The following is a 72,089-nucleotide window of genomic DNA, read 5'->3' on the forward strand; positions in this document are numbered from 1 at the left end:
ACCCTGCCTCCTATCATCATCAGCTTTACTAGAACCCAGCTATGCCTTTCAATACGCATGGTCCACAACTGCTTTTGTGCGACAACACCAACACTGAGTGGTTGTGACAGACGCTGTGTGTTCTGCAATAATCAGAATATCCATCCTCTTGCCCCTTTCAGAAAATGTTTGTTGACCCTGTGCTAGGTCATGATCAATACAGATGCAGCCTCTACCCTTATGAAGGCTATGATCTCTCGAGACACATAATCAAATAATCACTTATCAATAAAAACTGTAATCTGTGCTATGGAAGCAAAGCATAGTAGAGTGGAAAGTGGATTTTACTTGCCCTCGGCACTTGCCATTGGTTTTTGATATTCAATCATGTGGGCTTTATCTTTCACATTACAAAGTACTTCTTACCTGGGCTGACAAAAATGTTATCCATTTATTCAAATTCAGTGAATACATACTGAGCACGTGCCATGAACTGGACACTGCATTAAGCTCTTCGATATTGAATGAATACAATATCCAAATGTCTCCCATTTGGCTTTAATCCTCAGTTGGTTTATAATGTTGGAAATGAGGAGGAGTTCTATTTATTGGACCCCATCAGCCTCCCAACAGAGTCTGTTGTAAGATTTGGTTCATTCTTACCCTTGAATTTTCCAAAATGGACTTGTGCCCTGTACTATATTCTCTTTTAAAACGGAAGATAGTTCGAGTGGGTTTCTGTTACCCCAAACCCCCAACACATGGGCTTTTGAGACCAAGTCAACTAGGTGAGGACTTGGCCTCAGAGACCCTTTGGTGGCAGGACACAATGGAACATGATGTTGGCATGGCCTTTATGTAGACCGCTGTGTCTGGCCCAGTTCCGTTCTTGGCTTTCTTATCTTCCTTCACTCTGTTCTTCCTCATCTCAGCCTTGAGGACTTGAACTACCACCACTCTCCCAGTGGTTTCCAGGCCTTAGCTCTGTCTCAAGTCCTCTTTTCCAGTTGCCTGCCACTCATTGGAGATGCGAATGTCTCACTGGTGTCTCAAACCTAACAGGACACATCAGCTTCCTCCATCGCTCAGGACTTGTTCCTTGTCTTGACTGCACCCTTCGAGGTAAACGTGGATCATAGAAACAGCTAAAACCACAAGCACTTGTCACATCCCAGTGGGGAAACAGCTGTAGGCTAAGGTGGAGGTCACACTGGTAGGAACATCCAGGTGACTTCTTCCTCTCCTTGTCCTTAGCCAGGCCCTGTTTAGCATCCTGGAAACATGCCCTTATTGTCTCTCCTCACTCTGATGACCTATTCCTCCTAAACCGAGTCTTGATGCTCTAATTCTGAGCCCTGAGTTCCTGAACTTGATTTTGTATTTTCCAGCTCTCTGTCATCCTTGATCTTGGAAAATTCACTTATTGGACTCTAAGTGTGTTGTATTATCTCACATAGTCCTTAAAATCAACTTGTGAAAAAGGTACAATTATTATTAAAATCTATTTCCAGATGAGGAGGCTGGAAACCAATGGGTTTAAACACAGATGTATGTATTTGGAACATACTATGTTCCAACTATGTTTGTTTGGCTCCAAAGTACAGATGACTTTAATTCCCTCTTCCTATAATTGGAAATTGATTTCTGTTTCCTTCTTTCTTAATTGTACTACTTTGGGGGTCCTGATCTTGTAACTTATTTTAACATCTATACCAGGGGTTAGCTTACCAGACAGTAAATATTATTTGTTATGCAGAACATACAGTCTTTGTCACAATTATTTAGCTCTGTCACAGACAATGACATAGACAAAACCACACTGAGTGTGGCCATAGACAATACATAAATGATGTGTGTGGCTCTGTTCCAATGAAACTTTATTTTGGACATTGAAATTTGAATTTTATATAATTTTCACATGTTGCTAATTATTATCATTCTTTTTTAAAAATGTAAAACCATTCTTAGCTTATGAGCCATAAAAAGTAGACAGGGGAACACATTAGGCCCCTGGGTCAGTAATAGTTTGCCAACTACTGTTCTATAACCCATTATGCGGATTTATCGCTTTTCTGAAACCCCTATCCATCAGCTACTATTTATGGTGAGCTTACTATACACTGATGTTCTAAGCATTTTTCAAATACTAACCAATGTGGTCCTCAAAGACACCCTCTAAGGAAGATGCTATTATCATCCAAAATTTACAGATGAAGAAAAAAAAGCTGCAGAGAGATGAACTATTTTGCACAAGGTTGCACTAAACTAGGAAGTCTCGTGGACTTGAAATTGGACCCCAGGCAGTTCCACCCCAGGGCTGGCATCTTAAGCACAAAACTATGCTTCCTCTCTGGTTCCTATGAGGTAATATACTTTAAAGTGTTTTGAAAACTATAAAGGGTTCTATAAATATAAGTTAATAACTATCATAATTATTAGTGTTACCTATTTATCTAGGTTTCTGAAGGATTGGATAGCAATCAAATTGATGTTAATCAAAACAAAAACACCCAGGCATGTCGTGGGATGGTACCTATTTTTCTGTCTATCTTAGTAATAAACATTTTTAAGCATTGAGTTTCCATCTCAAATAACAATGGAAGAGACTTCTGGTGTAGGGTTTGCTCTTTGCTCCCATCTCCCCTGAACTTGGCATTGTTCCTCAGTTCTGAGTAAAACCAAAATAAAGCTGCAGATATGAAAGAAGTTGCATATCAATAAGGGTTGTGATTAAGTGTGATTCCCCACCCCACTATTTCATTTCTTTCAGGTTCTTAAATTAGATAGCAAGAGACATGACTTAATTATTGAGAATACTTTGGAGCCAAATGGAAAATTATACTACTACTTACTCAGATGCCAGAGTAATTAGAGCCCAATTATTTCTCTCATTTGGCACTAATGAATGAAGATCAATTAAAAAAATAATATAACTGTGAATTGCTTTTATTGAGCAGGGAACTCTAAGCAGCTGAAATTGTCTCCTCTTTCACTAATTGAAAATACTAAACGAAGGCAACCCAGGATGTGATTGTCTCCATGTAATTTTAGATTTTCAAAATTCATGCAGATGGCCAAAGCCTTGGATTAGATTCATTTCCTGGGTACAGCATGCTGCTCTCTCTTCCATAAGGAAAGTCAAAACAGGGCTCAAGAAATTCCTATTTTGCTCATGATAACATCAGGTCTGCTGGCAGGGCTTTATTTGTTTCTGGGCTGGTCGTGCTTGGACTAAGATGGAATGTCTGATTTGCTTGGCTATTTCACTTTTCTTCTGATTACTATATCCATTTCATCAAATGTATTCTGAAAACAACATCTATTTTACTGTAAAAATCTGATTGGAAAAGGCATCTCCTTGATTAAAATTTGAGACTCAGTTTCTTTGTGGATATAGACTTACCTGCTCCAGATCACCTAGGAGGTCAGTTGGACTTTTAACATAATGTTTAAATAGCAACCAGTTAACAAAACAAAACAAAACAAAAACAACAAAAACCCAAGCTCGTGCTGTTTTGTGTTATCGAGCATACAGATTTTTTTGAGGGGTTGGTGTAAGAATATTCTTTAACTTTGTTTGTGGTCTGAATAAACATTGCCATGAAGGAGTCAGAGGGTAGTGTTAGGACTTGCATTCTAGAGTAATGGAGCCATTTATAACAATGGGCTCCTGCTTGTACAAACATGGTGGGTCAATTGTCTACTCCACCCCAACACACGCTTCACACACTTCCTAAAGAACTTTGCGACTCATGAGGTGTTCACCTCTAGTGTTTCATTACACTGTCAAACAGCTTTGCAAAGTCAGTAAGGCAGGTTCTATCTTCAGCTTACAAAGGATAAGGTGAAATTTCAGAGAGCTTAAAGGGCGCCAAAGCATCATTGATTTGAGCTGTCAAGTCTCTTTCTATGAATGGTAACCACCCAGAGTTATGCAGTGTGTCACACTGACACCCTGACTATGACCCCTAACTTGGCTTTAAAGAGAATGGAAAAGAAAAGCAAAAGAAAAATTCTACAAAGCATGACGCATAATGAAGGTAAGTCTTAGAACATTTGTTCGCTTAGCATTTCCCCAATGAAAAAGGACTGAGTGTGACCACAATATGAATCAGCTTTGGTCATCAGGGCTTGGCTATATGGATGAGCAAGTGGGAACTCAGGACAAATCCCCTTTATCTGGAAATGCAGTCCAAATGGTACATGTGCACCATGTTCAGACTGTGCACTGACACTGATCCAGAAGGATGGAGATCCTGCACTCAGCTCTTAAGATATGGCTTTGGACTTGCTGGCCTTCAGCCCACTGTCTGGGCCTTTCACCAGTGAGGAGCCAGCAAAGAGAGATATTTTGCTTTCTAGCAACCTGGGACCTTGCGTTACTACAACCAATGGAGGCTGTGTCTGTGGTCCCAGAGCCTAGTGACAGGATTAGAAGAAGATCTTTTTGTGTCTTACAACTGCATCTCCCCACCTTTAGTTCATCACAAATTACCACTTGCTTTTTAATTACCCCATTATCACTTTGTAAATGGTACTCACAGCTCATTGTGGTTTTGGTGTATCTTGGATGTGAGAAGTGTAACTTTGCTGAGCAAACATATTTAAACGATTCCACAATTTTTTTCACCCCATTTTAGTATGTCTTCCTTAAATACAAAAAAAGAGCTTAAAAAAAGGAAGTAATTCCCCCCGCCCCGGCCCCAACTCGGAGAAGCTTGTTCAGTGCCTTGGGGATGTAGGAGGGATGTAGGAGGGATGTAGAAGGGGAACAGTGTAATTCTGAGGTCAGAACACTTGAGATAAATTCTGGCTTATCATACCCAAGCCTTGCACAAGGCAGTTCTTCTTAAATCTTAGTTTCTCATCATTAAAATGGAGACAATTAGAATTAACTTCCTCATAGCATTGTTCTGAGAATTAGTGAGATCTTGTAGGTCAAGAGCTTGGTGTAACACCTGCCACATACAGAGGCACACAGAACATGGAACCTGATTCTCTCTTTAACTAGGATGAACACATTTATCTGTGGGGAAATTCTGGGTGAGTGGTGTATTTTCCCAAAGGCACAGGAGAGGTGGGGGGAAATGAGAGCTCTGAGGCTGCTAGGGCTGAAGCAGATGCTAGGATGTCAATTAATTCAATAGACATTTATCAGGTTCTGCAAAGAAGAGACCCATATAATCATGGGAGATTCAGTGGTGAACAAAACAACTGTTTGCCCTCTGGAGCTTGCATTCTAGTGAGGGAAACAGATGAACAGATTTCACATATGTAATATGTGCTATGAACAAGGGTGAATCAAGGTAACAGTTGGCGAGAGGGAATGATTAGGTTTGTGCATAGCAGGTGTGAATTCAGGTGGGGGGGTTACTTTAATAGTGGTGACAAGGGACTCCTCTCTAATGAGGTGCCATCTGAAAAAACTCCTGGAGAAAGGGAGAAAATCAGTTACGTGAGAAGTGAGGAGTTGATTTCTAGGAAGAGGGAATGATATGTGCAAAGGCCCTGAGGTGGGAATGAACTTGGCCATTTCAAGCAATAAGACCTCTGAATGTCTAGACCAGAGATTTTGTGTTGGCTGTAGGCATTGGTATGGAGGATGTCAATAAGAGAATCAGGCAGGGCACATGGTCTCTGAGGACCAAGATAATGACTTTGGATTTTATTCTGGGTTTGTGGTGCAAAGCAAATAGGTAAGGCACAAGAGAGAAATCATCTGATTTGCCTTCTTCAAAGATCACTTTGCTTTCTGGATGCAGGACTGATTCCATGAGGCAAGAGAGGAAGCAGAGGAGATAGGAGGCTATTGTAATTGTTGCTAAGAAATGACGGTGGTGTGGAGTAGAGAAGTGGTGACGAAGAGTGTGAAGAGTGGACCAATCAAGCATAATCTTGGAAAGTTCCAAGGAAGGACTTGCTTGGACTGGATATGGTTGTGAGGGAAAAAGAAGAATGGAATATTTATGACTTTAAGATTTCTGGCCTGAACAAACAGGCGAATAATGGCATTCTTTACCACCATGGGGAAGACTGGAACGCAAGTAGGTATGGATGATGAAATCAAGAATTCCTTTTGAGATGCCTATTCAAATGATGTCATGTAGCCCATTGGATGCAGGAGTCTGAAATTTAGAGGAGAATGGGATCTGGTGGTACTTGGGAGCCATTAGCTTACAGGTGGTGTTCAAAATTCCATAATACACCTTCAAATTTATTAATTCAAACATGAAGGTTCACCAGAAGTGTCCTCTCTCATACATTCAATCACTGGGTCTTAAACTTTGCTATAGTTTTCTGTAGCTCAAAATCATCTAGAAAAAGTTTATCAAAAATGCCATTGTTCAAAGCTGTATTTCTGAGAAAAATTATACCTGCATTTATGACTTTTAATTTCTGTTTTGTGTAGTAAAGGTACACATCTGTTAATTATTCCATTTTCTTCCTTGGCAGCTCTCCTAACATTTGAGAACAGGACTCAAAATAATCATGGCTATTAATATTGAGCACACGCCATATGGCAGCCGTTCATTTAGGAGAATTTCAGGGGTGTGAGCAGTGTGAGGGATGGGCTCACCAACCCTAGCAAGAAGAGAAATGATGATGGTTTTGTCTTGATTTGCATAATTGGAGAGTATATAATCTGTATCTGAGACATTTCAAAAAGTCTACCAAACCCAGTGAATGTGATTGTCTTCTATGACACACATGTGCTCTAGTGCTAAATGCTGGGGCAGGGTGCAGGCATAGGAGGACTGAGTGTAGTAGGAATAGTGAATAATTTCAGTCTTTCACGAGAAAGACTTTGACTTGAACCTAAAACTATGCCTTGGGAAGGTGCACGTCTACATGGCTTGCAGGTGACACAACCCAAACACACTGTTTCAAGCAAAAAGGAGAGCAGAAAAGTTAAGCAACCAATTTCAAACAAGGCTGAATCCAGGGGCTAAGATGAAGTGGTCAGGAATATCTCTCTACTTTTTGAGACATGAATTGAAAAGTAGACAGTGTTATTCTGCAAAAGAGAATCAACTTTCTATCACCAGAAAGAGGAAGAAGGGTGATGGAGAGATAAAAATAATACATGTCTACTACACACAGGAGAGAAGGGAAAATGAACCCTTGTTTCACAGGTTCTTTGAGAAGTGAGATTTGTATTTTTCGAATCACATTTAAAACAAAACAACACCCAGGACAACTAGCTCAAAGTAAAAAGGGTAAATAGGACCTAGTCTTTGAAAGTTCTTTGTCATTAAGGGAGGAGGAGGAGGGGCTGGTAATCAGGATGGTGAAGGCTTTCGCCAGATCATTTGGGCTCTGGTCCAGTTTGATGAGGCACAAGCTGTTAAAGAAAGATGTAATTTTCAGAATAAACCTGATTCACATTGAAGCTTTAAATCCTACCCTTTGTGCAAAGATGGTGTTGTGAGCCTGGCATGATAGAAAGGGGATGCAGCTCACAATCAGTCTGATCCAGTGTCAAGTCATAGTTCAGCCACTTGTTAGTCATATGACTCAGGAAATATTTCTCTACCTACTTACCCTTCGGGTTTCTCATCTGCACAATGTGAGTGGAGTCTTCTTCTGAGGGCTCTGATGAGGACGCAATGAAATCCTGCTCACCTCGCACCCAACACAGCGCACTGGACATGGTAATCACTCAATTAGGCGATGATTTCTCCTCCTCCATGTCCTTATCATTATTGGCCTTATTTTTTGGCCGCACCTGTGGCAGGTGGGTCAGGGGTCAAACCCGAGATACAGCAGTGACCCTAGCCACAGCAATGATCTGACAACACCGGATCCTTAATCTGCCAGGTTACCAGGGAGCTCCTATTGCTCTTATCTTGGCTAAATTGGATTCAGAATGAGTGATTAAATGTGCATAAGGCTGACTCAAGACATTTTATCATCTGCTTAGGCCCAAAAGGATTGTGTTTTGTTAAGAAATAACACTTTTTTGACAGCTAATAGCTCAGATTTGGGTGCAGAGAGACTAAGCTGTTTTATCTATTTTATCTTAGTAGTTAACCTCTCTGAGCCTCAGTTTCCCCATATGATAACTCTCATAGGGCAGTGAGAGTAGCATGAATGATCCATCTATTGTGCTTGGCATAGTGCCAGTAAGATTTCAAGAAATAAGTAATAATAACAGTCAGAATATATGTATCATTGTTCTATAGCAATGTCTGCCAGGCAGACATGGGTCTTGTGAAAAGCAAGGGTTCTGGAAGAAAGAAAGATTTTCCGCTGAGGAAGATACAGCTGTCATAGGATAAACCTTTTCCACCATATGGATCACCTTAGTCATCCTCGTTCTACTTGGTAGGAATGTGACATCAGAGTCGACCTGCCTGCTGGGTGCCTCCTGAGGAGAGGCACCTTGATTCCAGTCTGCGGATGATTTATTTAGCAATGCCCGGGAGCCTAGAGACACGGAATGTTCTGAAAAGTCAATGTGTGCACCTTATCCCAGGGTGATTTCATGACTGTTCATTTGCTGTTTACAGGCTTAAGTCTCTAATTTATAGACTCTGAAAGCACTGGTGAAAGCAACAAACTAGCTTTTGGACTGCCTAATATAGTTTATAGTACAACCGTAAATTTGGAACCATTTATGGAACATTATGACTTGCTAACATCTCCCCCCATTTTATTACTCAGGCAAAAATGTGTGGAGCTCACAATTGCTCTAAAAACTGTAAAAGCATGAAAAAAATCACATGGCACTCACAGACCATACAGTGTAGGACGTTAGCTTTTATTTTGAGTAGCATATTGAAAGCCTAATTTTTTACTAAAATGTCAGCTCATTTCAAAACACACAAGAAGACTGGCTTGGAATTCTGGCTGAAAAGAACTCATCTTTGCTCTTTCCACTTTCAAAAAGAAACTCTGCACTATGCTTAAGGAGGAATTTAGCAATTAGATGATTGCTGTAAAATAGCAATTGACATCTGCCCCATTTTTTTCTACCATCAAAGATGTTTAATTTGAATAAAAGCTTTCTCCTCCATAATCTGACATTCTCCGGGAGTTTTATCTTACTCTAAATCATTATCTTACAATTAGGTCTGAACTTAGGGGTGAAACAACAACAACACAAACTAGGAACTTCGACACAGAGACCTTACTTGGGCTGTCCCTGTCTGATGCTATCTGGGTTGTGTTGCCTTTTATCCTCCTGGTGTTTAAAGGGAAAAGGTCTCTGTTCTATTGCCTCCCACCCCTGCCGTGCCTCTCCCAGACACTATTATTCTTTTCACTTGAACCTGCTGAGTAGTCCCAGGCCTGTGTGTGTCAGGACAAGATATTGTTATCATAAAAATGAATGTGGAGGTCATGTGTTTATCAGTCTCTTTACCTCCCCTGCAGGTTCCAGAGAATGAAAAAATTATGGATGAGGGGCTTTTATCCAAGCAAAGTTCAGATAGAGATAAATAGTCAGGGTGGAGAGCAAAGAGAAACAGAACTGGGCTAGGGAGAGTCTCAGGAAAGAAAATTCTGTCTATTGAGTCCTGTAATTGGCACCACAGAAGCGATTTTAGAAATAATCTGGTGGGACTCCATTAGGGCACTGAAACAGTGCAGCGTGGGAGATTTGGGAAAGTGCAAATTCCTTCCCTATTGTTGTTACATTAGGAATTTAAGGGCTCAGGAGGGTACAGGTTAAGTGTAAGGGGCTTAGAGTCAGACAGTTTGGTTTGAATCTTGCCTGTGTCACTCTTTGGAAGTGTAAAGGCAAGAAATATAAATTCTCTAGGCCACAGTGTCCCAGCTGTCAAATGTGAAAGAACATACATCATGCATTATTGAGTTTATTACCTAAAGTAATGAATGGAAAGCATGGAACGCTATGCCTGACAGCATTTTTGTGTTTTTTAAATTGTTTTATTTTTTTTGGGGAGGGGGTAGAATTTTTTCTTTATTCAGTAGGAAAGCTCCATCTAGTCTTAGTTTACTGAGAGTTTTTAATCATGAATGAGCATTAGATTTTATCAAGTACATTTTCTGCATAAATCGATATGATCATATGATTTTTTTTCTCAAGTCCATAGATGTAGTAGATTATATTGATTGCTTTTCCAATGCTGAGTCAACCTTGTATACCTGGAATAAATCCCATTTGATTAGTCTATATAATTTTATTTTATTTTATTTTATTTTTTTAGAGAAAGATGAATATTGTATGATTTTTTTTTATCTACTTTTTTTTTTTTTATTTTCCCACTGTACAGCAAGAGGGTCAGGTTATCCTTACATGTATACATTGCAGTTACAGTTTTTTCCCCCACCCTTTCTTCTGTTGCGACATGAGTATCTAGACATAGTTCTCAATGCTATTCAGCAGGATCTCCTTGTAAATCTATTCTAAGTTGTGTCTGATAAGCCCAAGCTCCCGATCCCTCCCACTCCCTCCCCCTCCCATCAGGCAACCACAAGTCTCTTCTCCAAGTCCATGATTTTCTTTTCTGAGGAGATGTTCATTTGTGCTGGATATTAGATTCCAGTTATAAGTGATATCATATGGTATTTGCCTTTGTCTTTCTGGCTCATTTCACTCAGTATGAGATTCTCTAGTTCCATCCATGTTGCTACAAATGGCATTATGTCATCCTTTTTTATGGCTGAGTATATTCCATTGTGTATATATACCACATCTTCCGAATCCAATCATCTGTCGATGGACATTTGGATTGTTTCCATGTCCTGGCTATTGTGAATAGTGCTGCAATGAACATGCGGGTGCATGTGTCTCTTTTAAGTAGAGCTTTGTCCGGATAGATGTCCAAGAGTGGGGTTGCAGGGTCATATGGAAGTTCTACGTATAGATTTCTAAGGTGTCTCCAAACTGTTCTCCATAGTGGCTGTACCAGTTTACATTCCCACCAGCAGTGCAGGAGGGTTGATTAGTCTATATAATTTTAAAATACTTTGGATTTTATTTGCAATATTTGATTGAGGCTATTGGTCTGTAATTTTCCTTTGTTATGATGCTTTTTTCTTTTTTTTTGGTGTTAGAGTAACACAAGCTTCATAGAATAATATGCATTTGATTCCATGGATTTCCAAGCACTGCTTTCACTGCATCCCAGAATTTTTGATAAGGTATATTTTCACTTTAATTTACTTCAAGGTATTTTAAAATTTCTTGTGAGACTTTTTTATTACCATAGATTATTTAGAATTGTGTTTTAAAATTTCCAAGTAATGAGGGATTTTGTTATTGATTTCTACTTTAATTCCATTGTGATCTGAGAACATTATTTTCATAATCTGTATTTTAAAATTTGTTAAGATTTGGGGAGTTCCTGCTGTGGTGTAACGGTATCAGTGGTAAGGTTCAATCCCTGGCCCAACTCAGTGGGTTAAGGATCTGGGGTTGCTGCAGGTGTGGTAAAGGTTGTAACTATGGCTCAGATCTCATCCCTGGCCCAGAAACTCCATATGACTTGGGATGGCCAAAAAAGACAAAAAAAATTAGTTCCATAATCCCGAATGTGGTCTCTCTTGGTGAATATCCCATACAAACTTGAGAAGAATGTCTATTACATTGTTCTGGCATGGAGTATTCTGTAGGGTGTCAATTAGGTCAAGTTGGCTGATAGTGCTGGTCAGGTCAAATCTAAAATTTCTTTTTGTCTGCTTAGTTTAATTACTGAAAGAGGCATATTGAAGTCCCCAACTAGAATAGTCCATAGTCAACCTTTGTAGTTCAATTAGTTTTTGTCTTCCTTTTTTTTTTTTTTTTTTGTCTTTTCCAGGCTATACCCATGGCATATGGAGGTTCCCAGGCTAGGGGTCTAATCAAAGCTGCAGCCGCTGGCCTATGCCAGAGTCACAGCAATGCTGGATATGAGCCACATCTGTGACCTACACCACAGCTCACGGCAATGCCGGATCCTTAACCCACTGAGTGAAGCCAGGGATTGAACCCAAAACCTCATGGTTCCAAGTTGGATTCGTTAACCACTGAGCCACGATGGAAACTCCAGTTTTTGTCTTACATTTTTGACACAGTTGTTTGATACAAAAGATTAGGAGTGTTTGTCTCTTAGAGAATCGACCTCTTTATAATTATGAAATCCCTCGGTTTCTCCCTGATCACTTTCTTTCTCAGATGTTACCTTCAGACTTTGGATGTAGGAGGCGATCTCAAGAATCAAGGGAGACAGAATTCCCATTGTGGTTCAGTAGGTTTAGAGGCCAATATAGTGTTTGTGAGGGTGCCAGTTTGACCCCTGGCCTTGTTCAATGGGTTAAGGATCTGGTGTTGCCTTAAGCTGCCACATAGTTTGTATATGAGGTTCAGATCCTGCATTGCAGTGGCTGTGACATAGGCTTCAGCTGTAGCTCCAATTTGACCCCTGGCCTGAGAACTTCTATATGTCTTAGGGGTAGCCTTAAAAAAAAAAAAAAAAAAAAAAAAAGGCATCAAGGGGGATAAAACAGGGAAGGAGCCAAAGGCCCAAATAGTACTTACTGAGGCTGCCTTGCTGGGACATGAGGGCCTTGATTGTGGTGGGACAGCTGGGAGACATGTGGAATGCTTCCCAGCATTGTCCATTCCAAAGATGAAAGGCTGAAATATTCATCTATTAGCTTCCAAGCACCTTTGGATGATGGTGGAAACTTGGGGTCATTAACTTCCCTACACTTAGGGAATGGGCTAGATCTGAGTCTAGTAGACACCAGCAATGCCACAGAAAATGCTGAGGCAGGATGTAAGATATGATCAGGCACTTGAGAGAGTGTCACCTGCCAGGGCAAGGTGGATGGCACCATCTGTTGCAGCTGTAACTAGAATAGGATGCAGGCTAAGCTAAAAGGATACATTTAGTTTAGAGCAAAAAGAGAGCACTTGCTATAATGGGTTCCTATTGCAATCCTTAGTGTATTAAATTGTTCTCAAATACTCCCATCTACTTTCCAACCTGGGCAGTATTCCTGGATAGTGCCAAGTGGTGCAATTTATGTGTCCTCACCATGCTGAAGGCCACCTCAAATAAACATACTGAGGAAAACCAGTATCCTTATTATGGTCTGCACCTTTAAAACAATTACTTTGGCTGCTCATTTCCAGCTTTTTTTTTTTTTTTTTTTTTTTTTTTTTGTCTTTTTAGGGCCACACCTGAGGCATATGGAAGTTCCCAGGCTAAGGGTTTAATCGGAGCTGTAGCTGCTGGCCTATGCCGCAGCCACATCAATGCCAGATCTGAGTCATGTCTGTGACCTACACCACAGCTCATGGCAATGCCAGATCAAGGTCAGGGATCAAATCCGCAACCTCATGGTTCTAAGTTGGATTTGTTTCTGCTGCGCCAAGACTGGAACTCCCTCACTTTCACTTTGAGAGCTGCTACAGAATAAAAATTCTGAAACCTCTATACATGTCATGACACACAGAATGAGACTGACTTCTTGTTAGAACACCGAGAAATTAACAGGTCATCTCCATTGGAATATTCCTTCTTCTCAAATTCCATTACATCCTTGTTTATTTCTTACACGTTCTCTGTAAATTACGTGTGGAAAAGGACACTGTCTTCCAAAAAGATGAGTTAGTTTAAATGTATCCAAATAATGCAGTTGTGTAACTGGGGTGTGAGTTACTTAGAATTTCTTATGACAACAGTCTAGGAGGCAAAGGAGAGAATGACTGTGCTACTCAGTCCAATGGACTCTCATTACCAGGTAAAGCAGGAGGTCCTGCAACATAACGGCAGCAGGGAGAAATAAGCCTGAAACCCAGGGCATTCATTAGGGATGTCTCTTCTTGTTTCCAAGCTGTCGATAATGGTATGTGGGGAAAGGCAACAACTATAGTCCCACAATGGCAAGGATTCCAAGGGCTTATCTGAAGGTGAATATTTGAGTCATTACCAGCATCCCAGTTGAAGTGCGAGCCCATGGGGAAGGGTGTCTGGAATGGTTGGTGGTAGAGAGGTCTATTGAATGTCAATTACAGCCACAGGACTGGCTATAGTCATTCAGCCTGCTCCACTAACTGCTTTGTTTAAATCTTTGCAGAGCCTGTGGTGGCTACCACTTGGAAATTACTGTGTAATTGTTTGGACTGAGAGAGCAAAAGCAAAGGATAAAAGGGTAGACTGTATCTGACATACCTTGGGTACCACCTCAGAGCTTCAACTGTTCTTATCTTCACTGCTTATTCTAGCTGATCTGAGATAACTGGTTCCACTCATCCTTCATCCAGCTTCATGCAGGTACAATCTGACAGTGCTTTATAGGATTCCTCTGCACATATCCTGCTTTCCACTCCAGGACTTCTCTCATATATGGTGTGGGATGCCTTTGGGAATCCATTTGGCACTAGCTCAGGCACAGTCCATGGAGCAATAATTCATCCACAAAGAATAGGAGCCAGTGGTAAATGCTTCCTCCTTTATTCCTCTGGCGTGGATGGCTCTACGAAGCATTTCATCTCGCTTCTCTGAAAGTCCAATGGCATGAAACACCCAGCCTCACCTAGTGCTTGTCAATTCAAAAAATATATCTGTGTCTTTGTTCTTAATAATTTCCTGTGTTTATTGGTCTGACACTCCTGAATAAGCTACTTGCTCATAAGTCTTTTTCCTAGGAGCTGCTTTTGGGGAAATCTAAAACTAATCAAAATGAAAGCAGATTAAGAAAAATAATTTTATATGGAAAATGACCATTCAATAATTTTTATATGAACCAAGAATAAAAGCATCTTAGGAATATTTGCCATTTTAACTATCACATATCATATTATTAAAAGCATCAAGGTTCCAATGCAGATAGAGTACCAAGACAAATCCTCTTACAACCAAACTGTAATTCTTATAGAGAATTATTGAGATGCCACTCAATCAGAAACTCTGACATCAGTGTAAATGAGTATAGAATTGCCATTTTTTTAGCCATTAAGAACAGGACTGGAGGAAGGTTGGGTTTGTGTAATTGGATGGTGGGGGTGGTTGCCATTTCTAAAAGTGCATTATCATTTTCTCACTCTATTTGTCTCATGTTTTCAACATTGATGTTTCAGTTAGGTACTGAAGAGAATAATCTTTGTTTTCCTCTGATACCTTTTCATCATGGTCTGAACTTCATTAAAGATGCTTCGTGAAAGATACTCCATTAGAAACATGGTTTTTTTTTTTGAGGTGTATGTTCCAAATATCTATTTATCTGTAAGGAATCACCCCAAATACAGTGGCTTTAAACAGCAAAATCATTTGGTTTTGGAACCTGCAATTTAGGCAAGGTATAGCAAGAACATCTTTTCTCTGCTCCACATGGAGTGACTCAAAGGCTGGCGTTCTCAGAAAGCTCCCAGGTCTTAAATTTAATGCTCGGTATCAGCTGGGGCTGTGGTGAGAGCTGTCGGCCAGAGCATCTCTACACGGCCTTTTGATGTGGCCTGGGCTTCCTCACACAGCATGGCAGCTGGATTCCAAAGTAAGCATTCCCAGAGAAAGCCAGATAGAAACCCTTTCACCTTTTCTAACATAGCCTCAGAAATCCCGCAGCTTCACTTCTACCACTTTCTATTCAATAGAAGCACGACACTAATCACCCATGTCAGGAAAAGGGGAATTAGATTCCACATTTTGATGGTTGAAGGGTGGATGACATGTTCTAAAGTCACCAAAGTGTGCATAAGAAATAAGAGCTCCCCCTGGTAATTATCTAGCTATGGCACTATTTTTCATGTAAATCATTTGTTTCATGATACTTGAAGTTATTTTGCAGCATAAAACTCTCCAACAGAACTTCCTGTGATGAGGTAAATGTTCTATACATTCTCTGTCCAATACCAGAGTCACTAGCCACATGAGGCTATTGTGTACTGGTAATATGGCTAATCAGAGTGATTTTTTTTTTCTGTTTTTAGGGCTGCACCCATGGCATATGGAGGTTCCCAGGCTAGGTGCTAAATTAGAGCTATAGCCACTGGCCTACACCACAGCCACAGCAATACTACATCCAAGCTGCGTCTGTGACCTACAATGCCAGATCCTTAACCCACTGAGTGAGGCTGGGGACTGAACATGCATCTTCATGGTATTAGTCAGATTCTTTTCTGCTAAGCAAAGACAGAAACTCTCAGAGTGAATTTTCAATTTTACTTAATTTCAAACAACTTAAATATAAATATATGCCTGTGTATTAATAGCTACTCTATTGGACAGCTCAGTTCTAGAAAAATAAGTAAAGGAATAAGAGTTCAAATTCCAGCTGTGATGTAAGTTTTGGGTAGGCTTTCTAGGACAATCCTACAACATTCCCATTACAAGCAAAATGCTTCCAGGTCTGACTGCATTCAAATGTACAATGGAGATGATTTGGCCTGGGATGTCCTAGAGAAGAGAAATTTCCTAATGTGTGGGTGTGAAAAAGCAGAATAATCACTGGTGAGAAGAGTCAGGACAACACCTCATGTGGGCAATATGCTGGAACCGTTTAGACATGCAGAACCTTGCTCAACAATCCATCTCTTCACATGGAGAGGCTAGCCAACTTATTTTGGCCCGAAGTGGGAGCACTGCTGAAGGCTGGATTTCACAGGAGGACAACTTTGGAAATGCCTGTGTGCGCCTGTGTCTCATGCTCACTTTCCTTAGCATCTCTGCCCTCCTTCCCCTCATCCTTCCTAATCGTTCATCTTGAAATTTGTGATTTTGAAGTCACAGTGTTGAAAAGATTACAGCTCACCTATCCAAAAACGAGCCATCATTATCCAAAAAAGATTTCTTGATAATCTCCTATGTGTAAGGCTCTTTGCTAGGTATGTCAAGAAGAATTAACCCCTGCTCTTAGAATGTTATCCTCTAGTTGGTGAGATTTACTAGAACAATAAATATTTATATAGTACTTACTATTTCCTGATACCATGCCAATATTCTTCTGAATATGCTCTCATTTGTCCTTTTAAAAACCTATGACACTGAAACTTCATAATCCTAGCATTACAAATGAAGAACCAGATGTCCAGTGAGGTTAAAATAGATCATCCAAAGGAAAACATCTATTACGTGGTTGAGTAGATTTGTACCTAGGCTGAGTAAATGCCAAAGCTTAAGCCCATAACCACTCTACTATGCTTATGCTGCATTCTTCAGAATGGCACCTCCTACTTCTTTGGGGAATGATGTTTGACAAAGCTAAGTCACCAAGTGTTGAGGAGATCTAGCAGAGCTTCTGAAGAATAGAAAGATATTGGTCTTTGAGGCACACTGAAGAGTGAGGGTGGTAAAATTTGCTCATCTATTTCAAAGACATGATAATAGTTGGATGAGAGAGTCAGCAAAAGAGTCCATGAGAAAATCATGTTTTTAGCATTACCCATTGGAAGAAAACATTTTCAGAACAATGACAAGGTACTGGGAAGGGATTAGTGGTAAATGAGAGGCTTTTCTGAGAAGCACAGATCTATGAAAGCTTGAGTCTTGCCAACTCACTCTACCTGGGAAGGAATGCTATATTAGTAGTGCATGTTTAAACTTAGCTCATCGCAAAGCCTTGAGGAATTGTATTCGAATGCCAGCATAAGCCTCCTTGAGAGAATGAAAAATCCATATCATGTGAAATTCAATGTGAAGGACTTGATTAGCTATAGGGAGGGGGAAATATATCTGCTGAGGATACTCTGAAAGATACAGAATTTAATGGGATGACCATTTGTCTAAAATCAAACATGGGATTGAGATTAATTTCCTCAAGCCCTGGATTCAGACTTGGATTCAAATCCCAACTCTGTTATTTCCTAGATAAATAACCCTGGATAATATATTGAACTTCTTTCTGTATTCCTTGTTATAAAAGTAGGGACAATACTAAGAATGATCCTGCAGGTTAGATGGAGGATGAGATGAAATAATTAAATGTAAAATGGCTAGTGCAGTGCCTGGTACATAACAAGCGTTCATTAAATTGTAGCTGTTCTTTGCTTTAAATGGTCTCTGGAGAACAGTGTTGATTCTGGAGCTACACTATTTGGGTGTGAATACCAAGTCTACTGTCACTTAATGAATATGCAATCTTGGGCAGGTTATTTTCTCTGTGTCTCAGTTTCTTCACTTATAAAATGGAGATTGAAAATAGTCCCTCACACTCATTAAGATGGCTATTACATTAAAAAAAAAACAAAGACAAAGACAAAACAGAAATAGGTATTGGCAAGGATGTGGAGAAACTGGAACACTTGTCCATTCATAGTTGGAAGGTAAAATAATGCAGTCTCTTTGGAAAACAGAATGGTGGTTCTTTAAAAAACTACACCTAGAATTACATGATCCATCAGTCCTACTTCTGAGTATATACGCAAAATAATTGAAATCAGGGACTAGAAAATCTATTTTTATATTCTTGTTCTTAGCAACATTATTCATGATGGCCAAAATATGAAAGCAACCCAAATGTCCAGGGGCAGATGACTGGATAAACAAAAGGTGGTGTATACGTCCAGCAGAACATTACTTGGCCTAAAAAAATCAAGTGAACTTTGGTGCATGCTACCACATGGATCAACTTTGAGGACATTAAGCTAAATAAAATAAGCCAGTCACAAAGGACAAATATTATATGATTCCTCCTGTATGAGGTTCCTAGAGTAGACAAATTTGTGGAGTCAGAAAGTAGAATGGTATTTGTGGGGATGGCAGGGAGGGAAGAAAGGGGAGTTAGTGTTTAATGGGTATACGTTTGGGAAGATGAAAAAGTTCTGAAGATGGATGATGGTGATGGTTGCACAACAGTATGAATGTACTCAGCACCATGGAACTGTACACTTAAAAGTGGTTAAGATGATGAATTTTATATTATGTGCATTTTTATCACAGTAAAAAAGAGTTACTGTATGTCAAGTGTTTACAGTATTAGCTGGCACTTAGTATAAGGCTTTGCTATGATGGTGATGACCTTTTTCTTTCTTTTTTAATGGCTGCACCCATGGCATATGGAAGTTCCCAGGCCAGAAGTTGAATCCTAGTCACAGCTTCAACCTACACCTCAGCTGTGGCAATGCTGGATCTTTAACATATGTGCTGGGCCAGGGATCAAACCCACACTTCAGTGGAAACCTGAGCCACTGTAGTTGGATTCTTTATACTGTGCCACAGTGGGAACTCTATTTTATGTCTTTGTGTACTAGCCTTGCATAATACTTCATAAATTAATATCCCTTATTTGTCTCCATATGACAAGGATAATAATCAGCCAAGAGTTAAACAAAATATTAGCACTTAGCCTAACCCACCTGCCAGATTCTTCAGAACACTGCTTTTTTAATGGGTGAGAATAAATGAATATTAATAACTTTCAATTTCTTTCTTTTATCTTCATGACCAACCTTATAGAATCGACATAAAGAGGACTGGAAGGCAGGAAGATTAAACAAATGGGTTTTTTTTTCAATAACAATTTTTAAAAATTCAGGTGTCTGACTGTTCAGAGTCTAGAAGGAAATTAGAAAACCAAAGAAATATGTCATCCCATCATTAGTTAAAAGACGAAGAACAAACTGCAAACCGTGAGGCTGGAAAAATTGCTCACAATGCTAAAACTCATAATGGTAATTTTCAAATGCCAAACTAGTTGAACTGTCATCTTCTGGGAAATTGTGTGTTCCCAGTGATGGTAATTCCTAAGGTTGAAGAGAAAAAGGAAATTAAGTGAGAGGCTTATTCAACTTTGGTAATTACAAAGGCTGAGACTTGCTTCTCGGATATGTCTAAGAACCAGGGACAGTGTGACCAAAACCACAGATGAGACAGCAGACAAATTAGTCCCTGAGACTTAGTTTCCTGACCCAAAAGGTGACTTACATCTCCTCTATCAGAATTATTGTCACATTAGATAATACAGGATGGATAATTATATAATAATTAGACACAAATTTTGATTATTAAGTTACTGTTAGACGATACATTGGATATGGATTGATAAATAGATAATTACATAATAAAGAAATAAGATAATACATGTCAATGTTTAGTAAACATTAGTGGCGGTAGTGGTGATGATGGTGGTGATGATGATAAAGGAGTCCAGAACCTCTCACCTCACTCCAGTTCTGTCGTCAGCTCTCTGGGGTACCCTGAGTAGATCACTAGGCTTTCCTTTATAAATAATGATTTTAGAAACCAGTAAGGGAAAACTCAACTTAAATTGGCTAACAAAATAAATAAAGATTTATGAAGAAAGAGTTCTCTCACCATGGCCCAAAGCCTCAGTGATCTAAGAGCTAGCCTCTCTGTGAGTTCCTTGGCCCTTTTTCATTCTCATTGCCTCATGGTCACAAGATGGCTGCTGTAGCTCTAGACAGCAATTCCAAATTCAAGCAGGAACAATGGTCAATGGAAGGCACCAGATATATTAGTTTTCTTTCATCAGGAAAAAGTCTAGACCCAAAAGTCTAGCAGAATTGTGCTTACAACCTATTGGACAGAACTGTGCCAAAGGTGACCTCTTCCAAGTAAACCTAGAAAACAAATATTTAGCTGGGTACTGAACTGCTGCCTTTAACAAACTGGTGTTATGACAGCAAGGAAGGAGGGAGCAGATGCAGTTACCGCAGTTATATTTGCCCTCATGTTTTCCCTTTAAAAATTTAGTGGCATTCTGGATGCTAACTTAGAGGCTTTTTCTGTAAGAATTACATCAGAAAACAGACAGTAATGACAGCACAGACATCACTTTCAGCACACATTAGGCTGTAGTTGTTATTTTGTCAGACTTCTAGATCAGGGTTGGCAACTTATGTTACATAGGCCAGATTTGATCCCTGGGCTTTTTTGGTAAGGCCACGGAGAATGGTAAATCTTACATCTATAAAGTGTGGCAAAAACAAACAATTAAACAAATGACGTGACACATATGCAACAAAGATGCTACATGGCCCATGAGGCTTTACACTATTTACTTTCTAGCCCTTAACAGAAAACCTCTGCTGATCCTTTCTGGTCTGGGGATGACCTGAGAGCCCTGCTGTCATTTCCTCTCTCACTCTCTTTTTTGTCTTTTTACGGTCACACCTGTGGCATGTGGAAGTTCCTGGGCCGGGGTCAAATCAGAGCAGCAGCTGCAGTCCTGAACCACAGCCAGGCAACACTGGATCAAGCCACATCTGTGACCTACACCACAGCTTGTGGCAATGCTGGATCTTTAACCCACTGAGCGAGGCCAGGGATCGCACCTACATCCTCGAGGACACAATGTCGGGTTCTTAACCCACTGAACCACAATAGGAACCCCTCATTCTCTTTATCTTTGGGTCTCTATAGATTCTGGTACATATTAGGTGCTCAGTGAAAGTGTTATGAATGAATATAGACTGTCGTGAATGAATGAATGTATGAATGGTGTATCTATAAAGAGTTTCATATGAATTAGAGCTTCCAAATAATTTCACTGAATCTTCAATAACCATCCTGCTGATTGATGCCCACATTTCTTCAGCTAATAAAGCCTGCCCCAGACTTGTAGTTTCAAATCATGAACCACCTCTCTTCTACTGGTCTCTGTGGACCTGGCATCATTGGGGGGATAAGTGAGGGAAGGCAAGCCTCTGAGCTGGAACAGTCTTGATTACTTATTTCTCTTGTTTACTCTCTATGAGGGCAGGGCTCCTGTCCATTTTATTTGCTTACTATTAAAGCCCCGGGTCTCAAAAAATATTTGTCTAATAAGTGAGTGCAAGAATTTGAGCTTTCCCTTATTAGGAAATGTGGGGCCATGTCTTAGTGGGGCGGTTGTATTCTTTGTTCTCATTCTGTCAGGGGTTGGTGTGAACTATGTTTACCTGGTTTGTTTTCCTAAGGAAAGATGCATTCCTCATATTCCTTGTATTCAGTGGACTTATTCAGCTCTGATTTCACACACATGCCTCAGGTCACCGAGAACCTTGTTCCCTAATTCTTATGGGAAATACACATGTGAACACAAAATCTCTGTTCCCAACTTGTGTACAGAGGATCCAATCTTTTCTTTACATCCTGCAAGACTCCACTCATACAAATGCCAGCTGGTTAATTCATGAACTCACCCATTAGCAAATGACGTTTGAGCCTCCACTGCATCAGCCAAGGTGCTGGGGTTCTAGAGAGGTGCAGAACCTAGATGGGGAGACAGATGATGAGCAAATAAATTCCTAGTGGTTCTACATGTGACCATGAAGTGACATTTTGAGGTTGAGTTTTGTTTGTGTGTTACTCTGGCTTGGTACTTTGTGAAAAGAGAAGGAAGCCACAAGGAGCCAGCTCTTTAATGAAGAAGCTGATCAGGATAGAAAGATTTGGTTAACAAACCAACCATCACCTCTTAGGGGTGTCAATCACAGGGCATTTTATTGCTTTGCTAACTGGCTTTGTTTTCCTGGCTAGATGTCTGCTAGATTTTGCAGCTAGATGTCTGCAGAAGCAGCGGAGATGGGGAGAGTGGAATGTTAGCTTTTAATGTAATCTGAGCCCTAGTCTGGACACACAAGTAACAGCATCCTTAAACTCATGTCATTTAACATGGGTGACATTCTTCAATTTTTAAAATGTCCTTTTATTTTTGAGATAATGTTAGACTTACAGAAAAGATGCAAAGATAGTAAAGTTAGTTCTTATATATCCTTTATTCAACTCTCCTAATATTACATCTAATCTAACTCTAGCAGATTTGTCAAAACTAGGAAATTAGCATTAGTACATTGTTATACTAAACTCAAGATTATGTGCATATTTCACTAGTTTTCCTACTAATGTATTTTTTTCCATTCCCAAACTAAATACTGTATATAATATTATTCATTTGGGGATAAAGCATTGTGGATAAAAGTGCTTTTCCTTTTAAAGTCTGTAAATACGTGAGATTCGCTTTTGAAATTGCTTTGTCTCTGTATAAAATTGTATAAAAAACTGGTAAAATATTACCAGTAATTTAAAATTTGTCTAATGTTCGTGAGCGCCTATGCATGTCAAAATGATTCCCCATATTTAACATAGAGACTGACAAAAATAGATATATTATCTAGAAGAATTAAAAGCTACAAACTTTTTTGGTAGTAATCACTAAAGATGTTGAAGCATACGCCAGTAAAATATGCTGGCAAAGGATAATGTTTGCCTACTAAAAATATGCATCCAAAACACAGAAAGGCCTTATGAAGGCTATTTTAAAGTGAAAAAACATGGGTTTAGAAAAAAAATTCTTCCAACTCTGCTGCATGAAACTCTCTTCAACAAAGTCCCAAATATTATATATAATTAGGATTGCCTGTAAAAACGTTTTTCACCTAACAGTCTGAGATTTTTCTCTGCTGATTTTAACCAATAATTAATTTTTATAGGCAAGCCAGGGAGATGGTGACAGGTTTGTGATGTCTGAATGGTGTCTCTTTACTGGGTTATATTTAAGTGTACTAATCCTATGTGGCCATGTCACATCCCCACACTTTAGTTACTTTATACCTGAAAGCTGTTCCTTTATGGAAAGGAAACTCCCCTTACCTTGTACACACTCCAGAGGTTTAATTACTTTCAGACCAGACTGAAATAGGTTTCCATTCTGCACCCGGCTCTGAGATTAGCAGTGGGGTTAACATGGAATATTGGAACCATGAGAAGAGATGCAAGATGTTAGACATTGTGCATCAGTGTTTCACTTAAGCCTATTTAGTGTTTCTCAAAGTATGTTTCTCAAGAATAGGCAGAAGGGTGGAGGGCTGACAATATGGGCATTGGAATTAGGTAATGTTTTAAATCTGAGCTCTGTCACTAGCTGTACAGCCATGAACCCAACCACTTAGCATTTCTGAACCTCAGTTTATCACTCTGTAAAATGAGAATAGTAATAATGACCTCTTAAGGCTATTGCGGGGAATTTGATTATGTTTAAAGAGTGTAACACCATGTCTGGAATGGAGTTCACGGTCCACAAATGTTAAGTCTCATCATTGTTATAATTAGCCCTTAGTATGTTAATAGGTCTTCCTAAAGAAAAGTTTGAGAAGCCGTGGGTTTCCAAGAGTTAGAAATGGTTCTTTAGTGCAATATATCTCACTGTATATTATGGAGGATTGCCCAAATTTATTTAATTGAGGTATCTATTTTTTATAAGCTACTTGTATGAGTTTTCTCTAGCTGCTGTAACAAATGATCATAAATTTAAGGGCTCAAAACGACACAAATTTATTCTCTTCCAGTTATTAGGTCGAAGTCTATAATGAGTCTTACTCATCATGTTATCTAGGGCTTTGTGATGTTCCATTCCTTCCAGAAGCTTGAGGGGAGAATGTGTCCCCTGCCTTTCCAGCCTCTACAGCCTGTGCCTTCCTTCATTCATGGTCCCTTTCTCCAACTGCAAAGCCAGCAGCATAACATCTTATCTCTCTCTCTGACCTCTGCTTTTCTTGCCATATCTCTTCATATTGTGACCCTCTGGCCTTTCTTTTATAAAGACATTTGTGATTAGGCGAAGCCATGGGTGGAGTTCAGATCTTTCCACCATAAGAACTTTGAGGTCAGCAAAGTCTCTTTTGTCATGAAAAGGAACATGTTTACAGGTGCGGGGGATGAGGATGTGGATAACTTTGTGAGACCATTATTCTGTCTTCCACACCTGACCTAACAGGTTCATGGTTCTGAGAAAATTAAAAAAAAAAAAAAACCCACTGGACTGCATTATTCAACAATTTAGGAGATGAGAGGTTGGCAGGGAAGGATAAGAAAAAAGTGGTTAATGAATGCAAACTATTACACTTAGAATGGATAAGCTATGGGGTTCTACTGTACAGCACAGGGAACTATATCCAAGCTCTTGGGATAGAACATGATGGAAGATAATATGAGAAAAAGAATGTGCATATATATATGTATGTATATATATGAGACTGGGTCACTGTGCTGTACAGCAGAAATTGGCATAATATTGTAAATCAACTATACTTTCATAAAAAATAAAAAAGAAATAAAATGAAATATTGAAGAAAGGAAAAAGGAACATTTCATTTATATTGATTTTAAATTAACATGGATGGTTTGCTAGTGGGTGTCCCAAAAGAAATTGGGTAACACAACAGGGGTTTATAATGAACAAAGGAAAGCACAATAAAGTAAAAATAAAGGTATTTAAAGGTGTGTGCCAGGGATAGGGGAATTACCAGAAAAGTCCCAGCGTTACAATCTACCCTCCATTTGATCCCCTAGTAGGGCTACTCATTGACTGAGCCCAATCACAAAGCCAAGGAACAGGAGGGCTTTTGATGTAGACCAGTGATTTTCAAACTGGAGCATGCATCAGAAACCCCTGGATAGCTTCCTACAAAAGACTAATGCAGTCCATCCTCAGAGTCTCTGATTCCACAGGCTGGCAGGTGAGTCTGATGCTGTGGTTTTGGGTTACACTTTTAGAACCACTATATTAACCCAAGAGGGTCAACCTCCAGGGCACAGCACAGGGAGGAGAAGGATGAATAATGGATTTGGAGTGACAAAGTGAAGAAATTTGGCACAGTAGCCAAAAAAAAAAAAAAAAAAAAAAAAAAACACCAACATGTTCAGAGTTCTCTGTTGGCTCAGTGGGTTAAGGATCTGACGTCATTCCTGTGGCTCAGGTTATGACTGTAGCATGGGTTCTATACCTGACCCAGGAACTTCTGCATGCCACAGGCATGCCCCCATTCCCAGCCCAGAATAAAGAAGAAAAAGTGTGTTGATGTTGATGGCAAGTGCAATAGGAGTCCTGGCAGAATTGAAAGCCAAAGAGCTAGAGCAATTGAGGAAGGATTCACAGAGGAGGTGGAAATTCATCAAAGTGAAATTAAAGATTTCAAAAGCAGGAGTTCCTGTCATGGCACAGCAGAAACGAATTGACTAGGAAACATTAGGTGGCAGATTTGATCCCTGGTCTCGCTTAGTGGGTTAAGGATCTGACATTGCTGTGAGCTGTGGTGTAAGTTGCAGATGCAGCTAGGATTCTACATTGCTGTGGCTGTGGCACCGGCTGGCAGCTGTAACTGTGGTTTGACCCCATGCATGAACCGCCATATGGCATGGATGTGGCCCTAAAAAAAATTTCCAAGCAGGTCACTCAGGTAGTGTGAAGTACATGGACTAGGGTATCTTGGCATGATCCTTTTTAGGAGGTTTAGTTGCCTAAAGAAAGCCATCTTGCTCAGTGAAAAAATCAACTTTTAGGAACATGTGGAAAATAGGGGCAGAAGGATGGATTACAGCACCTAGGATTGATGGGGTGGGAAGAGGGAGCCAGTGCAGGTTCTTGAGTGAGGGAATAAGGTTCAGAATGACCAGGATGACTGGAAGGGAAAAGGAGTCTTGTTTGGTGACACTAGTTAAGAAAGCTTTTAAAAACACTTTTGGTGTAGTAAAACAAAACAGCAAACATAAATAAATAATCTCCACCAGATTTGGGAACAAGAGACTAGGCTTCTAATTCAGGCTCTGTTATTAACTAAGTGGGTAAGTTTGGTCCAACCATTGAACCACTCTGCAACGAGTGGTTTTATGTTATTACAAGAGTGAGTTGATTACTTGGAGAAAAAAGAGCACATAGGAAAGACATTTCAAATGAAACCCACATCCACATCTGGAAAACAGCAACATTTGACAACCAGGGTGTAAATTTTGTCAATTTTTGGTAACAACAAACTAATCATTGTTGGTGGTGACTCATTGCTGACCATAAAAGAATTATGGCTCATACTTCAAGGAGAAGAAATATACTGTTAATTTGAAAAAAAGAAAAAAAATAAGAAAAAATTACACTACAGAAGTTAATTTACTTTGATTGACTGATTGATTTGATCTGTACAGGTGATAAAATAATTGCTTCCACACATGAGAACACCAAGCCTTGAAGACTATGAGCCTTAGTATACAATAGTTTTTACTGAAGAAATTTATTCTTTTCAAAGTAATAAACATGGAACTGACTTTAGCCATCTGCCTTCCTGTGATGGCGAGAGACATTTGGGATGTACCATGTTAAGGGTACCACATTCAATCTGGAGGATCCCAGGGAGACCCCCAAGACTTGGTGGCCTTCCTTCAGAACAGGCAAAGTGGATGGACAGGGCCTGGAGGATGCCAGTGGTGGGGCAAGCTGGCCTGGCCCTGAGGTGTCGTGGACAATGAAAACATGGTTTTCAAGATCAGCTCCAGAAGAAGGTTCACAGGGATGGACACCAAGCAAGGTTCAAAGGGCAAAAAGGAGTATCGTTTTCTTGAAAGTTTTTCTGTTTAAATACATTTTCCCCCAGATTTATTTGCTTCTGCTTTGTATTCTATGCTTTTCTTCCTTGGAATGGATGGAAAAACACAGAATTTAAGATAAGTCAATTTTTAAAAAAGTTAATTAAGGTTTTGATAGACTCATAAACACAAAAAAAGAAAAGTATTGAAATGGTTATTTTGTTTTTCCTGCAAAGCTTGGCAATGCCTGATTTCAAAAGTAAGTATATGAGGTTTGCCTTCAATGATGTGATCACTAATAATTTAAAACCATGGAGTGTTTACTCTCTGCAAAGTCAGATATTTCATGGGGATTCTTTTAATCTATGCAATATACTCTGTGAAGTATTTACTATTATCTTTTGAGGACACTGAAAAAAAAGAAGAAACAGAAGCTTAGAGATTTAAGTGTTTGTCCGAGGTCACATGGCGCTGAATAGGTGTATGTTGGGTTTCTTTTTCCTTTTTCTTTTCTTTCTTTCTTTTTTTGAGTAAATGTGTATTTTTAACCATTTTAAAAAGAATTTTATAATATGATTTCTACATCAGATGTAAATTAAGCTAATATCTATAGGACAATAAAACAATAAAGACTCACATTATCTTTTAGCCTAGAAGAGAAATCACTTGCATTTCTAGAAGGCATAATTCTGTAAATTAAAATATAACTTCCCAGAGTCTGGGCTTTAATCAAATAGTAGGTAGCAAAGTCAAGCACATCCTTAGAGCTGCATTTCAAATTCATGCCTGATTTATTTAAAAGTTCAAGCTCTTCAACATCCTAAGATTCTCTTCCCATTACCCACATATAGTGCCTTCTCTCTCTCTCTTTTCTGTTTTTATGGACTGATGGTTTATACTCAATGCCTCTATTTTTCCTACCATATATTATGTATTACTGCATAACAAATTACTCAAAGTTTAATGGATTACAACAACAAGAATTTTTTTATCTCTCAATCTCTCTGGGTCAGGAGTTCAGGAGTTGCTTAGCTGGGTGATTCCACCTCAGGGTCTCCAGTGTCAGCTGGGGCTACTGTTATCTAAAAATTTGACTGGGCCTTGGGGGATCCAAGTTCAAGAGTGCTCACTGATGTTACTATGGCCTACAGGACCCAGTTCTCCACAGGCCGATGGCAGGAGGCCTCCATCCCTCACCACATGGACTTTCACAGAGCTTCTTGAGTGGCCTCATATCAATGGCAGTAGGATTCCCCAGAGCAAGTGATCAAACAGAGAGCAAGACAAAAGCCAGAGTACTTTTAGGACCTAGCTGTAGACATTACCCTCATTATTTTGGCAATATCCTGTCAGTTATATAGGCCACCTCTATCCTGCACAGGGTATGCATACCAGAAGGTGAGAATACTTGGAACCTGGCTACAACACCTACCACTGGGGAAGCTGGCTACCATACCAACTATTCATTTCTTTTTAAACTCACAGTGTTTAATTTTTCTCCTCCTTGTCTAGGTGTTTAGAGACTTCCTCCCAACACATTTTGTAATTCCCTTTTTAATTATGATATTTTAAAATTTTGTGGCTGATTTAACACGTCCTTATTATTCTCTCCTTCTTTTCTTATTTTTCATTCAGATTTGGTGCTTGGGACAATCCAGGGCACGTGCGGTGTGGTGGCCACTTAACGTACACTTGTTACATGAATGAACACATTCAGTGAATGAACTCCTGTGTCCTGGCCCCTGCTTCACCAGGGCTCAGTTGCAGTCTGGGCATATTTGGGCCAACTGATGTATTTTATTTGGCTCACATACAATTTTACGAATTGAGCCAACATTTGAAAAGAGGAGGTTTCACATAAAAATATGAGTTCCTGCTTTTCTTGAAAAATGAGAAGGCCTGGATTGGAAATGGTTACTGGAGCTAAGAAATGAAATCCTCCCCCCCCGCCACCGCCCCCCGGCCTGCCCACTTGGAAAAGGCAGGTATCCTTCTATTTGCCATGGTCTCCAGCATCCTTGCCTCTCTCTCCCTGACACCAAGGTTATAGCAGCTTGCTATTTATTACTGTGCTTCCAGTGTTATTTTCTTAGAGTACAGGAAGGTGCCTACAACTGCCTCTATCAAAATAGAAAATAAAAGACAACCCAGGTGTGCATGTGATTTTTCTTATACCTGTTTGGCTGAAGTAGGCAAGAGTGCTATGACCCATGCTCTCTGCTAAATGATTTCCTATAGTTGCTTCAGCTGGCTCATCTCTGATCTCTGTCCTTTCTTATTGGTCCAGGTTTGAAATGAAGAGTGAAGTCCATGCTTAACTGCAAGAGAGACAAATTTTTCTTTTAGTGTGTGGTAGACAGAGACCACCATGGAAAGAAACCACTGTCTTGTCTTCCTATAAAAATACACACTGGAATAATTTTGTTTTGTTCTAGAAATTCATTTGGCCAAACCTTCAGTTCCACTGTTGGAAACTCTTCTCCAATTTCTACTCATTTCTCTATTTCAGACATCCCAGTGTGTCTAGATGAGTCTGTTTCTGTGTGTTGTATACAGAGTTCATTGATGTGTGGAGCGATGAAAGAATGCGAAGAGGAGGGTGCCTTATTCAATGTGCAAAGTTGGAAGTAATTGAGTGATTCTTATCTCCCCAAAGGTAAAGTGAAGTCTAGGTTGAAAGGAAGGATCACTTCATCACCACAGAGGTAAGGGATGGAAAGGGTGACAAACTAGTTACAGAGTATCTGTTGGCAGGTCAACATGAAAGTGAAAGGAATTTTAGAAGTTCTTCAAGTTTACTTATTTAGTAGCTAGGAATTGTACTTTGCTCTTAAGAATAGAAATCCGTCTAAGTGGCTCAAATCTATTAGGGACTCACTTCTCCCATTTAAAAGAGCATTGATTATAGTCTTCCAGGACTGATATGGAGCCTCCCTAGAATCCTTGTGGATCCAGGTTTCCACTGTGTTTTTGTCCTACCAGCCCCACTGCATGGTTTTCATCCTTAGGTCACAAGATAGCTGCTGGAGTTCCAGCCATCATAACAGCTTTCTGAATAGGAGAAAGGAAATGAGCAAGGGTTTTCCTAGATACCCTAAACCCAACACTTGTACATACATCTCAGTGACCATCTTGGTGTGTAAGGGAGGGTAGAAATATAGTTCATTCAGCTGGACTCCTTGCTCAAGGTCCCAGTATTGAGGATCAATTTGTGAATAAATGTAACAAACTATGACAAATCTATTTAAGAAAAGTAAGTATAATTTATTAACCACTTATTATGAGCTGGTACCATTTCATGAATAATCTTAGCACTCAAACAACCATATTAAATAAGACATTGTATGGATTTCTATATTATAGATAAGGATACTGAGGCTCAGAGAGGTTAAATAACTTGTCTAAGGTCACGTAGTAAGTATGCCAACATTTCTAAAAGTTGTTGATTTGTTCTTCAAAGTTTAAAGGAGATGAGCTAGTCTTTCTGGAGTTAACTTTCTTAGGGAAACTCTCTTGGACTTTCTAATTTCTCTTAGTGTAGTAGAATTCTTGCAAATCAATGTTGAGATGTAAAGCCAAAATAAAATAGCAGTTAAAAGTCTTTAAGAAATTTAGGAAAGTGGTAAACTATTTTTAGATTTTCTCTGTTCCTGGACATTTAACTTAGCAATTATTGAGGCCCCACAATGGACGAGGTGTTCTCCTGGAAGCTATGTTATTATATATGTACTATGCTCATGAAAATCAAGACTTGCCTCACAGGTGAACATTCCTTGTTCTTGTTTATGCATTTTGTCATTGTAAGATGAGAAGTAAGTTGTGCTTATTCTGCTCAGTTATAAATTTTGTCCTACACACAAAATTATGAACTGTAAATTGCCTACTGTCAAAATTAGAGCATAATTCTATTGTTCTAATATGCTAGTTCAGTTTTATCCATAAAGTTAAACTCAGCAACTTATGAGTGAGATTTTCAAAGAAAGCATATTACTCATAAAGTTCATGAAGGGAAATTTGGAAGTTAAGCTAGACTAAGCATAGTGTCATGGGCTTTGTTTTCTGTGGAGAACAAAAGGGGGATTTTCTCAAACCCAGGAAGGAAATAAGTCTCACCTAGGAGACTGAGCTGTGGATCAAATGTTCAAAGCTTGGATCACATAATATAAGCCATTGTCTTTTCCAACACACTTTGAGTGCTGAGTTAAAAAGATATATTGTTGCTAACTCTTCAAGTGTCTTTCTTAGTCACTTCCAGAAAGAAAATTCAAAGCTTGCTGTGTTAGCATATCTTTGAGGACCCTGAATGCCTGTGTGCAGAAAATACTAACACTGAGTCTTTCCAAAGAAGTGATCATATTTTCCTTGTTTGCTGAATATCAAGCACACAGTAGGCAGGTGCTTACATATTTACTCAATGAATGGGTGAAAGAACATCAGATTTCCTCTCTCTTTTTTTTTCTTTTTCCTTTTTTGGGCCACACCTGTGGCGTATGGAGGTTCTCAAGCTAAGGGTCAAATTGGAGCTGTAGCTGCTGGCCTATACCACAGCCATCTGTTGCTACACCAGATCTGAGCTTCGTCCACACCACAGCTCACAGCAACGCCGGATCCTTAACCCACTGATTGAGGCCTGGAATCAAACCTGCATCCTCATGGATCCTAGTCAGATTCATTTCTGCTGTGCCATGACAGGAACTCCCAGATTTTCTCTTAAAATTTGAGGATCTAACTAGGATCACATGTCCGGCTTCTGGACTTAGAGGCCACCTCTACAATTTCTCCTCATCCCCTTTAATAGCTGGCCTCTGTCTACTTTGGTCTAATGAAATGGTCTTGAACGTCACCCTTGCATCTTGCTCATCAACTCCTCTAACTATCTCTCAGTCCTTTTTCTGCCTGATCTGAGGTTGGTCAAGGTTAGCTTGATTGTATAGCAATCTCCTCTTTTAGTTTCTGCTATACTACATGATCTTGATTATGACCTCATCTCTGTCATTCTCTGAATTTTCTTCCATTGTTCTACAGTAAGTCACTGATGATCTCCTCCTACCTTTCTAAATCCTTTCTCTAAAGCCTTGTCTCTACATGTATTCTCAAATATTCTCTCAAGATTAAGCCTAACCTCAGTTTTCTGCCTTGCTTTTTCTCTTTTCTCACATCACATTTTTTTTTTTTTTTGTCTTTTTGCTATTTCTTGGGCCGCTCCCGTGGCATATGGAGGTTCCCAGGCTAGGGGTCGAATCAGAGCTGTAGCCTCCGGCCTACGACAGAGCCACAGCAACGCGGGATCTGAGCCGCGTCTGTGACCTACACCACAGCTCACGGCAACGCCAGATCATTAACCCACTGAGCAAGGGCAGGGACCGAACCCGCAACCTCATGGCTCCTAGTCAGATTCGTTAACCCCTGTGCCACGACGGGAACTCCTCACATCACATTTTTATTACACAACTGCTGGAGGACTTTGGCACACATATCTAGGATGGAAGTTATTATCTCATCTGCTACACATGCACGCACACACAAACACACAGAGTCACACATACACTCACTCACAGTCACAAAAACTGATACATATACACTTACTGTTTTAGTTGACTTTATGTGTCGACTGAGGCATGAAGGCCCCAGATATCTGGTTAAACAATATCTGTGGGTTGTTTGTGAGGGTATTTCTGGTTGGGAAGAACAGGTGACTCATTAAACTGTATAAACCAGAGTGCCCTCCCCAGTGTGGCTGAGTATCACTCAATCCTTTGAGGGCCCCCAAATAGAATAAAAGCCTAGTAAAAAAGAATTCTCTCTACCTGATGGTCTTTAAGCTAGGCCACTAGTCATTTCCTGACTTTGGACTTGAACGCAGATAGATGTTTACACCATCAGCTTTTCTGGTTCTCGGACCTTCAGTTTTGAACCGGAAATTATATTACTGGGTTTTATGGGTTTGGACTCTCCAGTGTCCTAATCAACTGGGCCAATTCATGATAATCTCACTCCCTCCTGTATACAGATATCTCTATATGCATCAATATGATTTATATGTCCTATTTCATCCTATTGGTTCTGTTTCTCTGAAGAACCCTGGCACACCTAATGCACTCACACATATATACACACCCTCACGAATACCCAGAGAAGCAGCTCCACACTAATGGACTTCCTCAGTTCTGGATCTTGTACCACAACTTCAAGGAACAATCTTCAAGGTAGTTTTGATTCTCTGCTACTCCTCAGTCTTTAAAGAGGTTCTTTAAAAAACTAAGTATAGAACAACTACTTGGTCCAGCAACCCCACTCCTGGGCATATGCCTGAAGAAAACTGTAATTTGTTTTTTTTTTTTTTTTTTTTTTTTTTTTTTATTTTTATTTTTTTAATTTTATTTTCCCACTGTACAGCAAGGGGGTCAGGTTATCCTTACATGTATACATTACAATTACAGTTTTTCCCCCACCATTTCTTCTGTTGCAACATGAGTATCTAGACATAGTTCTCAACGCTATTCAGCGGGATCTCCTTGTAAATCTATTCTACGTTGTGACTGATAAGCCCAAGCTCCCGATCCCTCCCACTCCCTCCCCCTCCCATCAGGCAACCACAAGTCTCTTCTCCAAGTCCATGATTGATTTTCTTTTCTGAGGAGATGTTCATTTGTGCTGGATATTAGATTCCAGTTATAAGTGATGTCATATGGTATTTGTCTTTGTCTTTCTGGCTCATTTCACTCAGTATGAGATTCTCTAGTTCCATCCATGTTGCTGCAAATGGCATGATGTCATCCTTTTTTATGGCTGAGTAGTATTCCATCGTGTATATATACCACATCTTCCGAATCCAATCCTCTGTCGATGGACATTTGGATTGTTTCCATGTCCTGGCTATTGTGAATAGTGCTGCAATGAACATGCGGGTGCATGTGTCTCTTTTAAGTAGAGCTTTGTCCGGATAGATGCCCAAGAGTGGGATTGCAGGGTCATATGGAAGTTCTATGTATAGATTTCTAAGGTATCTCCAAACTGTTCTCCATAGTGGCTGTACCAGTTTACATTCCCACCAACAGTGCAGGAGGGTTCCCTTTTCTCCACAGCCCCTCCAGCACTTGTTATTTGTGGATTTATTAATGATGGCCATTCTGACTGGTGTGAGGTGGTATCTCATGGTAGTTTTGATTTGCATTTCTCTTATAATCAGCGATGTTGAGCATTTTTTCATGTGTTTGTTGGCCATCTGTATATCTTCCTTGGAGAAATGTCTATTCAGGTCTTTTGCCCATTTTTCCATTGATTGATTGGTTTTTTTGCTGTTGAGTTGTATAAGTTGCTTGTATATTCTAGAGATTAAGCCCTTGTCAGTTGCATCATTTGAAACTATTTTCTCCCATTCTGTAAGTTGTCTTTTTGTTTTCTTTTGGGTTTCCTTTGCTGTGCAAAAGCTTTTCAGTTTGATGAGGTCCCATGGGTTTATTTTTGCTCTAGTTTCTATTGCTTTGGGAGACTGACCTGAGAAAATATTCATGATGTTGATGTCAGAGAGTGTTTTGCCTATGTTTTCTTCTAGGAGTTTGATGGTGTCCTGTCGTATATTTAAGTCTTTCAGCCATTTGGAGTTTATTTTTGTGCATGGTGTGAGGGTGTGTTCTAGTTTCATTGCTTTGCATACAGCTGTCCAGGTTTCCCAGCAATGCTTGCTGAATAGATTTTCCTTTTCCCATTTTATGTTCTTGCCTCCCTTGTCAAAGATTAATTGACCATAGGTGTCAGGGTTAATTTCCAGATTCTCTATTCTGTTCCATTGGTCTGTCTGTCTGTTTTGATACCAGTACCACACTGTTTTGATGACTGTGGCTTTGTAGTATTTCTTGAAGTCTGGGAGAGTTATGCCTCCTGCTTGGTTTTTGTTTCTCAGGATTGCTTTGGCGATTCTGGGTCTTTTGTTGTTCCATATAAATGTTTGGATTGTTTGTTCTAGTTCTGTGAAAAATGTCATGGGTAATTTGATAGGGATTGCATTGAATCTGTAGATTGCTTTGGGTAGGATGGCCATTTTCACAATATTGATTTTTCCAATCCAGGAACATGGAATATCTTTCCATTTTTTTACATCTTCTTTGATTTCTTTGATTAAGGTTTTATAGTTCTCGGCATATAGGTCCTTTACCTCTTTGGTTAGGTGTATTCCGAGGTATTTGATTTTGTGAGGTACAATTTTAAAAGGTATCGTATTTTTGTATTCCTTTTCTAATGCTTCATTGCTGGTATACAGAAATGCAACTGACTTCTGAATGTTAATCTTATATCCTGCCACTTTGCTGAATTTATTAATCAGTTCAAGGAGTTTTGGGGTTGAGTCCTTAGGGTTTTCTAGGTATAGTATCATGTCATCTGCATACAGTGACAGTTTGATCTCTTCTCTTCCTATATGGATGCCTTTGATTTCTTTTGTTTGTCTAATTGCTGTGGCTAAGACTTCCAAAACGATGTTGAAGAGCAGTGGTGAGAGTGGGCATCCCTGTCTTGTTCCAGATTTGAGTGAGAAGGCTTTCAGTTTTTCCCCATTGAGGATTATATTTGCTGTGGGTTTATCATAAATGGCTTTGATTATATTCAGGAATGTTCCCTCTATACCCACTTTGGCGAGGGTCTTGATCATGAATGGATGTTGAACTTTGTCAAATGCTTTTTCTGCATCTATTGAGATGATCATATGATTTTTGACTTTTTTTTTGTTAATGTGGTGTATGATGTTGATTGATTTGCGTATGTTGAACCATCCTTGTGAACCTGGGATGAACCCAACCTGGTCATGGTGTATAATTTTTTTGATATGTTGTTGGATTCGGTTGGCTAAGATTTTGTTGAGAAGTTTTGCATCTATATTCATCAATGATATTGGGCGATAGTTTTCTTTTTTGGTGGTATCTCTGCCTGGTTTTGGAATGAGGGTGATGGTGGCCTCATAGAATGTCTTTGGGAGTATTCCTTCTTCTTCAACCTTTTGAAAGAGTTTAAGGAGGATGGGCACCAATTCCTCTTTATATGTTTGATAGAATTCACCTGTGAAGCCATCTGGTCCTGGGCTTTTATTTGTAGGGAGTGATTTTATGACCTCTTCAATTTCATTTCTAGTGATTGGTCTGTTCAGTTGGTCTGTTTCTGCTTGATTCAGTTTTGGCAGGCTGTAAGATTCTAGAAAATTGTCCATTTCTTCCAGATTGTCAAACTTATTGCCATATAGTTGTTCATAGTATTCTCTTATGGTTTTTTGTATTTCTGCTGTATCCGTTGTGATTTCTCCTTTTTCATTTATAATTTTGGTGATTTGGGTTCTTTCTCTCCTCTTTTTAGTGAGTCTGGCCAGGGGTTTATCAATTTTGTTCACCTTTTCAAAGAACCAGCTCTTGGTTTTATTAATTTTCTCTATTGTTTTTTGAGTCTCTATTTTATTGATTTCTTCTTTGATCTTTACAATTTCCTTCCTTCTGCTGACTTTAGGACTTCTTTGTTCTTCTTTTTCTAATTCATTTAGGTGGAGGGTTAAGTTGTCAATTTGGGATCTTTCTTCTTTTTTGAGAAAGGCCTGGATTGCTATAAATTTCCCTCTGAGCACTGCTTTCGCAGCATCCCATAGATTTTGAGAGGTTGTGTCTTCATTATCATTTGTTTCAAGATAGTTTTTAATTTCCTTCTTGATTTCCTCATTGACCCATTGGTTTTTTAGTAGCATGTTGTTTAGTCTCCATGGAGTAGGTTTTTTCTCTTTCCTTTTCCCATGGTTGATTTCTAATTTCATGGCATTGTGGTCAGAGAAGATACTTGAGATAATTTCTATGCTCCTAAATTTATTGAGATTCGCTTTATGTCCCAATATGTGGTCGATTCTTGAGAATGTTCCATGAGCATTTGAGAAGAATGTGTATTCTGATTTTTTTGGATGTAGTGTCCTGAAGATATCAATTAAGTCTAACTTTTCTATTGTTTCCTTTAGGATCTCTGTTGCTTTATTGGTTTTCTGTCTAGAGGATCTGTCCATTGATGTGAGGGGGGTATTTAGGTCTCCTACTATGATTGTATTCTCATCAATATCTCCCTTTATGTCTGTTAATATTTGTTGTATGTATCTGGGTGCTCCTATGTTTGGGGCATATATGTTGATGATAGTAACATCCTCTCCTTGGATGGATCCCTTAATCATTAAATAGTGTCCTTCTTTGTCCTTCTTTATGTCTTTTGTTTTAAAGTCTATTTTGTCTGATATGAGCATTGCAACTCCTGCTTTTCTGTCATGTCTATTGGCATGAAATACTTTTCCCCAGCCTTTCACTTTCAATCTATATGTATCTTTTGTCCTAAGGTGAGTTTCTTGTAGGCAGCATATTGAAGGTTTTTGCCGTTTTATCCACTCAGCCATTCTGTGTCTTTTGATTGGGGCATTCAGTCCATTGACATTTAAGGTGATAATTGATAGATGATTATTTATTGCCATTTGATCCTCGTGTTCCAGTTGATTCTATGGTTCTCCATTCTTCTTCTTTTTTTTTTTTTTTGGTTGGATGGTCTCCTGTTATTATCTGCTTGAGTGTATTTTTTTTTTTCATTTTTTGCAAATGCAATATTTGGTTTTGGCTTGTGGTTGCCCTGTTTTTTAAGTATGCTAACCCCTTCCCATAATTGTGTGTTTTAGCCTGATGGTCCTGTAAGTTCAAACACTTCATTATTATATTAAAATTAAGAAGAGAGACATACATACAAACAAAAAGGATTATTTACCTCCTAACATCCCTTGCCCACATTTTATGGTTTTGATGACTCTTTTATTTTTTTCTTTTTAATTTTATTTTGTTTGAAGCATGTTCATGATTAAATCTGTATGCTGGCTTATTTGAGTGACTGCTCTCTGATTGTATCTTCCTCAGTCCTAGTTCTTCCTCTTCTTCTTCTTCTTCTTTTTTTTTTCTTTTCTTTTTTCTTCCCTTTCCTTCCTTTCTTTTTGGTTTAGAGAAGCCCTTTCAATATTTCCTTTAACCTGGGTTTTGTGTTGCTGTATTCTTTAAGTTTTTGTTTGTTGGGAAAAATTTTTATTTCCCCTTCTATTTTAAATGATATTCTTGCTGGATAAAGTATTCTAGGTTGCATATTTTTTCCTTTGAGCACTTTAAATATCTCTTGCCATTCCCTCCTGGCCTGTAGTGTTTCTGTAGAGAAATCAGCTGATATTCTTATGGGGGTTCCCTTGTAGGTAACATTCTGTTTTTCTCTTGCTGCCTTTAGGATCCTCTCTTTATCACTAACTTTTGCCATTTTTATTATGATGTGTCTTGGTGTGGGTCTGTTTGGGTTCAGTTTGTTTGGGGCCCTCTGTGCTTCTTGTATCTTGAATCCAGTATCCTTTAGATTTGGGAAGTTTCCAGCAATAATTTCTTCAAATATATTTTCCATCCCCTTATCTTTTTCTACTCCTTCTGGAATTCCTATTATGCGTAGATTGGCCCGTTTTATATTATCCCATAGGTCTCTTATATTGCTTTCCAGTTTTTTGATTCGGTTTTCTGTCTGTTGACCAGATTGAGTGATTTCCATTATTCTATCTTCCATATCACTGATTCGTTCTTCTGCATTATTCATTCTGGTTTTTACTGCCCCTAGTTCAGTTTGCATCTCTGCAAATGAATGTTCTAGTTTTTCTTGGCTCCTCCTTATATTTTCTAGCTCCTTTCTGAGGGTATCTGCATTGCTGTTCATATCTTCTCTTAATTCCTTCAGTATTTTCACTATTTCTCTTTTGAACTCCAGGTCTGTCAGACTGCAGAGATCAGTTTCATTGTTGACTGTTTTAGGTGAGTTCTCCTGTTGGTTTGACTGGGGGTGGTTTCTCAGCTTCTTCATCTTGCTTGTTGTCTTCTTTCTCCTGAGGGAGTTGTACTCTCCGTTATCGTAGTGTTTGCCTTGTCACTGCCGTGGAATATTTCCTGAGGGCTGTCGTTGTTGGTCAATCTTTTTTTGAGGCAGTGTGGCTTTTCTGGAGTGTTGATGGGACTAACAGTGTTTCTTTGAAGCAAAGGAGGACTTCCTGAGGGCAGACAGGACTGGGAGGTCCACCCCACGATGGTAGCAGATTTCACTTGGTTCTCAGCACCCCCTGGGGTCTTGGGCGGGTAGCAGGGCCCTTGGAGACTCAAGAGGTTCCTCCCCAGAACAGCCCGACTCAGAAAGACCGTCTGAGATCTTTTCCCAAGTCGGCCAGGCTTGTTGCAGCTTTTCTGGGCTGCAGGGGGTCCTGCCTGGAGCTGGCAGTCCTATGCAGCTGGTCCACTAGGTCTCAGCACCCCCTGGGGTCTTGGGCGGGTAGCAGGGCCCTTGGAGGCTCAAGAGGCTCCTCCCCAGGACAGCCCGACTCAGAAAGACCGTCTGAGATCTTTTCCCAATTCGGCCAGGCTTGTTGCAGCTTTTCTGGGCTGCAGGGGGTCCTGCCTGGAGCTGGCAGTCCTATGCAGCTGGTCCACTAGGTCTCAGCACCCCCTGGGGTCTTGGGCGGGTAGCAGGGCCCTTGGAGGCTCAAGAGGCTCCTCCCCAGGACAGCCCGACTCAGAAAGACCGTCTGAGATCTTTTCCCAATTCGGCCAGGCTTGTTGCAGCTTTTCTGGGCTGCAGGGGGTCCTGCCTGGAGCTGGCAGTCCTATGCAGCTGGTCCACTAGGTCTCAGCACCCCCTGGGGTCTTGGGCGGGTAGCAGGGCCCTTGGAGGCTCAAGAGGCTCCTCCCCAGGACAGCCCGACTCAGAAAGACCGTCTGAGATCTTTTCCCGATTCGGCCAGGCTTGTTGCAGCTTTTCTGGGCTGCAGGGGGTCCTGCCTGGAGCTGGCAGTCCTATGCAGCTGGTCCACTAGGTCTCAGCACCCCTTGGGGTCTTGGGCGGGTAGCAGGGCCCTTGGAGACTCAAGAGGCTCCTCCCCAGGACAGCCCGACTCAGAAAGACCGTCTGAGATCTTTTCCCAATTCGGCCAGGCTTGTTGCAGCTTTTCTGGGCTGCAGGGGGTCCTGCCTGGAGCTGGCAGTCCTATGCAGCTGGTCCACTAGGTCTTAGCACCCCCTGGGGTCTTGGGCGTGTAGCAAGGCCCTTGGAGACTCAAGAGGCTCCTCCCCGGGGGAGCCCGTCTCAGAAAAACCGTCCGAGAATTAGGTCGATCTATTCACGGCCTGGCTAGGCTTGTTCTAGCTTTTCTGTGCTGCAGGCCTTTTCTAGGGGGCTGGTGGTGTTTGGTGCTGCTCTGTGGAAGTGTAGCCCCTCCAAAGGGCAAGCAGGCCTGTGCAGGGAGAGCCCCTGCGGTGGTAGGCTTCAGGCAATTGTTGAGGCCAGCCCTCCTGGATGGCAGGCAGCCCCAGGTTTGGCGAGAGCGTAGGGGGTGGCGGGGGTGGGGGGAGGGAATGCACTGGGAAGCACAGCTTTCTGCTAGCTAGCGGGCCTGTAAGCTTGCTGTGGCGTGGGGGGTATTCTATGGGGACCCACCCCTTCTTCTCTCCCCTCCCCAGCACGGGCGCAGACCAGGCTCTTCTCCCAGGTTCCCTCTGAGGCGGCTTTCCACTTCCCCGCCCCTAGAGTATTGCTCCCTTCCTCTGCGACAGCTTTGTTTTCTAGTCTCCCAGGCAGTCTCTGCCCCGTCAAATGGTTTAGAGACCTCCCAAGCAGTTTCCGCTCTTCCCCGCCCCCCTAGCCCGGGGACTAATCTCTGGAGCCGAGGTCTCGGTGCCCAGCCCCCCCCCCAGGCGTCCCCCGGCCCTTTCTTGGGGACTAACCTTCGGAGGCGAGGTCTCGGTGCCCAGCCCCAACCCAGGCGTCCCCCGGCCCCCTCTCGGGGACCAACCTTCAGAGCTGAGGTCTCGGTGCCCAGCCCCCACCCAGGCGGCGCCCCCCGGCCCTTTCTTGGGGACTAACCTTCGGAGGCGAGGTCTCTGTGCCCAGCCCCAACCCAGGCGTCCCCCGGCCCCCTCTCGGGGACCAACCTTCAGAGCTGAGGTCTCGGTGCCCAGCCCCCACCCAGGCGTCCCCCGGCCCTTTCCCGGGGACTAACCTCTGGAGCCGAGGATTCGGTGCCCAGCCCCCACCCAGGCGTCTCAATTTTTGGTGACTGTGCCCGTAGTTCAGATGGTCCGTTGGGTTCTTGATCGTTTTTCCGTACTCCGACTTACTGCTACACTCTTCTCTGCATCTGGCGATTCCTCCGGTTCGTTTGATCTTTCCCCCGGTAGGAGACTTTCCAGGGTGCGGGATCCCTTTCTCCTCCGCAGTTCCCTTTCGGGAGCGCCCGTCCCGCTCGGATTCACCTTCTCTCACTCTCCTCTTTTCTCCCGTTCTGCCCAATAATGTCACGAACTTCTTGCCGTTATTGGAGTTTAGGTTCCTCTGCCAGCGATTGGTTGTTGTTCTGTGCGAGTCATTTCTTCTGTAGATGTGCTTTTTTTGTTGTGTTTGTGGGAGAGGGCGAGCGTGTCCCCCTACTCCTCCGCCATCTTGTCCTCAGAAAACTGTAATTTGAAAAGATACATGCACCCCTATGTTCATAGCAGTAGTGTTCACAATAGCCAAGACCAATGGTAAGATAAATGTTCATCAACATATGAATTGATTAAGAAGAAGATGTGGTATATTATAAAAAGCCATAAAAAGAATGAAATAATGCCATTTTCAGGAACATGGATGGACATAGAGATTATCACACTCAGTGAAGCAAGTCAGACAGGGAAAGACAAATGTATGATATCATTTACATGTACAAGCTAATAAAAATGGTACAGAAGAACTTATTTATAAAATGGAAGCAAATTCACAAATTTCAAAATCAAACTTAGAGTTACCTCAGGGGAAACTCTGGGTGGGAGTGATTAATTAAGAGGAAAGGATAACATATATACACTACTCTAAAAAATAAATTAACTAAAAACTACTGTAGAGCACAGGGAAATCTACTCAACTGTTTGTAATAATCTATATGGGAAAAATAATGGTTATGTGTATATGCATAACCGATTCACTTCGCTATACACCTGAAGCTAATACAACATTGTGAGTCAACTATACTTCAAAAAAATTAAAAAGAAATAATCACTGTCTTTTACACTTATGGCCAGGTGTGGCCCTAAAAAGATGAAAAGACAAAATAAAATAAAATAAATTTTAAAAAATACTTTTAGTCTCATAGAAAAGCTGAAAAATAATACAGAGTGTTCCTGTATATCCATCACCCAGCTTCCCTTCATATTAACATCCAATACCACAATGGGACAATTATCAAAGCCATGCAATTAACATTAGCACAGTACCATTAACTCAACTACAGATTTTATTTAAATTTCACTGATTTCCACTTTTTTTTTTTTTTCAGTTCCTGGACCCCACTTTGCAGTTAGCCGTCCTGTCTTGTTGGTCTCCTCCAATTTGTGACAATGCTATGTTCATCTTTAACACTTTGGAAAATATGTCTTCTGGGTTCTCCACAGTAAACTTACTACCCTTTGTAATTATTAAGTATCCTGGAGGAGATACTTTGCGACTATACAGACACACTATTTCTCCTAATGTTTTTTGCCCAGTACTTTTGGCATGCACTGCTCTGTCTTACATGTGATAATTATTGCTGTGGTATTCTAACGGTGATTTTCTCTTTCCCTCATTCTTTTGACCTTTGTTAATTCCTTCCATTCCACTTGAAATTAAAAATATTAACAAAATTCACAAATAGTATTTTGGGTATTTACTTTGTATCAGGTATTAGACTTAATCACCATGTCATTTAAGGCCTGAAGAAGCCCATTGAATTAGGTGTGGCTATTTCTATTTTATATTTCTTTAAAAAAATTTTTTTTTTTGTCTTTTTGTCTTTTTTAGGGCCGCACTTGTGGCACATGGAGATTCCCAGGCTAGGGGTCTAATTGGAGCTGTATCAGCCAGCCTACACCACAGCCACAGCAATGCCAGATCCGAACCATGTCTGCAACCTACACCACAGCTCATGGCAATGCCAGATCCTTAACACACTAAGCGAGGCCAGGGATTGAACCCGCAACCTCATGGTTCCTGGTCGGATTTGTTTCCACTGTGCCACAACAGGAACTCCTCTATTTTACATTTCAACTTGACCATGGCAAACAGGCTATGTTGATCTGATGCTAAAATCTATCCTAATCCCTACACAATGCTGCTACTACTTTGGTTCATATGCTCATGTCATTAGAACTTCTGCAAGAGAGCTCTCTGCAACCACAACCTAACCCCTCAATGGGTCCTGTTCATTGCCCTAAACTGTATTTCCATCATGGTATTCTTCTTAATATATTTCAAAGTCTCCCATTAAAGATGAGAATAGGTCTAAAATTTTTAACCCACACTGGTGGTATCTAACATCTGACTCTAAGCCCACCTTCTGTTCTCTCCCCATATCCATTCTTCATTCAATCAAGTTTTCTCCTTACAGTGGTCTGCCCATTAATTGTGCTTTCTCTCCCTCTGCTTTGCCTAATATTTCATTTAGTATGCAATGCCCTTTGTCTTTCTCTTCCTGGTGATTCTGCCCATTTCTTAAAGCTCATGGTCCAGGTGAAGTGGCAAAGCTGTTGGCTCTATCTTCCAAACAGACAGACTCATGGACAGAAGGGACAGACTTGTGGTTGCCAAGGGGCAGTGGGGAGGAAGAGGGATGAATGGTGAATTTGGGGTTGGTAGATACAAACTATTACATTTAGAATGGATAAGAAATGAAGCCCTACTGCACAGCACAGGGAGCTATGTCTGATATTTTGGAATACAACAAGGTGGAAGACAGTCTGAGAAAAATAATGCATGTATTATGTATGATTGGGTTACTATGCTGTACAGCAGAAATTGATACAATACTGTAAATCAACTATATTCTAATAATAAAAATACAGGCACAGGATTGGAGCCAAAAAAAAAAAAAATATATCTGGCTCATTCCCACTCCTACTGCTAATCCTCAGTTCCAATCCTTCATCACAATGCCTTTGGATTTCTGCCGTAACCCCCTAACAGTTTCATGCTTTAGTCTTCTCCCTGTTACAGCCTATCCTCCACACAGCAGCCAGAGTGATCTTTTAAAACACATGTTAGGGAGTTCCTATTGTGGCTCAGCAGAAATAAATCTGACTAGCATCCATGAGGACACAGATTCCATCCCTGGCCTTGCTCAGTGGATTAAGGATCTGGCATTGCCATGAGCTGTGATGTTGGCTGGAGACACGGCTCGGATCCTTGTTGCTATGGCTGTGGTGTAGGCTGGCAACTTTATCTCCAGTTGGATCCCTAGCCTGGAACTTCCATATGCCATGGGTGCGGCCCTAAAAAGACAAAGGAAACAAAAAAGTATGTTAGAAGAGGTCCCTCGTCTTCTAGACCCCATTTCATGAAGGCTATAAATCAAAGTGCTCTCGGGAAATACCCCATTGGATCTGCACCCCCTCCCTGCTTCCCCACCATCACCTCTCCAACCTGACCTCTTTCCATTCTCAGCTTTGCTCACTCCACTACAGCTACACTGAACTCTGTGGTGTTGCTAGAATATTCTAGGTACAGAGAGGCTACAGATATTAGTCTTGGTGGATCATCTGCCAGGAACATTCTTTTCTCAGATATGTGCATGGCTAATTCTCTCAGGCCCTTGAAGTATTTATTCAAATGTCACCTTCTCAACAAAGACCAATTTAACTTTCAAAAATTTCCAACCTCCGCTATATTACTCTGCTTTCCTTTTCACAGTACCCATCACTTTCTGATAAACTCTATGCTCTACTTGTGTTTACATCTATGGTATATTGTCTCTCTAGAATGGGAGCACTAGGGAGGCAGGGACCTTTGTTTGTTTAGCTCACTGACATATTCTAAGTCAGAATATTAGATTAGAGCCTTGTACACTGAAGATATTCAGGAAATTTTTGTTGAATGCCTGGAGTGTCTCATTCCCAATAACCTCCCCCACTATATCATCCCATGACATATACAATGTCTGCACCATTTTTCTGGCTCATATCATGCATGCAGTGCCTTACTCCATTTCTGTACCCATGACCTGTCTCCCCAGCTAGCCTCTAAATTTGGAGACATTACATCAGTGGTTTTGTCCCTCCCAGGATCCAGTCCACCTTCTTTGGCTTACCACTATATTTTCCTTTGTGAAAGCTATCTTTTCCCCAGCTCTCAATCTATGTAGTTCTGGTTGGGCTAATGTTACTCCCTACTCCAGGGATGGATGTGTGATCCTTAGCCATCTAAAGTGAAAATAGCACTGCCTAGCAACAGGGATTGGTGTGAGAATGTCTAGTGACTCAAGCCAGGTATTACTGGGGAAATTTCATGTACCATTTCTTTTGAGATGGCCAGAAGCTAGTGGTGCTTCTCTTTGCCATTAATTTTTTTTGAGTTCCTGACTGGAAATAAAGCCTAATCAGAGGAAAGCAGAGTCTACAGATGGAGAGTGGAAGATCTGTGACACCATTCTCTAAGTATCAAGATCCAGTGGCGCCTGAAGTCGATCACTAGAGTTTCCCAGTTGTATGAACCAAAATGTCCTTTTTAAAACCAGTTTTACTGAAGTCAATAATACAGTGCCCCATACTATTTATTTATTCCCAACTTTGCTTTACAAAGGATTTAAAGAGGCTCACAAAGTTACATACCACAGCAAAAATAAAAATATTTGAGGAAAACAAGACAATAAAACAAAAAAAAAAAAAAGAAAGAAAAACATAGAAGATAGAAGAGCTTAGTCCTCAAACACCTACCAGGAAGTCCTGTACATTTTTAGTAGATGGTCACACATTTATCTCTGATCTGTAGAGTGAAGATGTAAAAGAAAATGCAATCAATTTTAACAATGTACATAAGCTAAGATATGAGATGGTGAGATTTTAGAGTAGAGGGGCTGGTCTCACTCATCATCTGTTTGTGGAACTTTGTAAGTTTATTAAAAGGATTGAATAAATAAATGCAAACAAGTTGTACAGAGATGTCCAACTATTCATGATGATTGAGGCTACAGGGAATTATCTGTAATGAGCTGATACTTGGTTTCATAGAGTTATTCAGAATCACAAAAATCTGTCATCCAGGCCCCTTCTAGAATTGTAAACATTATACATACAAATGTTTGTGGATATTTTTTGACCCCAAATGAAAAAAAAATTCTCCAATTTTCATTTAGTTTATGGTTATATTTTATTTTGCTTTGTTCAAAAAGAGTGTTGTTTACAAAGCAGATTCTGTTTACCCATACAAACTAATTTTTATGCCCTGACATTTATATGCTCCTTGAGGCAAGGAGAGTAACCTTATTTTTTTTTTCCTGTTTTGCATACAACTTTGAAATTGTCAGTGATTACTGGTTATATCACTGAATGATAACCTATCATTACTTTGAGTATTTTGTCCTTTTCAGCTTCCATCTCTTAGTTTCACAACACAGCCAGCACACTGGCTTCTCTATCCTTTGACCTCATCACTCCCACCAAGTTTTTTCTGCTGTCTCACCTCAGTCAACCCACCCCTGAGTCTGTTGCTATATTTTTTTGTCATACTTCCTTCATTTCTTCCAATTCATGCGGCCAGTGCAACAACCCATCCATCCTTTTCAGTCTTAAGAACATGGATTCTGCCATTCTGTCTCCCACTGAGAACTCTTTCCTACCATTCATGGTGACCATCTATGGTCTGTCACTGTCATTCCCTTGCATATAATCTCAAACTTCTTGCCCCTTACCAGGCACATCTTATTCCTGGTCATAGCCCAAACCAACCCCTCTGCCTACTCCATGCTTTGTCCCCAGCAGGGAAATAAAACTTGAAGAAAACACGAACCACACGGATGGGCTTCACATCACATCCATCTCTTGATTATCAAGTGGGATGTAGTGTAGTTCAGCAACTTGATTACTTTTCCTTAGTTATTCTCGTACTCGTGAAGGTGACCATCTTGTGCTCATTAAACTATCACCTTTCCTTGAGAACTTCCTCACCTTCCTCCTTGCTGCCTCTGTATCCACATGTTCAATCTGCCACTTTGTTTCCATCTGGGCTGAGCCCCCACTTGCGGACTAGGTCTTGTCCTTTCCCACTTATTCAACCACTTTACTACTCCAGTTGATTCTGCTCTTTTCCACATTATCAAGCGCTCCCTCTCTCCGGCATGCCCTTACCCAGACCGAACACTCTCCCTTCTTTGAAAAATCTCCTAAATTCCCACTTCCATTTTCTGCTGCTGTCTCCTTTCTCTGCTCTCTCTTATCAAGAAGGATCATTGGAATAATTACCAATACTCACTGTTCCTTCTTCTTCACACACTACTCTTTCCTCACCTATTCCAGTTGGGTTTTCCTTTCTGCCACTTCGCTGAAACTGCTCTTGCCAAGGGGGCCTCCATTTTGCAACCTCAAGGGGTCAATTCTTTGTCTTCCTTGACCACTGGACATGGTTGAGCACCAGCTTCCTTCTGGAAACACATGTCTTCTGGCTCTTCCTTCCCTTTCCACCCTCAAAATGTTGGAACCTCAGGCCTTAAGCTTTGATCCTCTTTTCTCTCTGCAGGCACATCCCAGGGGATCCAGGCTTTGGGCAATCTCTCCACTGATGATTCTCAAATGTACATTCCAAGATGGACCTCTCTGCTAAGCTCCAGATTTGTAGAGTCACTCAAAACCCTTACTTGGAAGTCAAATGGCAACTCATGAATTGTCCAAAAGAGAACTAGTCATGTCCTGCTCGTCCTCATCTTAGCAAATACCACCTCCATTCATTAAAAAATACAATGAGTCAAACTTTATTCCTTCCTTTTTTTACACTTTGTAGCCAATTTAACAGCAACTGCAGTTGGATCTACCTTCAAAATACATCTCAAATCTCACCACTTCTTATCTCATTTACCATCAATACCTTCATCTAAATTATAATCACTATGTGTCTGGATTATTGTAGTAGCCTCTACCTGCTCTCCTCACTTCCATTATTTCCTCTAATACAGCCTTTAAAAGAAAACCATGTAATAATGCTTCCCCAGTCAAAGCCATCCATAGTCCTCTCCCATCAAACTCAGGATAAAAATCCAAACTCACTGCCTTTTTTTTTTTTTTTTTCCTTTTTAAGTCCACACCTGCAGCATATGGAAGTTCCCAGGCCAGGGGTCTAATCAGAGCTGCAACTGAAGTCTATACCACAGCAACAACAATGCAGGATCTGAGCCACGTGTGCGACCTATGCCACAGCTTGTGGCAATGCCAGACCCTTAACTCATTCAGCCCGAACGAGGTCAGGGGTCAAACCCGCATCCTCATGAACACTGTGTCAATTTCTCAACCTGCTGAACCAGGATGGGATCTCCAACTTTCTAACTTGTTCACTTATTTCATACATTTTTCTGCAAACATCTCTTCCTTGAAGAAGCCTCCCCTGAAACCCTACCTGTAGGCACCTCCTATCCCCATCACTCTTTGTCCTCTTGTCCTGCTGTAATTTTCTTCATAGCATTTATCACAGGTTAAAATCATCTCACAAATGTGCTTCTTCTGGGAGTTTCCACTGTGGCTCAGTGGGTTACAAACCTGACTAGTATGCATGAGGATGTGGGTTTGATTCCTGGCCTCCATCAGTGGGTTAAGGATCTGGCCATGGTATAGGTCTCAGATGTGGCTTAGATCCCACTTTTTGTGGCTGTGGTGCAGGGTGGCAACTGCAGCTCCAATTCGACCTCTAGCCTGGGAACTTCTGTATGCCACCGGTGTGGCCTAAAAAGCATAAAAAAGAAAAAAAAAGTGCTTCTTTCTTGACTGTCTTACTAGAATGGAAGCTCTCTGATCACACAAAAGTTCTGTCTTATTCACTGTAGAATCCCTACAACAGCTACAAATGTAGTAGATACTGAATAACTACTAGTCAAATGAGTTCGTAGAATTGATCATTTATTGGAATTTGTATTTGTGCCAGACACAGGACAAGGTGTTACGAAAAAGGGATGATCAAGCCAATTCCTGCCCTCGAGAAGCTCACAGTCTCGACGGAGCATTTCCTGACATGTTCTCTTCCAGCCAGCAGCATCAGTATCACCTGGGAACTTATCAGAGAGGCAGATTCTCAGGCCCCACCTGGAGTTTGCAAATTAACAGTACTGGGGTTGGGGCAGCTGTCTGTGTTTTAATACGTCCTCCTGGCAATTCTGATGTGCTGCAGAGTTTGAAAACCGCTGTTCTAGAGGGGAACTCAGACCTAAACAAGCAATTATAGTTTAGTGGGGGCCAGTACTATTTGCAAACGCTTGACATTTTAAAGAAACACTTTGTTAAGAGTCAGGCTGCTGTGCCAGTATAAATAACCCCCCCCCCCAATCTACTTGTCATTTTCCATTTTCTTATCCTTTTCATTTTTCTAAAGGGAGTGAACATACACTTCAAACAGAGGGGAAAAAAAAAAAACAACAACAACAACAAAAATAAAACACAAATAGCAGGTCCAAGACCAGGGAGCTGTAGCCTTGTTTAACCAGTTTTCGAAATCCAGTTAAACTAGGCTATAACTCTTGAGGCTGGCCCACACTCTGCATTGTTGAAACTCCAGAATTTCCAAAGGGATGGAAACAAGAGGCTCAGTGTTGCCTGGTATTAGCCAACAGAACACCTAGACAATAGGAGTCACTCACAAAACCAGGACTTAATACAGAGCTCAGGATCTGAACCTCAGTGGAAAAGTAGCCTGTGTCCAAGAGAGCAGGCCAGTCTGATTTCAGCCTTCCTCTGTCTGCACTGACCACCTTGAGCGTCTCTGCTCACAGTTTCTGACTGTTGGCAAGAGCTATGGTCAGCACAATTTTTAGTGAGCACCAGTGGGCTATTTCCCTACTATCCTGACAAAGACCAATTGGCCTTTGCAGCTGTCTCTGATTTTAGCTGGAAAAAAAAAAAAAAAAGACTCCCCACCTCTGGACTTTTCTATCTCATATTTATCCACTGAGCAATACTTGGTAAACCTGTTTAATTGGTCTGAATAACTCAGACTTATTATCAGCTGATAAATCAGCAGGATATTCTTAGAAAATTAGGTTGGCCCTAATTGTGTTTTATTATTTTTTTAGGCAAGAAGATTTATTAAGATAGGATGCTTGCGAGAGGTGCAGGCGGACAGGCATGGAACCTCTCCTTAATCATATTTTAAAATTTGGAAGTATAGCACACACACACACACACACACACACACACACACACACACACAAGATAAAAAAGAAAAAAAAAAAGGGAAAAAGAGTTTGAGAGTTTGACTCAGTTTTGAAGCAGTGAAATTATTGGCCATTTCATATTTTCTAAGATGTCAGCTGAAGCCCATATGAAAACAGTTAAATGCTATTCTAAGAGAATCCAATATGCTAGGAATATGATAGGGGATGTTGAATGGAAAATTCTGTAATTACTATGTTCATATTTCATGGTAAAATATATTCAAGATTAACTGTATTCTAATGAAATGGTACATGTATCCAAAACATTTGGGAGCAGCTTTGTGGGGTGGGAAGGAGGAATAATTTAATTAGGCCACAGATAGAGTTTTCATAGAATTCCTTGCCGTACACAACTGGTTTTGAAACACTTCTTTCACAGCTTTGAGCAACCAGTTGTGAAATCTGCATTGCTAGGAAATAGAGCAGCCAGATCTTTTCTGTGCTACACACATGGGCCTGTATTTGATGCCATGGGAGCCATGAGGCTCAGGACAGACCCAAGGTATTGCTTGTATACACAAAGCCCTCTGTGGGTTTCACAAGCATCCACTGACTTTGGAAATCAGTCAATTCTTCTGAAAATATATACAATGTTAAACCACAGGCTGAGTTTTCAATGTTGTAAACATTCTCACAGCAAGAGCAAAAATAGCCCACGTTGATTCATGATCTGTCAGTGCTCACTCTTAAGAGTGGCCAAGAGGAGCAAAGAAGCAGGAAAGAAAGGAGTTTGGGGTGGTAGATGCAAACTATGACACTTAGAAAGGAAAAGCAATGAGGTCCTACTGGGGAACTATATCAAGTCTCTTGGGATAGAAGAGGATAGAAGGTAATATAAGACAAGGAATACATGTATATATATGACTGGGCCACTTTGCTGTACAGCAGAAATTGGCACAACACTGTAAATCGACTGTACTTTAAAAAGAGAGAGATAGACAGACAGACAGACACAGAGAGAGAGGGGAACAGAGAGGGAGACAGACAGAGAGAAAGGATAGATTTCAAATAAACCAGCAGGCCTAAGTACCCTGGAATTTTCAACCTGCCAGAAATTTCAGTGAAACAGTTCAAGGGCAAATCTTTCTTGGAGGCTCCTTGGATAATAATAAGACACCTTAGATGTGTGAAGGTGACCGGCACTGGCAGAGCTGCTGGCTGGCTGCCCACCTAGTTCCACGACTTTAGAACTTCACTTCGATTTTGGATTCACGCAAATATGAGCATCAGAGAGGAAACAGCCCCAGCTGATGTCCAGAGAGAATTTCTCATCAGGGCTCATCAGTACATCATTATTGCAAAGCAAGGAGGGGTTTTCCAGGCTTTCCCAATTCTCAATGTATCTTGTACTTAGAGAAAAAAGAATCACTGGATTCCATTCATGGGTTGAGGAGAGAGGGGAAAATGCAGGAAGAAATGGTGTTCATGATATTTATAATATGCACATAGGAGGAAAAAAAGAGATTCAAAATAAACAATATTGATTATGTGAATATTTTAATTGTATAGGTTTTTAAAAATTTAGTTAATGGTATTTTTCTTCAATTGTTCTCTATAGTTTTCATGGCAAATTTACTGAGTTTAATAATCATTTTTTAATAGGGGTGTTTTAAACTGATTTTTGTAAACCTTAATACCTGTTTAAATCCATCATACTTTCACATCATTCAAATGAGCTTGCTCCTGGATCTCACAGCCTCAATTTTAGAACTCATATTCACTGTTTGAGCCCACCATGTTTGCTCAATTTAATGACATATATGATTCTAGGAATTTCATAGATCACCAAGAAAGTTCTGTTTTTCTACTTCATCCAAGTACTTGAGTTCAAATCTCAGTTTCACAACTTATTCATCGTGTAAATTTGGGTGAGTTAAATACTTTTTCTGTAATTCAGCATCCTCATTTGTAAAATGGAGATAATAATAATACCACATAGGGTTGTCATAGAGGTTAAAATGAAATGATATAAATTAAGCACTTACGATAATACCTAGAATATCATAAATGCCATAGACACATTAGCTGATATTCTGAGTCAATCATTCATCATATACTGGTTTTTTATTTCTTATTTTTATTTTTTTTTATGGCTGCACCTGCAGCATACAGAAGTTCCTGGGCCAGAGAGTGAATCTGAGCTGTAGCTGCCACTTGTGTCACAGTTGCAGAGGTTGGATGTTTTAACCCACTGGTCTGGGCCAGGGAATGAACATGTGCTTCTGCAGTGACCTGAGACACTGCAGTCAGATTCTCAACACACTGCACGACAGCAGGAACTCCCATTTAACCATTTTTTTATTGATCAACTACTCTGTTCCACACTTCCTCTGATCACAGAGTCTTTGCAACTATAGTTCCCTTTGCCTGGAATGTTTTCCTCCTTTTTATTTGACTAAATTATATCTATCTTTCAGCTCTTAGCTCAAATGTCCATTTCTACTGGAAGCTTTCCCTGAATCTCCAGAAGAGATCACATTTTCTTTATGGGGGGTGGAGGGGGTGCAGCATGCAGCAGCTTGGTGTGGAATCTTAGTTCCCAAATCTGGACCACAGCAGTGAAAGCACCGAATTCTAACCACCAGACTACCAGAGAACTCCCAGAGATCAGATTCTTAATGTCCTGAGTTCCTTTTCTTTATAGCATTTATAAGAGTTTGTAATATCCATTTGGCTTTTATTATTTGATTCCTATTTGCCCCTCACTAGACCATGACCATGTGCTCCAAAAAAATCATGGACCATACAGGTTTTTGTTCACCACTATGCTCTCCATGATTAGAGTAGATTCTCACTAAATAATGGTGGCCTGAATCAGTGGGTACATGAGCTATCACTGTGCTGATCATTAATGATGAAAGGTCAGCACTTCCTGCCCTCAAGGATCTCACAGTCAACTAGAGGGTGGAGGCCAATCTGGAATCAACCTCAGTTGTGCAAATGAATAATGAAAATCCTGACCCAAGGCAGCAACAATGCACTGCCATACTCAGCAACTGGCCTAGTGCCCTGCCATGAGAGCTTCCAAAGCAATTGAGGGCATGGTCCTAGGACCAATGGGAATCATGTTAGTGAAGCAGGATAATGGGTCCCCTTCAGAAAGTTGCATTTGGGAATCTTCTATTCATATTTACCCTCTCATCAATTGTTAGCTGGAAACTCCAAGATGTTTCTCTGTATTTTTGTGTCCATGCAACTTATTCAGGCTGTTACTAACAGTATTTTGGCAAAACTTTATTTTTGCAAAGAAATTTTACTTTGTAGTTGTGAGTTCAGTGTTATTTGTGACTCTCTGATGTCTGCTCTTCCTGAAATTTTGGCTGTCTACTGTTCTATGCATAACATTTGACTGCATCTTCAAATCTTGCTTTGGTTTCACTTTCAGGCATTTCCATCCATCTATATAGTATGGAAGGAGATGGAGATTGGAGGGCTTTCTCCTAAAACCTAAATTCAGCTGAGCTTGTATGTTATTCTGCTTTTTTTTTTTTAACTTGTAAGAGCAATGACTTTACAATGGTGAACATTATCAATATGCATTTATTAACTACTTAGTATTTTAGTGGGCTCTGAAATATAGGATTTGATGTGATAGAACTTTAGTATCTCTGCCACCAGCTGGCTATACAACTGTGGGTTAATTAATTCCATTATGTGTTATACCTTAACTTTCTTTCTGGACTATAGGGATAAGCGTGATATCTGCATCATCAGGCTGCTATGAAGTTTAAGTGTGATAATGCATAAAGCATTATGCATATACAGAATAAGTGCACAGTAATGGTAGGAATAAAGATGCTGACATTGATGCTCCTCAATTGTGAAGTCCATTAGTATCTCAATCCAGAAATTTACTTTAAAGATGTCCTAGATTGATAATGTATCTAGCTAGTGGTAGAAGCAACTCAGATTATCTCTGGAGGAAGCCATCTTCAACTTAAATCACATAGAATCCCTACAAACACTTTTTAAGGATAATGACAAACATACACAATTAAAAATAATCAAGCATGTAAGGAACAAGGCACCAAGAATGAGAACCAGCAGAAACAACAAAGAGCAAAAGAAATTTGTATGGATATCAGATATGGGACTCATCAATAAAATATTATAAATGATAATTTTAGAATGTTTAAATAAATGAAAGACAAGCATCAGAATATCTATAAGCTGTTATCCAACTCCAGAAACAGCAAAGATGAACTCTTCAGTATCCGTGTTGCTGAATATCTTTCCTTTAGTTGTTCCATTCACCTTGACCCTCTAATCAGCCTGTTCTACCAAGTTCTAATTTTAGATTTAGGCCTGGCCTTGAACCCTAGTCCATATGGATTGGAATCCTAAACCATACTTATGAGTTTTTCCATTTCCTTGAGGAGGAGAGCTGATTTTACTTGCTGTACTTTCTTAGTTGAGTTGGAAATGTTCCCATGCAGGGACAGACGTTCTGGGACCTCAGCTTTTCTTAGGGTAGGAACAAATCTCATTCCCTGCCCTCAGTCCATTTTGGTTCCTATTTCACAGAAAACAGGCCTCCAACTGGTTAAAAAAAAATAAGGGAATGTATTATTTCATACAAGAGAAAATCAAAGGTAGGCTGGGTTTAGAAGAGGTTAATTAGCTGTTCAGCAGCAGACCCAAATTCTGTCTTTCTGCATTAACTATCCACACCATTGAGTTCATTCTACACCTAATTCTATTCATCACCTCAAGATGGCTGTTGGTGCAATCAGACAAATGTGTGTCTTTATTCAAGCCCAATCAGAGATAGTGAAAGAGGCACTTTTCCAGTGGATTATTCTCCCCTATAATCTGATTGGGCCACTACAGGTCATGGGAATACTGTGGTCTAAGAAGATTTAATGATTGGCTTAAGGCTGAATTCCTGAGCAAATCACTGGCAAGGAAGAATTCATTTATGTAAATTGTTCGACCAGTGATTGAAACTAGCCCTGTGGGAAAATTTAAGGGGTTGTTATTGTCCTTACAATGACTTAGGGGGAACAAGTGGCTGAGAAGCTAAAGGTTTTGTTAAGCATAAAGAGGATTGTAATGTAATTTCACACAGTAATGAATTGTCCTCTGCTCTGCAAGACATTAAAAAATAACTTTATTAAGATATAATTATTTACCATAGAACTTAAAAGTATACAATCCAATATTTTTTTTGGATTTCTCAAAGTTATGCAACTATGATCACAACCAATTTTAGGACATTTTCATTACCCCTCTCCCTGGCAAATAAACCCCCATAGAAATCTCTCAGCCACATCCTCACCTCCCCAACACACACACCTTAGAAACCTAATCTATCAGAAGATAGTTTTGTCTCTATAGATTTTCCTATTCTAGATTATTTCATATAAATGGCCTTTGGTGACTGGCTTCTTTCACTTAGTATAATGTTTTCAAAATTCATCCATGTTGTAGCATGATTCCCATACTTCATTTTTTTTTAAGTTCAAAAAATACTCCATTATATGGATATACCACATTTTATTTATCTGTCCATCAGTTGACAGACATTTGAGTTGTAACCACTTTTCAACTATTATTAGTAATGCTGCTTGAGGCAGTCACATACAAGTTTTCACATGGACACATGTTTACATTTCCCTTGGATATTTACCTAGGAATGGAATTGCTGGGTCATATGGAAACTCTGTTTAAACTTTTGAAGAACTGCCAGACTGTCCAAAACATTTTATATTTTTACATGATATGCAGATGGAAATACCCCTGTTTCAAATTATTTGAGCCCATTATGCAATCCTGATTTACATATAAACATAAAACATTGTTTGCAGGGTACTTGTGTACACTGAATTTTTACAGTGCAGCCATCTTGTGAACCAAGGAAAGACTTCACCATGTTTGTTGGGAGCTTTACCAGGAGTTGGTCATTGTTTTAGAAAAACTGTCACTTCACTGACAACCATACTTTTTGTTATATTTGAGTTATCAACAAAACACACCTTTTATCAGTCTACACCAGTGGTTCTTAACCATAGGTGAGTCTGCCTATTGCCCCAGGGGTCAATGGCAATGACTGGAGATGTTTCTCTTGGTCTGAGAGGTGGGTGAGAGGGGCTACTAGCCTCTGGGGGCAGAGCCCAGGGATGCTGATAAACATCCTTCAATGCTTAGGGCAGCCCCTAGCACAATGAATTTTCCAGTCCCAAATGTAAGTAGTGTAGAGGTTGAGAAGCCCTGGTATACACACAGAGTTCTCAGATTCACAGTGCATTTTCCACCAGGCACAATCTTCCCACTATTTATTATGTGCTTTAGTGGAGCTGTACTGGGGCATTGTCTGATTGAAACGCATATGATTTTATTATTTGAATTTGTTTGTACCCTTTGCATGGGAGTTAGGGAATGATAGTAACTTTATACATTACGTATCTCTGAATTTCTTTTCATGATAATATAGGGGGAGTACAAATTACATAACTCTGCCAGAATGGGAGCTAGTGGTCTGGGCCTCCCTGGGAGCTGGACTGGGCGTCCTCTGCCAATCCTAGGCTCTGGAAGGGAAAGCTGGACACTGAGGAGAATTGAGAATTCATGAGGAAGAAGGAAGGGACTCCTAGGAAGACAGTCAGCCAGGGGCAATGTACAATGTCATGTTTGCCAAGATCCTGGTTTTAGATCCCTGGGAAAGACTGAATTTATTTCCTACCTTGAATGATTACTGTATACCCTGATCACCTAATAACTCCCATTCTTTCTTCACTTAAATTCATTTCAGTAGAGTCCATTATTCTTACCCCCAAAAGGCTAGAAGTAAAACAAAAGCAGGTGGGAAAATATAAGTGGGAAAACATGGCACAGCATTCTTAGAAGCTGAGAGAAGGACTGCCATTCATATGATTTAAACTTTGTTTTCCCAGTGGTTCTCAGCAGCAACAGATGTTGCTATGGAAAGTCTCCATCTAAGAAGACGACTATAGGTAGGTAGAGAAACTGAAGTTCCATCTTGAGAGGAGTACAAAGCTTGAATGTGGACAGCAGAGACTCCACAACAAAAGATCGATCATGGGAGGAGTAAGAGCTGAAAATACTTCCTGCCCTTGGGAAGTGGATGCTATGAAACTTTCTTTTACTCAGCAGGACTTTGTTCCTGACTGAGGCAAGAGTCAAGAAAGGAAACACTGCCAGAGTTTTTCCTGCTGTAGGGAGCTTACTCGGATCCGTTTCTCAGCTCAGCTTTCTGGCTGCTTACAGAGGGCCAGAGAAATTGGCTCTTCTAGGGCTGGCTGACATTCCCTCTGCAATGGAATTTCCTTTGTTGCAGAACCTGTGGCCTGCCTCATGCTGAGTGCAGATTTTGTTGCTACTCAGGAAAATTTCCTTGAAGTGGCCCCAATTGCCCAATGGTTAGGAATAGGGGGGTGTGAGGGCCCTGGGACCACGTGATATGGAGTATGGCTGTGATCCACAGTTTGGCTACACAAGGGAAAGAGCCCACTGTCACCCCTCAAGAGTATGATTATGTCAGCTGTTTTTTGAAATACGCTTCTCCTGCCCTTGTAAAGGAGTTACTCTTGATAAAGACCAGGGTTAGAGGAAGTGATAGGTGTATTTACGTATGTATATAACCCCTAATGGTTTGAGGTTTCTGTTTCTCCAATGGACTTTGATGTGGAGGAGAAAATAGATGGCAAGAAATCCTTGTCAGAGAGAAGGCTTAGGTGCCCTCCCTACTCCCTCCCCAACAAAGTCTTCTGAACCAGATAGAAAGCAGGTCCTGAAGAGATGAAAAGTTGAAGTGCAGTGGAAAACAGTCATTTCAGCTGGGATTGCTGGTGGGTGTGGCGAGATGACTCAGATTCATGAAAGAGAATCCAAGAGAGGCTGAAAGGGAGAAATGATTTTGGTTGCATATGACTGTTTTGCCTTTGTCTTTCTGGGAACAGGGTTGGGGGCAGGGGCTTCAAGAGGAGAGAATATAGATCATATAGCAGTATTTGGGAAAACCAGAGAAGTGCTTCCTGCCAAGGCCAGCTATATCCTCAGAAAGGATTACAAACCATTTTGGTGACAAAAAGGGTTCCAGCTCTTCATGGACAGAAAATACCAGGCACTTATGTCACCATAAGTCTGTGAGACATTGCCAATGGATCACTGGCAGCCATTAGCAATTGATCAGAGTTAGTACTCAAGATGAGATAGAAGAAAATTAAAGATTCCCCAGTGAAGATCTGAGGGAATATCTTGGACTATGTAAGATGTAGAAATAAGACTAATGTCAAGATTCCAAAGCCTCAAGAATCTTGGGGGAATTCTCTGCTTCCTATCCCAGGACACTGGGGAACCTAGGATAGTTTATATCAAATATTAATAAGAGCAACTTCTATTTATTAAATCTTTTCAATGTACACTGAACTACTTTTGTGTCATTTCATCCTTACATCAGTACTACAAGGGGCTAGTATTCCCATTTTATAGATAAGGGAACTGAGGCTCAGAGAAGTTAAGAAACTTCCTGAGGTCATGCAGCCAGGAAATGGCTGAGCAGACATTCTTACCCAAGAAATTTGAGTATAGAGTATCACTTTGAAGCTCAGAGGGCTTCATTCCAAGCTCATCTCTCCCAGTGTGGGTGAACATGGGGTAAGATAAAGGCATAGCCTAAGACAGACTTTTGGCCAGCTTCCTCAGACGTGTTTATCCCCTAAATTAGCTGTGTGGAGATTCCTGCCATCCACCATCTCCCTTCTCTGTTAGTAGAGGGTGGACCCTGTCATAAGGAGAGACACGCAGAGATTGTAAGCTGACACCACACCCTGGTCACTTCCGTGACTTGGGAGCGCATAGCAGAAACACAGTTGCCAAACCCCCTTGCATGCTACTCATTTTCCTCAGTTCCCAGCTGCCTGTGAGTCCAGAAAGAAAGCTGGGGCCAGATCCAGGGTCAGCCGAATGGACAGATGGGGATGCGCAGAGGTGACACTTGATCACGCCCTGGCATCTGTTGCGCCTGTTGCGGCTGCTTCGGAGGGCTGATGTCTTGACCTAGCTAATCCTCTTGGTCATCCTGGTGCCAGCTGTGTTGTGTCACTCATCCCAGCCCTTGTGGTAACTACTGCTTCCAGAGAGTTTCCTTTGGAAAGTCAAGCTGATGGTGCTCTGACTGCTTCAATTTTGACCTTGGGTCAGCCTTCAGCAGACAAAACCTATGCATGGGCTAATGGAGGATCTGAGATGCCTGATTCTAGGTAATTTACTGATCACACTGGTCTATGTTCAGGTCTTTCTTTCTTTCTTTCTTTCTTTCTTTCTTTCTTTCTTTCTTTCTTTCTTTCTTTCTTTCTTTCTTTCTTTTTTTATTTTTTGTCTTTTTGCCATTTCTTGGGCTGCACCCATGGCATATGGAGGTTCCCAGGCTAGGGGTTGAACCAGAGCCGTAGCCACTGGCCTACACCACAGCCACAGCAATGGCCATCCGAGCCGCATCTGCAACCTACACCACAGCCCATGGCAATGCCGGACCTTAACCCACTGAGCAAGGCCAGGGATCGAACCTGCAACCTCATGGTTCCTAGTCAGAGTCATTAAATACTGAGCCATGAGGGGAACTCCCCTTTTTTATTTATTTTTTTAATGGCCACACAAATGGCATATGGACGTTCCAGGCCAGGGATTGAATTCTAGCCACCTGGGGCAACCCCAGATCCTTTGAACCACTGCAAGGGGCCAGAGATGGAATCTATACCTCTGCAGCAACCAGAGCCACTGTAGTCAGATTCTTAACCCACTGTACCACAGGGGGAACTCCGGTACTTCCTTTTTTGACATCTGTCATCTGACACCAACAAAACTCATATACCTGCTATGGTTAGCTAGCTTTTTTAGAATACCATGTTAAAAGAAGGAAGGAAGCAGGCTTAGTTGGGTCAATCAGCCTTATTTGGGCATTGGAAAACAAATGATGAAAAACTCAACTTCATTATTGCCATTATGGAAATTACAGTCTGCTGGAAGAGGCTGAAAAATAAACTAGTTAGAACAGTATGATTAAAATTTCAATGGAATTATAAGGGAAAAGAACCTTTCAGTGTCCGATGTATGAAAACCCAGAATAAAAAAAAAATGCTTGGCTTGTTCTAGAAACTGAAAGGTTGCCATGGGGGCTGGAGTGTAGTGGGCTGTTGGGGTGAGATTAAGAGGGAGAGGCAAGCATAGGTTAGATCCTGGAGTGTCAGGCTAAGGGGCTTAAATTTTGCTTGAGATTCATTGCAACACATAGAAGGATTTTAAACAGGAGAATAGCATAATCTGGGCAGTGTTTTAAAATAAACGGTTTTTCTATAATGTGGAGAATATTTTGGACAAAGCTAGAGTGGAAGAAGTAATGCAGATTAAGAGACTATTACGCAACCTCAAGCAAACTGATGGCTATAATGGGAATGGAGAATAGTCAGAGATCTCTCAATAGTCTTCTTTCTAATTATGTGGGAACAAAATGGTAACAGGTGGATGGCCTGAGTGATTCAACTTCCCCATTGTGAGTTTAAAATTTATAAAAGAAAATTTAATTAAAAACTGAAGTGGGAGTTCCTGTTGTGGTCAGCTGGTTACAAACCTGACTAGTATCCATGAGGATGTGGGTTTGATACCTGGCTTCGCTTACTGGATGAAGGATCTGGCGTTGCCATGAGCTGTGGTGTAGGTCACAGATGCAGCTTGGATTCTGCATTGCTGTAGCCCTGGCCTAGGCCTGCAGCTGCAGCTGCAGCTCCAATTTGACCCTTACCTTGGGAATATCCATATGCCACAGATATAGCCTTAAAAAGCACCCCCCCCAAAAAAAATTGCATTTCTAGATGTGGCACATATATATAATGGAATATTAACCATAAAAAAGCACGAAATAATGACATTCACAGCAACTTGGACAGACTTAGAAATTACCATACTAAGTGAAGAAAGTCAGACAGAGAAAGACAAACATCATATGAAATCACTAATATGTAGACTCTAATAAAAAAGTTACAATAGAACTTACCAAACTGAAACAGACTCAGAGATTTCAAAATCAAACCTATGTTTACCAAGGGAGAAACGTGGTTAGGGGTGGATAAGTTAGGGGATTGGGATTGATATATAACCTGACTATATATAAAATAGATAGGTAACAAGGACATGCTGTATAGTAGAAGAAAATTTACTCAATACTATTTAATAATCTGTATGGGAAAATAATCTGAAAAGGAATGGATATATGTATTTGTATAACTGGTTTACTTTGCAGTATGCATGAAATTAACACAACCTTGTAAGTCAACTATATTCCAAAAAATTGAAAAAAAAAATTCCCAGGCCAAAAAAAAAAAAAAAAATTGCACTTCTAATAATGTATTACTTGGAAGTAAAAAACTGAACACATGGAGCTCCCATCATGGCACAGCGGAAATGAATCCTACTAGGAACCATGAGGTTGTGGGTTCGATCCCTGGCCTCACTCAGTGGCTTAAGGATCCAGTGTTGCCATGAGCTGTGGTGTAGGTCGCAGACGAGGCTCAGATTCCGTGTTGCTATGGCTCTGGTGTAGGCCGGTGGCTACAGCTCCGATTTGATCCTTAGCCTGGGAAACTCCACATGCTGCACCGTGGCCCTAAAAAAAAAAAAGACAAAACAAACAAAAAACCTGAACACAGGTTTTCTATAATAATGTTCATTACAACAATGTTTTTAGTAGCAAAAAATTATAGTGTGAATGTCCCAAATATTCAACCTAGGAACTTGCTTAGCATGTCATAATTCATCTATATAATGAATTTTCTGAAGCAATTACCACATACACAAAATAAATCTATTTAATGATATGGACTGTTTTCCATAATGAAGAAATGAAGTAAACAGGCTTATTTAAGATCAATATGGACAATATGATGCCATTTTGGGGTTGCATTTGCAAAGAAAAAAATCCCTCAAATGACATTCAAGAAAATATTAACAGTGGTGAACACTAGCAGCTAGACATTAGGGGCCATTATAAATCCTCTTTATTCTCATGTCCATTTTTTGTTTATTCTACTAGAGAATTGTTTTATATAATTTTAAGAAGTTAAATTTAAATAATTTCCTATATGTAGGTAGTAGATTGGTGGTAACAAACGTTATATACAAATTATATATGCACATTTCTGCTATTACTAAACACATAGCTTTATTCACTGAGCCTTGGCATGTGCCTATGTCTTATTTTCTTTTTGAGCTTCCTTATAATCTTTGTTTATTTATTTCTGGAATATCCTTCCCACCCTTCATGCAAGTTTTCTTTTAAGAATTTCAAGGAACCAGTGTTATACCACTAAGCATGAACTAGTGTTTTCTCAGCCAAATCAGAACATCTGGTCAACCTCTTAAATGCCCTTGCTCATTTTGCATCTCCTCTGTAACACTCTCTTTGCCATTTTGAACTCTAATTATTTACTTCATCCTCTGGAAAGAGTTGAAAATATTTCTCATGTCTATTTTTTGTTTATTCTACTAGAGAATTGTTTTATATAATTTTAAGAAGTTAAATTTAAATAATTTAAATTTAACATCCTTGTCCTTATAGTTCTTTACATTTGTGACTGTTATTGATTGTTTCACCTGCTTCTGTCTTCTTTCTCAACTGGACACTAAGCTCGGTGATGGCAAACACTATATCATCAACCCACCCTCCCTCATTTTAATGCCAGTGCAAGTCTGATCCCTAATAAATGCTCAATAAATGTATTCCTTATTTAGCAGTAAAATTATTACATCATTCCAAGCAAATTGAAAAAAATTTACACAGGTCAGTAAGAGAGTTAAGGCAAGCCTCCTGGGAAGGTGCAGCTAGCAGAAACACTGCCAAATCAAGCCAGGTTTCCAGTTTTCCAAGAGTCAGGGAGCCCTATGGATGTACTCTAACCCAAACTGTGGAAATTGGGAACAAATGCTTTTGGAAACTTCACATGTTTGGGGGTGGAGGATGCTTTGCAGGCTTGTAGGCCACATGGCAGTTTCAAGTTTTGGTGCACAAGGCTGGGGAGTGAAAGTCAGATGTGATTAAAAATACACGTCTTACAGATGTCTGGATGCTGTTCAAACCCCCAAAAGTGGGAGAGAAAACCTAGCTGCTTTCCAGATTTTAAGGGCGGAAAAAAAGGCTATCATGGCCTCTTTGTCTCTTTATTGAATGGATATGTTCAAGTGACATTTTAAATTTGTACTGTTATCTCAGCTGCTTGTTTACCTTTTTAGCAGCCCTCTTCACTGCCCTGAAACTGAAAGCAGGGTAATTGGAGGAACATGTGACATGCCCCAGGAGATGAAAAGTCCTTATTATTTTTAGCATATGCTAAGTAAGCCTAGGTAAGTGTAAGACATATAAATACAATTTATGGGGATCAAAAATATAAAATTTTAGATTCTGCCTCCTTGATACCAATACAGAAAAATATTATTTTCTTTAACATTTTCCTACATCCACACTTTTAAAAAGAGAATTTAAATTTTATTTATTTTACTTATATTTTTAAAAACATTCTCTAACTGTATCCAGCTGTCTGGCTTTGTTTATAATAACCTGTTTACTCATCATCAATTTAAACATACGATCTGAACATCTGTCTCCTTCTACCCCAGCTTATTTGCTTTCAGTCTTCATTTTAGCTTGAACTTGAAGTCAACATCTTTTCCTCTGAGGCTCAAAGGAGTTGTAGAAACCCCAGAGACATTTCCTTGCAATGAGCTCGAGAGGTATGTCTAATTTAAAAATTCACATCCCACTTCACAAAAAAAGAAGGAAAAAAACATTGGTCTCTGTTACACAGGCAGAGAACAAAATGGAAAAGAAAGGCACTTTGTTGTGCCAGACAAAGACAGGCTATCAATTTTCATAAATCTGCATTCCCAAGACAACTGCTCATGTCTGGTAAAAGGTCTATTTCTTTGAACTTACATACCAGAAAGTATTTTTTCCTTTGTCTTAGAAACTGAAGAATACAGTTAACTATAGTAAAACTTAAGTGATATAACACAGATGATTTTGTTAATTTCAAGAATTCTATCTTATAAGGTTGGGGGTTCTGGGGCTGGGAAAGTGGTCCACTGTCAAATAGGGAAGGTCATAAACACAACTTATGCAAATACACTTTCTGGTTTTCTAGAAAACATTATTTGCAACCATAGTATGTATGTGTGTTTATGCATTGGTTTGCTAATTATAAGATGGACATTTAAATATATTAATTAAACAATGAGAGCCTGGCTCATCTCAGATGGGACTGACAAGATGTGATTAAAACTATTTTGCATCAAAGAGTCAAAAACTGCCAACATTTACTGGTTTTCAAGTCTTATGTTTCTTCTTCTTTTCCTTCTTCCCCTCCAGTTTTCTGTTTTCTTTATATATATATAAATATATGTAGACATTCCCACGCTAGGGGTAGAATGGGAGCAGCAGCTGCCAAGCATACATCACATCATCCACTTATCCACAGCAACGCCAGATCAGAACCACACCTGTGACCTACACTGCAGCTCTCAGCAACACCAGATCCTTAACCCACTGGGCGGGGCCAGGGATCAAAACTGTATCCTCAAAGACACTAGTTAGGTTCATTACTGCTGAGCCACAACAGGAATGAACCTCTTTTCCTCCAGTTTTAACCACTGACCAACTAAAATTATTGTACAAATAAAACTCTAGTCATATATACTCACCAATAGCAAGCATACCTAAGCATGATATCTGTTGGTCTTAATCTATTACTCAGAAAAATTTTATAGCTGGGTCTTTGAGTCAAACAGACGTCAGACCGCCTAATATACATACACTTCATTATATAATGAGGTTCCATGAATCACTAAGAATAAATGGCATAGGTCAATTGAAATGACACACTGAAACAGGTTAAGGCTTTGATTTTAAAAACTGATAGTGGTTCCGGTATATTCATAGTATTAAAGAATTTCAGGGTTGAATTTTTACCAACCTGAGATTCCAACCACGCTGATGATCTGTCATTTCATATGTCTGATAGACAATTAATTTTTTTTACCTCTCTTCTAGATATTTTTATTCAGCAGGATGGGGTGGTTCTTGCAGGTATTCTTTTCACACATGCTTCAGGTAAGCCTTGTGATGCACTGTATGGACAACAACACTCTAGACCCCTGGTGCTCAGAGTGTGGTCCATATAATGGCAGCATCAGTATTATCTGGAAGCCAGGGAGAAGCACAGACTTTCAGGCCCCACTCCAGGTCTACCGAGTGAGAATCTGCACTTTAGCAATATCCCTAGATGATTCACACTCACAGTAATATTTGAGCACAGGGTAGTGACCCCACTGCCTTTGTTATATATTTGCAGCCTCAAATTCTATTTTATTTTGTTTTATTTCATTGTACTTTTTGGCAGCTAAATATATTCTACAATTTTTGTTTTGAATCTCTTTTCAAGGGATTGCTGTTTCATGATGCTGAACCTACTGGTTGAAATAATCAGTCTGGTCAAGTGTGTAGTTAATCCTGTGGGGAAAAACATACTCTCACAAAATCCCTAAACCATCAGCCAACATAATCACCCGTTATAGTGTCAACCAAAACACCTACTTGTGCAGTTGAGGTACACCCATGGTGGAGCCTTGTTCTGATGGGAAGCTGGGTTGACTTGCAGTGACTCACCCAGGATGCACCTTATATGTCTTCACTGAAGCCATGGTGTGTTGGGTAAAAGCCTGGGTTTTGGAAAGGAAAAGAACTGGCTTTGAATCCTGGTTCTTCTACTTATTACCTCTATGTTCTTCAGCATTTGTTTTTGTTTTTCTCTTTGAACCTCAGTTTCCTCACATATTAAATGAGAATAATAAGAGGGCCCATCTACAGTGCATCTTATCCTCATCCTGTGAAGGTTAGTTTTCATCACTGGAATGGCTTTAGGGAGTAATTGGCTTTTACGTTGTTTTTAACTGAGACACAACTCACCTATTCTGGAATACACTTTATTTCCTGTGTGGAGGGAATAGTTTTGTTTTATGGTTGGTTTCATTGGATTTGGGGGATTTTATTGGTGTTTTAAGGGTGAAGAAGCTTTATCAGTGGGCATTCTATGTATATAGAAGCAGATTAAGGGGACCTGAATGGGTCTCATTTAATTTCTAGATACTGGTGTTCCTATTAGAGAGATGCAGGACATGATCCAAGCATATGCACTCTGTTTAGAATAAATCCTCTTTTCTTGAACTCTGAAGATAGTTCTTGTATAACTGTGACTTCATTTAATATTTCTTATTGAGCTTGTAAGATCCATAGGTCTTCTGAGAGACATTGTCTTTCTTTGAAAACCATTTATTGAATATGGCCAGGCTAAGGGGGATTGGAGTAGATAGTGAAACATAATGCAGGTGGCCTTGCTTCTAGCCTAACATTTGAATTCAGTGATTTTAGGTTAAAATAAAAGCTAAGGGTAAATGATAAAAAAGTCACCAAAAAAAAAAAAAAAATGGCCTGGAGTTTGGCAGTAGGGAGAAGGATTCCTTAGATGATACTTATCTATGCACATGAGTCTTACATACTGTTCAGCGTCACCCCATCTTACTTTTTCATCTACTGCTCCCAGAACACTGCCCATTGCTGGGTCTCCTCAATGCTGGATAACACCTCATTGTTACCTGCTCAAGCACTGATTTGCTAATTATACACAAACAAATTGACAGAAAATATTTTGGATTTCAAAATTATTTTTCCTCCAGTAATGACTTGCATTAGCAATAAAAGAAATACAACAATATAACATTTCCTTCACTTAACCAATGAGTAAATTTTTTTGAATATCTATATTAAAGGTTGGGTAAGTGTCTATTAACCATTTGGTCATAATCACTGATGATGAGACTAGAAAAGAATTTGACAATACGTAGTGAGAATCTTCAAAATTTTCTGTTTTTTTTTGAACATGGTATTTGGACTATAAATTCCTAGGTTGGATATAAAGAAATTATTAACAAATACTCACCTCTACCTAACAGCTTTTCTTTTCCCCACAGAATTGTGGGTTAGCAATTTTGAAATGAATTTCTATGTAAACTAGAATTAAGGAAATAAACATATTGTAAATAATTATAGCCATGTTTCAGGTTACTGGAGAATGGGGTTACAAATAAGAACAAAAGGCAGAAGTTAGAAGAAATACCATTCTGTTGAATTGGCTTTGGAGGTCATTCCAATTGGATGTCATCAAACACTCATTATTTTCAAAATGTATAGCTATGGATATAGTTATAGACATGGAGACAAACAGAAATGGGTATGTAAATGTATACACATAAGTACATATGAGTGAAATACCTATTTATATTTTCTAGCTAGCTCTGTATGTTGAGAGGATACAGAAGAAATGACACTTTGGTAAACATATAAACACCTATCTTGGTTTCAAAATACTATTTCCCCATAAGAGGAAGTAGAGTCCTTTAGATAAAATAGCTGACTCCAGGAGAGAGGCAAAAAACAAACCAAAAAACTCACAAGAAACAAGATGGACCTGGAGCTTTATGTTATGCCAGAAAGTACAAAGTGCTCAAAGAGTTATGGGGACAGGCCAAGAGAACACAGGAGCCACCTTAAGGGAGCCCTTACTGGCTAAATTTGAGCAACAAAATAGTAATAATTACAGATTATGAGCTACTGAATAAGATAGAGAACCATGAGTCCACATGAATATAAAAAAATTAATAAGTTGCAGAAAAGGCAAGTTTCTCCTTCCAGGAGAACATGCCTAATAAATGCAGAAGGAATGACAGGATCAGAAAATCACCATTTGGCAATCATCACAGTAACAAAGTATTTAAGCTAAAATAGGTAATAGTCCATAGATACTAACACCAGTGGGTCAAAGTTTGATGAGTCATAGCACACTCACATAGTTTCATAAAATACGTATTAATTGTAAAGGGGAAAAAGGTATATTTAGAGTGGAGAAAGCTGGGAGATACCCCATTAACCGAGTGGTCAAAGTTAACATCATGAATAGGGGGACAAATCAACATCACGGGCCTTATGAAAACAACATTATCACCTCTAGAGCACTGCAGCCCCAAGTGAATAACCAGAAATTACTCATGGGAAAGTATCCAAAGTGAAGGACATTTTAGAACATGACTGGCCTTCATTCTCCAAAGTTGTCAACATCGTGAAAGACAGAACAGATGAGGATTGTTCTAGTTTAAAGAAAACCAGAGACGTGACAACTGAAAACAACATATAATCCAGAATTTTCTTTTGCTATAAAAATTATTATTAGGACAACTGGAGGAATTTGCACAAATTCTGTGGGTTAGATAGTGTATATACAGTCAATGTTACTTTTCTATCTTAATTCTTACACATTGTTATGTAGGAGATGAATTGTATGAAATATACACTGAAGTACTTAAGAGTTAAGATGTATCATGCCTGCAAGGAACTCTAAAATGGGAGCAGAAGAGGGCGGGAAGGAGAGGGAGAGGAAAGGATGGAGTGAGAGAATTTTCATAAAGCAAATGTGGTGAAATATTAAAATTTGGGAAATCTAGGTGAACACATATATGTTAATTTTTTATACTATCCTTCCAATTTGTAAGTTTAAAAGTCAAAATAAAATGTTGAAAAAAATGGCTGGATAATTTCACTTCTCAACATCTTCCTTAGATAAGAATGCAAATAACTCTTACGTACAAGTATGTTTATCAAAGCATTATTTACAATCATGAAAAATTAGAAAAAGTGTACCTGTTAAATAACAAGAGAAGGGTTAACTGATTACATATAGCAGTGAAAAATATGTAGCCAGTAAAATGAAGTTTTCCAAATAGACATAATTTAATGGGAAATGCTATAATAGTAATTATAAATATGAACTCAATTATGCAGAGTATATATAAAGAGGAAGCACGTTAATAGGTTGACAGATGATTTCTTCAAAGAGAAGAACTAAATATTATTTACTTAAATTTGTGTTAATTTTCACAATTTGTATACAGTTTGTTCACAATTCATATATTTTTAATGAAAAAGGAAAAATTTTCTGATTTTTATACCTTCTAATTTGAGACTCTTCTTAATTTGTGCAAAGGCTACATTTTCAGTAAAAGGTTTTCTTAGTCAAAAAGTAGAAAAATCATTTCAACCACAAAATTATTTCAAATGTTGGACAATTTAGAGACCTCAATTTATAAACAATCAGTATGCTAATTACAAACTGCAACTCTTCAACACTTTGGAGGTTTAATTACTTTTTTACTGAATGTATTTCAAAGAAATATGATTACACTTACATGTACTGGAATATACGTTTCTTCTATTTCAAATTTGCCTTCCCTCTAATACATGCAAATTCTATATATTATACATCCTTCTGAAATGTCAGTTCAAAGGATGGGAGGTGGCTTCTGTTAGACTAGCAGCTTCTTTTGATAGAGAACAGAGGACATAGGGGTGGGAGCAATGATTTATCTCTCATTTAAAGAGTTTATAAAATGTTGGTAAGGAGAGAACTTGACTAAAGATGACACAAGAATATATTGAAGAATTTCTAGTCATGAATAGATGCATGTATGTGTATGTGTGTATAAAAATCTCCACAGTTATGTAAGTGACTAGAGAAGAATTTGTAATTTGAAACCTTAACACTGGTGGTGGTGAAAGACATGGTGCCAGTGTTTCCATGGCTGAGAGTCTTCTTTGGAATCAGACACATGTGGTGTTTATTGAGGATTTCTTCTTTGGAGGTTGTTGGTTTAGGGACCTTTACATTTTTGGAAAAAAAAAAAAGATCATGCAGAATGTCCCATCTTACTGAAAAAGGATATCAGGAGAAGAACTCACAAGTGGAACATTTGTTACGCAAAATAAAAACTGCCTTGAAGTTGGGGTTTACCAAAACCAGGTTGGTAAATGAAAGTCAATAATAACAACAATGATCATTTATTGAACATCTTCTTTTCTGCTCAGCACTTTGCCTGCTTTGCTCCCATTATTGCTAGTTTCTAAACTGGATAGCCTAGAAAAGACAAAAATAAAAATTGTCTTGCAATGGCTTAGCATCATCTTCTATGCTTAGTGCCCAATGGCTCAAGGAAGATAGCCTGGATGACTTGTCTGAGAGATAGGAATTGAGCATGGGCAAGAAATAGCAGAAGTGGGGCATCAGGTAAGCTGGAGGATTTGGCAAAGGAAGACATGAGGCAACGTTTCCATTAGGGATGACTGGAAAAGAGGATGGAAAGGAAATACCCACAGGCTGTTGAGTTGCCAAGAAGAACATGACTCACCAAAGAGAGATTTGTTATCTGAGCCTCTAGGTCCCTTCTTGAAAAGTGATACTTTTCCTGAGGTGGATTGGACTCAGGAAGCATGATACACGGGAAGCTGGATGGGTTCCATTCCAAGGGGGAGTGATACCAGATTGCTCTCTGCCGCCAATACTTTAGAGGTGAGGTATTGAGTTTCCCTGGACCATCTGATAGATGTACAAGACTGATGGGTAACTGGAACACAGGAGCAGGATCAGCTCCAACTGGTGAATCTCTTGACTGATCCTTGAGCCTTTACTCACTCTTGCAACCTCTTTGCTTCCTTCTCTTTCTCCTCCACATTTCTCCCCACATGTTGCAATCCTGCTGTACTTGAAAGGTTAAGCCACAAATATAGTCTCCACCAAGAAATCTTCCCTGAACCTGTTAAGGAGGAACCAACTGTTCCCTACTTGGTGCTTTCATAGCACTTGGCTTATTTTGCTTTTTGTTAAATCATGTCTTGCTTAAGCATAGCATGCCTTCTACTGAAGCATTTGTTGTAGATGGAGTTTTCCCTGCTACTGTGAAAGCTCTTTGAGGGCAGGGACAAAGTCTTATTGTTCCTAGATTATGACTCATTATCTTGCCCAAATCAAAGATCAGTAGGGACTTTTTTTGGGAGTTGAAAGGAAAGGGTCCATTTCTGAGATAGGCATTCTTATAGTGAAGATAGTGAGAAGAGGCTAAGAGGCATAAGTGGTGGGGTGGTGGTATAGGTGAATATGATGCAGTAAAGAATAGATTTACAGTCATCAGGAAGAAAAGTCAGCTGTATTCTTTACTCTTTCCTCTGAAGGAACCTGCAGATTGATTTCAAGTCAGTAATGATACTGAAGACACTGAAAGTCAAAGAGGTCAGCATGACACTGCAGGAAGAACACTTAATCTGACTTTAAGAGGCCACTTAATTTTGTGCAACTTAATCTTCCCATCTGACTTTAAGAGGCCACTTAATTTTGTGCAACTTAGTCTTCACCTTCCTGCAAAATAGACACAAAACACTTGCCCACCCTTCCCAATGGTTTGTTGTCAAGCTCCTTTGAGGAGCGTGACCTCCTTTGAGGTCACTGTACAAACATCCTATAGGATCTAAGGAGTCCTTGTGATTGTTGGACAAATATCATTGGCATCCCCTGGGAGCTGGTTATAAATGAAGAGTCTCAGATCCCAACCTAGAATTCCTGAATCATAATTTCCATCTTTGCAAGGTCTTCAGGCAACTTGCACGCAGGTAAACAGCTTCAGAAGTGCTACTCTAAATGGCTATGGAATATAAGGTGCAATTGTTATTAAGAAGGTATGTGTGCATTGGGGAAATAAACATGGGCTTAGTCCTGAGGACTCAGCGTTGG

General features: G+C 39.9%; 1 long non-coding RNA gene across 1 annotated transcript; it reads right to left on the minus strand.

Annotated features, from left to right (window-relative positions):
- On the minus strand, positions 13,241-41,284 carry LOC106505322. The gene is made up of 4 exons (XR_001299630.2): positions 41,227-41,284; positions 29,340-29,482; positions 22,013-22,082; positions 13,241-14,606 (listed from the first exon to the last, which is right to left on the minus strand). It is a non-coding gene; the product is annotated as an uncharacterized LOC106505322 (long non-coding RNA).

Source organism: Sus scrofa, chromosome 13, assembly GCF_000003025.6.
Source record: "Sus scrofa isolate TJ Tabasco breed Duroc chromosome 13, Sscrofa11.1, whole genome shotgun sequence".
Lineage (NCBI taxonomy): Eukaryota > Metazoa > Chordata > Mammalia > Artiodactyla > Suidae > Sus > Sus scrofa.